Source organism: Notolepis coatsorum (assembly GCF_963971535.1).
Source record: "Notolepis coatsorum genome assembly, chromosome: 11".
Lineage (NCBI taxonomy): Eukaryota > Metazoa > Chordata > Actinopteri > Aulopiformes > Paralepididae > Notolepis > Notolepis coatsorum.
This window is the reverse complement of record NC_140175.1, coordinates 92555415-92627503: the sequence shown is the minus strand read 5'-3', so window position 1 is coordinate 92627503 and position 72089 is coordinate 92555415.

Here is a 72089-nt window from a genome sequence, read left to right as displayed (position 1 = left end):
AGTGTTAAAAGGTGGTTTAGACTTTAGAGAACTAGAATTAGGGCACACTAGCTAGAAGTTAGCTAGGCACTGGAGCTGTCCCACGTGCTCTCTCTCTCTCTCTCTCTCTCTCTCTCTCTCTCTCTCTCTCTCTCTCTCTCTCTCTCTCTCTTCTATCCCGCTCGCCGTTAAATGTAAATATAAATCTATTCCTTTGGGTTTCACCATGGCCACGGTTTAGCAAATTCCTAGTAAGGCTGAGATCGGCCATATACATATATATATATAAATGCACTTTCGATGCACATTTGATTAGAGGTTCAAACGAACTTGAGCTGGAACACAAATATGAGTGACACAGAGGTGTTGAGGTATTCCTGTGCACTATAGAATAGTGGATATGACTGATGATAAACGAATGATGATAAAGGTAACAGCTATTGATGTTATTAAAAGAAGACAGATACAATGTTCTCTTACAATATGCCTAGAGGTTAACAGGAGAATGCTCCCTTTTCACATGCTTATATTTAAGACACCAAATATGCATAAAGACATAATTAATTATAATGTACAGTATATAATGCTGGTTATACAACGGCATGCAAATTTCTCGATTCTGATTGGCTGAAACAGTCAATTTACACGTATTTATTTTTCATAATCCCACGCTCTTGGTCCCAGGACCCGCCCACAACCGAATTACTATCACTCCGCCGTCCGACTTTGTAGGAAAAAACAAGATGGCGGACAATAATCTTTACAAATGGATATGTTGATAGCGTCATAACGACTAAATAAAAAACGATTCTGTCACGGCGAATGTCTTAGTTCTTTAAATAATGTTGGATGATGTAATTGATGGGTCATGAGTCATTGTGGAACAAAATAAAAATCGCGCAAATTGATTGATTGATTGATTAATTGCAATATTTTTTTTTATTTTTCTTTTCTTTCTATAGAAGCAACTGGGATGTGCGCTGTTTTAAGTGAGGGTGGACTGAATGGATATGTTGATAGTGTCATAACGACTCAATTGAAAACGATTCTGTCACGGCGAATGTCTTAGTTGCTTAAACAATGTTGGATGATGTAATTGATGGGTCATGAGTCATTGTGGAACAAAATAAAAATTGCGCGAATTGATTGATTGATTAATTGCATTTTTTTTACCTACTTTTCAATCTGCTTCTATAGAAAGTAGGTTTAAAAAAAAATTTAAAAAATTGGGCGAAGAAAACTTTTTTTTCCTATAGGGGAAAGAAAACGTTTTTAATTTGTTTTACCTACTTTCTATAGAAGCATCTAAGAATGAAGTTCTATAAAAAGTAGGTTAAAAACTAAAGAAAAGTTGGATGTGTTAGTTTGTTGGATGTTTAGGTGAAAGACAGTTGGATGTGTTAGTTTGTTGGATGTCTTAGTTGAAAGACAGTTGGATGTGTTAGTTTGTTGGATGTCTTAGTTGAAAGACAGTTGGATGTGTTAGTTTGTTGGATGTCTTAGTTGAGAGACAGTTGGATGTGTAGTTTGTTGGATGTCTTAGTTGAGAGACAGTTGGATGTGTTAGTTTGTTGGATGTCCTACTGAGAACAGTTGGATGCACTTCCGAGCTGCTTCCACATGGAGGCAACTTCTCTTTTTTTCTTTTTTGGGAACTACTTTTTCTGGCGGATGGTTTTTTCAATAAATCTTCAATTAATGTGTGTTTATTGTATAGCAATAAGGTTGGATGAATGTGCCAGTTGTATAAAAGCATTACACCACTTGTAGTCGTGGATTGTGAAAATTAGACCATGCCTAGGGGGGTCTAACGACCCTCGGCTGCACCTTAGGCCTAACGACCACCCCTAGGCATGGTCTAATTTTCACAATCCACTCCTGCACGCGATGTAATGCTTAAATAACGACATTTGAAAGGAAAATGCTATTGACGTGAACCAGGGTATCCTAAAAGGGTAGAATGTGTACTGTAATGATGAATATGCTTTTGAATTGATGACAAGAACGGAACTATAATGGAATGTATTAAAAGTAATGTAAAATAATTGAACTAAGTGATGGTATAATGTTATAATGATTGATTGAAGATTCTCATGAATAAATGAGTGCTGTTTTAATAAACAACTGAGAGGATTCAGAAACAGTAATGAAGTGTATCTTCTTAATTCATGTATCTTTTATCTAAGTTCATTGATCGTATAGTGTTCTATTTCACCCTTCCCTCTGCATGGTTTTAGGTATTTTCAGATGTTTGGTTTCAAGTAAGAGGAGACTGACGATATGGTCAAAATCAACGGGCGGCGGTGTTTATTAATAAAACAGCTTTAGGAATTAAAACAGTACATCGTCTCTTTCATTTGGCTGTTGTCGTCTCTCTGTGCTGTTCGCTGTCCTGGTTGTCAAGACAACCTGGTCTCCTCGTCGATCAGGCCGGGAGTGCTTGATTTGGTATCGGCGGAGTCCGCTATGAACCTCGGCTCGGTCATCTGGTCTCAATGGCTCTCTGAGTCATCGGCTCTTCAGTAGCCTGAGTGGCGAGTCGAGTCGCGAGTCTCCCTCTGTCGGTGGAGGTTTTCAGCGCTCCAGTTGCGATTCGATCTCTGTCATCGTCTGTCCCCATGTCTCTGGGTCTTCAGGTCCTTTCTGGTGTGTCAGCGCTTCTCCTGATGCGAAGCGATTTCGTCTGTCATCGGGTCTCAGTCCCTCTGTCTCACGGCTTGGCTCTGCAGGGATCCTTCTCCGTCTCCTCTTACTGTCACCGGGTGTGTGTGGCGAGTCTCTCCAGGTTCCTTCTGGTGTGAGTCGTGTGTCTCATGAGTCGCCATTCGCCCTTTTTATTAGAGGAGAGAGAGAGAGGGGGAGACAGAGAGAGAGAGAGGGGGGGAGACCCTGCCTATTCCTGTCACATTCCAGCAGAACTTGTCCGAGGGTGTCCTGTGACCACATGTTACACAATTTCCTGGGTCTTCTGACAACGGTTTTCACAGTTTGAATCTGCTGACACTTTAATCATTACTTAATGAGAGGGTAGTTTTTACTGAGTAATACAACATCATGCTTATGACTAAAAGGTTTACATAGTCTAGATAAGAACCAGACTACTTTTCCAGACAGTGCCCAGATAACAAACCCTATATATCCGTTCTTTAATAGAACACCTTATTTTCCTGATGAACATTTGACCAATACAGTATAGTTTTACCTTCTAGCTTTAAGAGTTTCTTTTCTTTATTGTGACTAAGTTATTCTAATAGTTTCTAAGAGTTTATGCCTACATGTAACCTTATTAGTTTTTTCTATATCCTGGATGCATTTTGAACATTTGGCCTTACTTGAGTGCTGCTGACTCGTCTATCTGAGAGGCTCTTTTTACCACTCCTTTTACTCTGTCCCCTAACCATTCTGCCATGTCGTAACCTGAAATCCCTTACTTAGGGTAAATATGACCTTTTGATCTCACTGTTATTTTCAGTTTGTTTTAGTTCCTTCCTTCTGTCTGTTATTACCAAATAGGTTCGACCGGTGGGGGCAAATGGGTCATTCTTGAGTAAGCTTTTGTTCCTCTTTTAGCTAGAGTCCTTCCTGCCTTATCTTAATATAGCCTGGAGGGCCCAGTAATTATCTTAAGGTCAGCCATCTGTTGGGGTGATGGGAGAGTCGACTTGGCTCTACCCTCTTTCTACCAACATGGTGTTTTTCCGGCTCTTTCTTATAACTCAATATTTTGGTACATTTATAATTTGCTTTATTCATGTTTTCATTTAGAAATATACGACAATCCACCCTTAGGGGGTTTAATAACCTCCTATACAACATTAATATTCTAAATTAAACATGTTTAAAATCATTCTCATAATTTTTGCTAATATTTTCTAAAATTTTCAAAAAAATCCAAAATTTACCCAAATCGAACTACAAAACCCTTTCCATCTGTACAGTTACAAAATCATCATTTCACCTACCTTTTCCTCCTTTCACAGTTTATATACATTATCAGTTATTATTATGACATCCAGTCTAGGTCCGTCTCTCTATGCAAAGAGATGATCGTACCATTCTCAGCTTCTTTTCGTTTAAGACTATATTTATCCATGTACTTAGCTTAAATGTCTATTTTGTGTAATGGACTCTGCAAGAAAAGATTAATACATCACACCACTAAAAGATTAACTCTCTAAACATTTGAGGGAAATTCAAACAAGCAACATAAATTATTTCTTCTCCTTGAAAAGACCACTGAGGCCTCAATTATCCTTTGCTTTCATCCCTGTCAGTTATCCCTGTTTAAACCTCCTAAGGCCTTTACTGCTAACTCGTTTTTGACCGTTTTGTTTCTTCTTGTTGTATTTTGTGCTAATCACAGCCCCTTCTTCGTTGTATGCAGGTCTCTGGTACTGCTCCGATTTTCCACAGAAGGAATCGATTTTCCCTCTGTCCTTTTTGCATTTTGGATTATTATTTACAAAACACACAATAGATTGGAAACAGTTATTTTCGCAGATACATTCTCTACTGTTCTGCATTTTGACAATACATTTTTCTCCAATTCATTATCTATGTATTTCACAGCTTCTTACGTTAGCATTCAATCAAATCATCTTTGTCTCATTTCTTTTTGTGCTGTACTGTTTTACTAGATCAAATATCTTAAGATCAACACAACTACCTCCACCCTTGACAGTGGAATAACCATTATTTCACTATCAAATACCTCGTTTCCCGACAGCTCCTCGGTCCGGACAGTCAGCTCTAGACGAGGCCAATCACCAACAGACCTATGTGCATGGTCAACAAACCACAGTCCCTTTAAACACACATCACACACACTCCGCCAGCTTTCAACAAGCCGGTGCAGAGTCCTCCATAAGTCAATCATCAAATTCACATGTCTGCACCCTACACAAACACTAACTGGCCAAATTGCGACCAACAACCTACAGAGCTTTCTTATAGACAGAGAAATATGTTCCCCCAACACTTATCATAACCCAAAAAGTGACACAACCCTCCAGATTCTACATCTGGAGCCTTAATGAGCGGAAAACAAACCATGAACCAGCTCCCGTCCATCCTCAGTTTCCAGCTCATTATATCAGACCTCCTACCAGTCTCGCTGTGTCACCACCACCTGCTACCCCTGACCGGCGAGAGAACCCTCCCAGCCAGCCAGTTCCTAAAAAAATATATAGTCAACCAAAAACAAAGAAAATTAAAAATAAACAAAAAACTGTGAGTGCCTACATGCTACACACCCATCCAACAGAATTAAACTATCATCCAGAGGCATAAATACCCCCGCAAAACTAAGACAGCAAAATTAGAAATCCAAAAAGAAATAAAATAAGTAATGAAATAATAATATTTTTTTTTTTTTTTATTCAACCTTGACCACCCTTTGATCAAGTATTGTAATCACTACTATAAATAGTCCTTTGTTTCTAACTCTGTCTAATATTATGTGTTCCATTGTTCCTGTCTAAAACCAACTATTTAACTCTTCTCTGACACCTTCTGGTTCAGAGTTCACATGACCACAAGAGCCATTGCGGTGACCATCTTTCTCTCTCTCTCCAATCTGTGCAGCCGGGCCAGGCTGCACAGGTGGGAGATACCAAAAATCGTCCACCATACCATTCTCCCTTACGTTTTCCTCACTGCCACAGCAAGAGTTGATCAGACACACTGTAGCAAAAAGGAAAACCCATGATTTGTCTATTAATTAACTGTTAGTACGATTGGCCCATGCATCTGTCAGTCATTTCATCTCTCCTTGTTAGTTGCACATCCATCTTAGTCGCTTCCACTCATAATCTAATGTATCAACGCTCCTATATATTTTTTTATCTATTTTTATTCCAATCAGTCCTTCTTCCCATTTTAACTTATTAATAACTCTATTTTCCCGAGCACTATTAGCTCCGCTTGTGCATTCCTGCCTCGTTCTTAATTAACCTATGACCTATGCAGACACCCCCTCTGACAATGTCCCAACTCTCCACATTCCCAGCAACCCTGTTTGGCTCATTTCTTTTTTCTGGACGTTCGCTGAGGCCTCCACCCTTTGTCACATGACCGAGCGAAATGGCCAACCTCCCCACAACCCCAGCACACAGCCGACGCCGGCCATCCCAGGGGTTCCAGTTCACCACGACTCCCACAGTCTCTCGGCTGGCCCCCCACAGTCCTCGCCAGGTCCACCCCTCTCCTGTCCTCTGGTCGCATGTCCTGTTGCCTGGAGGAGAGAGGGGCATACCTGTCCTTTTCTGCTGCCTCTCCTCGGGCCTTCTCTTGTTGGGAGGGGCCTGGAAACTCACCCCTCCTGCGGTTCTGTTCACCCTGTTGCGGCCCAGTTCCCTGTCCGGGCAACAGAGCACAGGGCATTCTTTGATCACAGCGGCCTAGGTCAGACGCCCGAAGCATGATCTCAACAGCTGTCGCTTCTAGTAGCACAGTCTTTCTCGCCAGTTCTCGTCCCAGTCTCTGAGTCTCGTGTGCGGCTTGACCGATCTCCAGCTGTGTCTTCATCAGATCTCGATGAACTGCCTCGTGTTGTTCGAACGCTGTCACAAACGCTCTCTGTTGTCTATAGTATGCTGCCTCTTCCCCCATCTCAGCACGGGCGGCTTGACGTCCTACCGTTGGGCTCCGCCTCTCATCTTGGCTTTGGTGCTGAGGGCAGGATGGATGTGGGAAACGGGTGGGCCGTAGAAACTGTTTGTGTATTCCATACCTGCTGTCGGTCTCAGTTCCAGCCATCCGGCCAGAGTGGACTTCGTGGGACGGCTGTAACCTCAGTCTCTTTTTCTGCCCCTTGGTTAAACCGCAGTCGCCTGCAATGGACACTCCAGCTTGAATCGGTTCTGGTTGGAGTAACACCGTTGTCACTGGTTCACTCCCCTGTGTTGGAATCAAAGTCATCATTCCAAGTCCTTCTGTCGTACTGGTCACATGAGAGAAGTCCATATTCAAATCAATCAGATCATCACTGGTATAGTCTATCTGGGAAATGTCTGCAGAGGCCCTCGGCCTACTCCCCCCAATGGCCCGATCACTAAGGCCCTCTTCCATATTGTCGTTGTTGTTATTCTATTGTTATTGCATCTAACGCTTCAGTTGTTCCTATCAAATGTCCCACTAAAGTGAACTTCCTATGTTACTGTCATTCATTCCACTTTCAACACTCTCTTGTAATCACCGTTTGAAAAAACAAATTTCTCCGTCTTACACTATTTTCTACTTACTTGAGTTAAAACACTCACACTGTCAAAATTTTACTGTGCAGACAAGGATTGATAATTGGCTTATCATTCATACTTATACCAAGGCGCATGGCCGTTTTCCCTAGATGGTTATGGAAGTCGTTTAGAGCACCTGTCCGGCCGAGCACCTGTACAGAAAGAAAGCAGAAATCCAGACTTAATACAGTGGCATTTCCCTTATTATTTCCACTCTTCGTTACGCATTGGAAATGTCGGGCAACACTATACTAATATTTTAAAGAGACACAGTGTGATTTGCTTGAAAAAATAACGATACAGCTTATCTTGTTTTTTGTCCGTTCCTTCAACAGGAACACTGGAGTTTTCCAATCCCCTGTGTGCTCTCTTCACCTAGTTTCCTGGGAAATATAATCATTAATCCCCTTCCTATCCATTGTCTAATACTCCTTTGTAACCTTGGTCCTTCATCTGATTCTAATCTCTCTTTGCTTGATGAATCTGTTCATCCTAACCTTATTTCTTACTTTTAAATGCCCGATTAGCGTATCGACTAAATGTATTATTCGCTTTCGCTTCACTTCTCATACTACATCCATTTCATTCCGCTTACACACAACCATTACCCCCCACAACACTTAATAAAAATTAATCAGTGTTGCTACTGCTACCAACCACCTAATCAGGGAAAACAACAAACTTTTAGCAACTTAGATCACTAAAACCCTGACCGACACATAGTACAGCTGGCCACGTTAATAATTTCATGGACACCCGCACTATGCCACCGCAATATTCACCCAGTTCTCTGAATATACAAAGAACCGTCAACTCACAGCCCAAAGCGTCCTCCCTTCAGTTTCGAACCTGAACGGAAACACCCCAAGCTTTTACCACACCAAGAATATCACTACTTCACATACACAATAACAACGTAGTTCAAATAAACCTACAACCAAATGCCCACAACACACGCCGCAATCTAGGGATGGCGAAATACAAGGAGAGACAGGGAAGGGAAAAGAAAAAAGGAGGGAGGGATACAGGGATCCAGGGACTAAGGGGAGGAAAGGGGGGGGGGGGGGGGGGGGGGCACACAATGCAACATTAACTACTACCAAAACCGTCTAAATCAACCTTAACTTTAACCAGACCAAAAAATGACCATGAATATTCTATTTATCCCCATGTAATCCTATTTTAGCAAGTAACATTATTCATGAATATTCTATTCATCCTTATGTAATCCTATTTTAGCAAGTAACATTATTCTAATATAACCAATACTCCACGCCCATGATGAACTGAAAACGGGGGACCCTGATGTAAACAAGACGAAAGTCTTACCCCGGTCTGCATACCCTTAACAATTGTGTGTATTGAGCCGTACTGTGCTGTACCCATTCTACAATCTGTTAATAAAAATGTTCAATCAATCAATCAACCAGGCAATCTATCCTAAACAAAACTCCCTTTGTGCACCTGTCCCCTCACAAAGTTAAGCCGGGAGACAGGGATGGAGCGGAGGGGGGCGGGGGGGGAGGGGGGGGGAAGGGAGGGAGGGAGGGAGGGAGGGAGGGAGGGAAGGAGGGAGGGAGGGAGGGAGGGAGGGAGGGAAGGAGGGAGGGAGGGAGCGAGGGAGGGAGGGAGGGAACGAGGGAGGAAGAGACAGAGGAAAAAGGGGGGGGGGGGGGGGGTTTTCATGCAACCAAAGTCACAAACAAACTCACACATCTATCCCATACTATCCCACCAGCGCCATTACCCCTGGCCCATAACAAATACAGACCTATAATCAAACCAGTAAACACACCCATCATCAACAACAGAAAAAACCTAATATAAAGAATTTACAAATCCCCACAGATTGCCGCGCTTCAAAACCTATAATAATCACAACTGATCTCTATTGTTCACTGCACCCCGTCCCACCTGTAAAGGTGAAACTATAAAAGAGGCAACAGCGCCCTCCACTGGAACGTACGCTCATCATCACCAACGCACCACAGCACTCACCACTTCCTGTAGGAGGTGCCCACGCCTCCCCCGCAAGTGCGTCATTACGTAAACCACCCCAAGACGTCAACTCGACGTTCTACCTCAACCACAAAACTACAATTCCCAGAACCCTCTACACCGGAAGTACCTGTCCATCGCCTCTCTAAGATCCCGCACTAGCAAAGAGTAGCAACACGCGAGATTCCCCGAGAGTTCAATCATGCTATTTTGTTAGCACAGGTAGCTTAGCATCTTAGCTTCGTTAGCTCAGTGCCGCTAGCACCAGCTTAGCTTAGCATCCAACATCACTTCTCCTAAACGGCCCAGTCCTGTTGACTCGAGCGGCACAACACATCGCAACTTTTACACAACCCCAGCTATACCCCGTAACACAACTTTAATCCTATTAAGCCCCCGTCCACAGAACATATATTATTATCCTTATCCCAGTACGCTCGCCCGCTTGGCCCCGGCCGGCTCCGTATTTTAAATATAACGCTCCCGATCTAGCCCCGTTATTCCAAATCTAACGCACCCCAAGCTCCGACGCTCCCTATGACGTCACCAGCTCTAAAATCCCCGTTTTCTTTGATCTTTACTACATTACTTTTAAATTTCTACAGCCCCGATTTTGAAAAATTTCAACGCACATTCCACATCTCCTAGGTTCCATCTCACATGTCATTCATTCAATTCACTCGAAAACGCAACACCGCGTCCACACGCTAGTCCCGTCGCGCCAGCTAATGCTGGCAGGACAGGGGTGTGGTTTCTCCGTTGCAGCCTTGGCCACCAGCTGGTTCATAATAACACAAAAAATACCTTGACATTTACTCAGAGCTCCTAACATTCATCCATTCAAACACATATACTAAGCAAAACAACGTCCCATTCATAAACACCATTCATTATGCACACATTCCTTCCAAACGCATTTCCTTGCTTCATTTCACACAATATTCTCCCTATTGTTCTAATCCCCTGTGCAGTTACCCCACGCATTTCTCCCACAAGTGCATTATCTCCAAAGGTTACTTTCCCCCCCCCCCATCATTCCTCTTCTCAGCCTCTCAATCTTCATATTCAGCGCCGTTTGGGGAGCTTTTACCTGTCTCACCCCCAAATCGACCAAATACCTTCTCAAAAATCCGTACCAAAGGCGAATTTTTTAAGCAGATTCCGTCGGGTCACACTACAACAGATCTGTATGAAAACGTCTTTCTAAACTCGTCTGTTATACGTGCCGATTCTAAGAGTGAAGTCCGCGAATGATGGCGCGGAAAAAAAGCAACCAATTACCTCCCTGTTCTCTATTTCTCTTCGCGGAACCAGGCTATCCCTGAACTTCACCACGGTTATCCTATACTACTCTACACTCCGTTCTCTGTTCTCTTCGTGGAACCAGGTACCCTGTACTACACCACGGTTTCCTCATTAAACTCTTTAAGATCTGACTACTCCTCTTTACCCTTCTTATGAACCACTACGTCACGCACAGTCCCACTTCCCGCTATCTGTGACTAATCTCCGTTCTACTGCTCCTACGCCGGTACCCTCAAATAATTTACCTAATCCCAAGCCTATCCCCTAAACTGATATAACTAAATACAGACATCTATTTCCTCTCCCCACTTGGCCTTGTACCAATTACAGGCATCCTAACTGAACATCTCTAAGTGTAGCGCCGGTGTGTGGCTGAGACCAGAGCCAGGTTGTGAAACCTGGACCCCGGTACCCCTCCAACACCAACATTATCCTGGTCCATTTACAACTCATTTCTACCTAATGCAATAGCAACCCCAAAATGCGAGACTGCTTCGACCATTTACCAATTTTAAACACATTAGTACTACTTACCTATTCCCACTGGCCTCGGTCGCAACGGTGACGATCCTCAGTCCTCAGTCGTAGAGAGCATCGATGAGGGGGAGAGAACCTCTCCGTGTCCTTGAGAAGTGGCTGCTGTCGTTTTTCAACCGGTACTGGCCAAATGCAGGACGGGTCATGGCACCAATTGAAGTGTATCTTCTTAATTCATGTATCTTTTATCTAAGTTCATTGATCGTATAGTGTTCTATTTCACCCTTCCCTCTGCATGGTTTTAGGTATTTTCAGATGTTTGGTTTCAAGTAAGAGGAGACTGACGATATGGTCAAAATCAACGGGCGGCGGTGTTTATTAATAAAACAGCTTTAGGAATTAAAACAGTACATCGTCTCTTTCATTTGGCTGTTGTCGTCTCTCTGTGCTGTTCGCTGTCCTGGTTGTCAAGACAACCTGGTCTCCTCGTCGATCAGGCCGGGAGTGCTTGATTTGGTATCGGCGGAGTCCGCTATGAACCTCGGCTCGGTCATCTGGTCTCAATGGCTCTCTGAGTCATCGGCTCTTCAGTAGCCTGAGTGGCGAGTCGAGTCGCGAGTCTCCCTCTGTCGGTGGAGGTTTTCAGCGCTCCAGTTGCGATTCGATCTCTGTCATCGTCTGTCCCCATGTCTCTGGGTCTTCAGGTCCTTTCTGGTGTGTCAGCGCTTCTCCTGATGCGAAGCGATTTCGTCTGTCATCGGGTCTCAGTCCCTCTGTCTCACGGCTTGGCTCTGCAGGGATCCTTCTCCGTCTCCTCTTACTGTCACCGGGTGTGTGTGGCGAGTCTCTCCAGGTTCCTTCTGGTGTGAGTCGTGTGTCTCATGAGTCGCCATTCGCCCTTTTTATTAGAGGAGAGAGAGAGAGGGGGAGACAGAGAGAGAGAGAGGGGGGGAGACCCTGCCTATTCCTGTCACATTCCAGCAGAACTTGTCCGAGGGTGTCCTGTGACCACATGTTACACAATTTCCTGGGTCTTCTGACAACGGTTTTCACAGTTTGAATCTGCTGACACTTTAATCATTACTTAATGAGAGGGTAGTTTTTACTGAGTAATACAACATCATGCTTATGACTAAAAGGTTTACATAGTCTAGATAAGAACCAGACTACTTTTCCAGACAGTGCCCAGATAACAAACCCTATATATCCGTTCTTTAATAGAACACCTTATTTTCCTGATGAACATTTGACCAATACAGTATAGTTTTACCTTCTAGCTTTAAGAGTTTCTTTTCTTTATTGTGACTAAGTTATTCTAATAGTTTCTAAGAGTTTATGCCTACATGTAACCTTATTAGTTTTTTCTATATCCTGGATGCATTTTGAACATTTGGCCTTACTTGAGTGCTGCTGACTCGTCTATCTGAGAGGCTCTTTTTACCACTCCTTTTACTCTGTCCCCTAACCATTCTGCCATGTCGTAACCTGAAATCCCTTACTTAGGGTAAATATGACCTTTTGATCTCACTGTTATTTTCAGTTTGTTTTAGTTCCTTCCTTCTGTCTGTTATTACCAAATAGGTTCGACCGGTGGGGGCAAATGGGTCATTCTTGAGTAAGCTTTTGTTCCTCTTTTAGCTAGAGTCCTTCCTGCCTTATCTTAATATAGCCTGGAGGGCCCAGTAATTATCTTAAGGTCAGCCATCTGTTGGGGTGATGGGAGAGTCGACTTGGCTCTACCCTCTTTCTACCAACATGGTGTTTTTCCGGCTCTTTCTTATAACTCAATATTTTGGTACATTTATAATTTGCTTTATTCATGTTTTCATTTAGAAATATACGACAGTAACATCATGTCCGCGCCTCCTTTTGTCCATGACTAACTACAACCTGTTTCATAGGTTGAACATATTTCTGCTATCAGGTGCCATATCCAGGTACCTGTAACATATGGTTGTCATATTCTGTGTCTTTTGAATCCCACCAAAGTAGATGGTGGCATATCAGTGGCTGGAGAATTGGAACATCATTGGTTCTCATATCACCGTGTTCAATCTCTGTCTGTCACAGCAGAACAGTAGGCCAGTTCACCACAGATAAGACCACACATACACACTCACACACAGATAGGACCACACATACACACTCACACACAGATAAGACCACACATACACACTCACTCACACACAAGACCACACATACACACTCACACACAGATAAGACCACACATACACACTCACACACAGATAAGACCACACATACACACTCACACACAGATAAGACCACACATACACACTCACACACAGATAAGACCACACATACACTCACACACAAGACCACACATACACACTCACACACAGATAAGACCACACATACACACTCACACACAGATAAGACCACACACTCACACACAGATAAGACCACACATACACACTCATACACAGATAAGACCATGCATACACATAGACACTCACACACACATATAAGACCATGCATACACTCACACACATAAGACCATGCATACACACTCACACACACATATAAGACATCAATCAAATGTTTTTAGTGAAAACAAACGCCTATATCATAACTGTGGCGGCTCGTGGCACAGTGGTTAGCACTGCTGTCTCACAGCAAGAAGGTCCTGGTTTCGAACCCCAGCAGGGGGCCTTTCATGTTTGCATGTTCTCCCTGTGTTCGTGTGGGTTTCCTCCAGGTACTCCAGTTTCCTCCCACACCATAAAGACATGCATGGTAGGCAGGGACTACAGATGAAAACGAGCTAATTAGCTCAAATCTGGCACATTTACATTGATGTGGAAACTGAATATGTTCATTAATGTGCACTGTCCCTGTGTAAAAAATAAATAAACAAATTGAAATTTAAATGTAACTACATTCATGGCGACAGTATGTTTTAAGACATTGCAAGGGGATGCAACTTAGAGTAAAGATAGAGTTAGATACTTTCACCTTAGTGGCACTTAGACCATTGGAAATAATGTGGCAATCGCCGTTAGCACACTGGCCGTGTGTGTGTGTGTGTGTGTGTGTGTGTGTGTGTGTGTGTGTGTGTGTGTGTGTGTGTGTGTGTGTGTGTGTGTGTGTGTGTGTGCATGTGTGTCTATAGCTGGGGGTGTCAGGGACCATGTGGTGTTTGGGAGGTCCCAGTGCGGCCTGTTGTGCCGTTAGGCAAAGCCTGATGCCCAAGGAGGTGATCTGATTAGAGTCTGCTCCCACCACACCACTGTCTGCCTGCCTACATGTCTGTCTGTCTGTCTGCCGGCAAGTATGTCTGTCTGTCTGTCTGTCTGTCTGTCTGTCTGTCTGTCTGTCTGTCTGTCTGTCTGTCTGTCTGTCTGTCTGTCTGTCTGTCTGTCTGTCTGTCTGTCTGTCTGTCTGTCTGTCTGTCTGTCTGCTTGTCTTTCTGCATGTCTGTCTGTCTGTCTGTCTGTCTGTCTGCTTGTCTGTCTGTCTGTCTGCCGGCAAGTATGTCTGTCTGTCTGTCTGTCTGTCTGTCTGTCTGTCTGTCTGTCTGTCTGTCTGTCTGTCTGTCTGTCTGTCTGTCTGTCTGTCTGTCTGTCTGTCTGTCTGTCTGTCTGTCTGTCTGTCTGTCTGTCTGTCTGCTTGTCTTTCTGCATGTCTGTCTGTCTGTCTGTCTGTCTGTCTGCTTGTCTGTCTGTCTGTCTGTCTGTCTGTCTGCTTGTCTTTCTGCCTGTCTGTCTGTCTGCTTGTCTTTCTGCCTGTCTGTCTGTCTGCCTGTCTGCTTGTCTTTCTGCCTGTCTGTCTGCCTGCCTACATGTCTGTCTGTCTGTCTGTCTGTCTGTCTGTCTGTCTGTCTGTCTGTCTGTCTGTCTGTCTGTCTGTCTGTCTGTCTGTCTGTCTGTCTGTCTGTCTGTCTGCCTGCCTGCCTACATGTCTGTCTGTCTGTCTGCCGGCAAGTCTGTCTGTCTGCTTGTCTTTCTGCCTGCCTGTATGTCTGTCTGTCTGTATGTCTGTCTGTCTGTATGTCTACCTGCCTGTTTGTCTATGTGTCTGCCTGTCTGCCTGTTTGTCTATGTGTCTGTCTGTCTGTCTGCTTGTCTGTCTGTTTGTCTATGTGTCTGTCTGTCTGTCTGCTTGTCTTTCTGTCTGTCTGTCTGTCTGTCTGCTTGTCTTTCTGCCTGTCTGTCTGTCTGTCTGTCTGTATGTCTGCCTGCCTGTTTGTCTATGTGTCTGCCTGTCTGTCTGTCTGCTTACCTGTCTGCCTGCTTTTTAGCAACCGCTAAAACAATCACTTTAAACAAAATGTCACTTTAAAAATGGAAACGTCACTTTAAAGGACGGAGGTATTGTAGTTTAGATACATTAAGTATACAAATCCACTATCTGTATTGCATCTACCATCTCTCATTAACACATTCCCTGCCACGCAATTTGAGCATCTTATACCACTCTCTGCCAGCACTGTAAGCCTATGGAGATGTTCACCTTCTTTGCAGGGCTATAACTTTTTAAATTGTATTGCTAAATTGACATTACTATGGCCCATTCAACATCGATTATCTATCGTTCAGGATGTAGGAACGTTTTACTTTTTCATTCATAGATTCATATGAAAATACCGTCTAGAATATAAATATGTTTTTATCGTTTTCTGCAGTAATTCCTAGAACGTGAGATATAGGCATAAACGCATATATAGATTATCAAATGCCGTTTGTTGGCGATACACGCTATATTAAAAATTTCAACTGTACATGATCCTAAACGTTATGACTGATCATGCGCGGATGGACGGGGGGGGGTGGGTGGTCGTTTATAATTCCGTGATCGTCAGTAAATGCTTTATGTAGTATGGGTGATATATTGATCAGAGCAGTTTGCATGGATAATAATAAACAAACGTGCTGAAAATGACGTCAGCGTCCTCTTACCGTTCGACGATGAGACTGGAGGAAAAAGATCCCACTTATTTGATGGCGATCTCCTAAATCCTGTGGTAACATTGACTGTGAATTTCATAACTAATATGTGTGAATATTAGAAAGCCATAAATGCAAAAGGAGGTGTACCTTTTTAACAGCAAAATGGATTTTCAGTGCTAAAGAAAAGGAGCTGATACTAGCGTGACTGTTTGAGTCCACATGAAACCCCAGCTGGGGTTGAAACTGTATTTAGACAGCCATTCTCAACCCCCACTCGTGACTGAGTACTGTATATTAATGTGGTGATAGCACCCCACTGGGTGCAGAGGACAGCTGGTCTGAATAGAGGGCAGACCAGCCCAGACTTGCTAAAAGAAGAATGTATTTACAGGATGTTAGACTGGAACTAATAATAACTATATCATATTAATCTATCTGAGGTATTAGATCAAAGAATATTTGAATATCATTTAGAAATGTCAAACTGGATATTTAAGTAATAATGCTAGTTCACTCTGGTTGTAAAGCTTGCTAAAACCTAAACCTTAGAACTATAAATTTAGTCTGGGAAAAAGCAGGCTTGTGATACTTAATATAGGACATCTGGTATTAAAATATAGATAAACTCCACCTGGATTAAATGCTGAATACAAATGTAACTCATTACATTAATATAGAGAAATATAGAAAAGGTTCTAGTGTTAAAAAAGCTTAAACTCATCAAGCCCCCGCAGCCCAAAAGGAAGGGGGCCTCCTGAGGACCCCCGCTGTTGACATACTGGAAGAAGACACCGACAAGGAGATCGAGGAGGGGGGGGCAGCCAGCCCCCACACAGGAGATCGATTGGGGACCGCCCCACAGAAGACAGCTGATTGGAACAACTCCATATTTGAATATGACTCAGATTGGTTAAACCCAGGCTAAAAATGTGAGGTCATGAGTAGTATAAGAAGGATAACACAGTGTTAATTCAAGAGCCCAGACAACCAGGTCTGCGGCTCCCGCTCCCACCAGAGAATGCTGTTTGCTGCTTTTCATGTGAGTAAATCATGGACCCATGGTTGGTTAGACTCTAACCGTTAGAGTAACATGTAAAGATTCCTATCTTAAAAACCAGGTTTACTCATGTGTAAAATGCTCAGTAGATTCTCTATTTTCATTGATGTTAACATGACTGTTGTATGTACATGCTGGGTTTGATGTGCAAACCTTATTAATCCTTTGTACAAACATGTGTTAATGTACTCTAAATAATCCTTGTATGTGAAAAGCAACCTTCTAATTCACTCTGAGCCCCGAGGCAAATAAATAATGAGTTTGAACCATAGTTCCTCTTTGCCTGGCCTAAACAGTTATTTTCTCCACTCAGTGGAGAAAGACCATTTGAATCATTGATGACCTTCTTTCCTCCTTCCAGATAGCAATCGCATTGTACTGCAAATCACCTTAGATATTGATTAAGAATATACCACAATCCATTTCCGGTTTGTATAATCATAATAAACGGCCAAATCGTATCGATTATTGCGTTATGGCCGCAATCGCTACACACCGACGTGTGTATACAGTCCCGCAACAATATGCGAGTGCCGGACGCATTTCCCAGACGCACCGAGATCATCCACCAGGCGGCAGTATTGAAGCATTGCAGAGTTGTGCATGCTCCCACTGCATCAGACCAGGCTCCATGTGGGAATTATGAATAACATGGCGAAAAAATGAAATATGATCTCAATAACGTCGTACGCCATGGATTGGCAGAATTTGCATGAACTTGAAACACGTCGTAAGCTGTTTCCGGCGTGGGATGTGTTAAACACTGTCAAGCTAGCTTGGTGTATTCAATCTACCATCTCTCATTAAACACTGTGTCAAGTTAGCTTGGTGTATTGAATCTACCATCTCTCATTAAACACTGTGTACAGTTAGCTTGGTGTATTGAATCCACTATCTCTCATTAAACACTGTGTACAGTTAGCTTGGTGTATTGAATCCACTATCTCTCATTAAACACTGTGTACAGTTAGCTTGGCATATTGAATCCACTATCTCTCATTAAACACTCAACTGTGTACAGTTAGCTTGGTGTATTGAATCTACCATCTCTCATTAAACACTGTGTACAGTTAGCTTGGTGTCAGGGACGTTAGCGTCCAGGTATTGTTCTATAAACAATTCGGCTGGCTAACGTTAGCTAATGTTAGCGTCCAGGTATCGTTCTGGATACAATTCGGCTGGCTAACGTTAGCTAACAAATTCGGCTGGCTAACGTTAGCTAACATTAGTGTCCAGGTATTGTTCTGGATACATTTAGCGTCCAGGCTTTACAAACTAACTTTTTTCCTTCTCGTCTTTTTTTCTGATCCAGATGCATAACATTTACATTTACATTTTGTCATTTAGCTGACGCTTTTATCCAAAGCGACTTACAAGTTCTGTATGACAAGTCATCAGGAAGGGCACAACTCTATCAGCTGAGTAACAATGTTCATCAAAGTGTTGAGTGCTACAGTGTAGGTTAGTTTATTAGGACAAGTGCATGACAGTAAGGTTAGTTAGGGTTATAAAAAAAAAAAAAAAAAATTTATTTCAGATAATGGTTGAAGAAGTGCGTCTTTAATCGACGGCTAAGATTGGACGGGTTTCGGCTGTCCTAACTGGGGTGGGTAGTTCATTCCTCTTCATGTTGCTGGTTTATACTTCGGTCCTAATGTTGGCGCAAAGTTTCATTTTCACGTGAAGGTGAAGCTGGCTACTAACAACTAGCGTTAGCCTACAGAGTAACGTTACACTGACTGTACAGGGCTCTCGGCTAGGAACTGGAAGCAATGGATAGGAACTGGTGTCTCTGAATGGCTGGAAGACTGTCAATCAAGTTCAATTGAGAACGTGCATCATTTGAAAGCACGCGCCTGATTCAAACGAATACATGAAACAGTGTTTCACTGGGCGTGCATTAAAACTAGGGATGTCCGATATTATCGGCCTACTGATATTATCGGCCGATATAATTTTTTTTCTTTTCTTTTTTTACATTTCTATAACCTTTATTTACCCAGGCAAGCAAGTAAGAACAAATTCTGATTTAATTTATTGTCAAAAGTATGCATAATGTTGTGTTAATTCCACAACAAGAGATATGTAATGTTAATTACCTGAAATTATTCCATTTTGGGGGGGGGGGCCCTGCATATATCGGTATCGGTTGATATCGGTATCGGAAATTAAGAGTTGGACAATATCGGTATATCGGTATCGGTAAAAAAGCCAATATCGAGCATCCCTAATTAAAACAGTTACTGTCCGGGGGTGCCAGGGTGGCGCACCACGTAGCTGCGCTGCAGTGCAACACGGACGTCCCGGGTTCTACTCCCGGACCCAGAGACCCTTTCCGCATGTCTTCCCCCCACGTCTTCTCCCATCCTTCCTCTCTGACGGGCCTATCCGGATAAAGCAATAAATGCTAAAAAATGTATCTTTAAAAAAACAGTTACTGTCCAATCAACAACGTATATATAAGGTACTATTTGGCTTGCAATCACTTACATTGGGTTAGTGAAACAGAAGAGTATTCTGTTTCACTAACCCAATGTAAGTGATTGCAAGCAAAATATTGTCACCTGAAAGGGGCACTGTTTTGCACAATATCCAGTGGCATTTTTTGGTTTGATTCACAGAGGAAATAGTAATTCTAATGAAATGTTGGCATCTAAAAAATATGTTTTATGTAATATGTGTTATGTTTTTTGTTTGTCTGTTTTTTGGTGAAGCAGTGTTTCACCTGTTGTCTTATATAGAAGCTTCCTCTAGAGCTTGAAACTCCAGGGCCCTCATTCATCAACGTGTCTTACGCACAGATTTGTGCTTACCCTGTGCGTACGATCATTTCTAAGCAAAGAGTGGGATTCATCAATTTCAATTTGAACTTGACTTTGTGCTTATGTCTACGCACAGCTCTGAGCACACTTAGCTGACGCCCAGTGGTAGAATATCGTTACTACGCACAAGCGCTCCTCAGTACATGCATTCGTTCCAACGCGGAAATAAAGACACTGGCGCGTGTTCTGTATGACCCCCGTAATTCATTATAGTTCATTGTGAAATAGCAACAGTAGTGTAATTATGGTCAAAACCCTATAAATAGCATTTGGAATAATAGATCTTTCTCTCAGAATGAATGCAGCATGGTTTATATAGCGTTATCGGAATATACGGGGTGTAGGCTACTGACTGACTGCGCTCCGCGTAGCTTGATTGATTGATTGATTGAAAAGTTTATTAACAGATTGCAGAATGGGTACAGTACAGTACAGCTCAGTACATACAATTGTTAAGGGGATGCAGACCAGAGAAAGACTTTCGTCTTGTTTACATCAGGGTCCCCCATTTTCAATTCATCATAAATCATAAAGCTCAACTCGTTATTATTTTGCGCACAGACCGCAGAAACACGGGAACGTTTTGATTATATTTAAAAGGCTTTACGTTAAACGAAACAAGTGGAATTTCGAAGCTGTAAGCAGAATACAAGTCATAATGAACACCCACGATATAGTGTTCTTCCCCCTTTTTACTGTATAAGAAAGAATAGAAAACGCATTGCAATGACACCAGATAGTGGACAGACTATGTATATGATGGGATTCAAGTTCGCGTTTTTGTTGATCATAGGCATGCTGTCAGAGTATGATATCTTAATCAAACATTCTAGAACATTTGTCGTCACAGATCATGTCCTAATAGAACATAGGCTATGGCATGGTCCATCGTGATATTGTGTGGACTGTTATTACTGTACCGGTACCACCCATTGTGACAACAGCCTTGTGAGTCCCGCACACAAACATGATGGAATTCAAGTTCATGTATTGAAAGGCAGGCTACATCATACATGCAGTGAGATTCATTGTTCTTGTATATGCTCTCGTATTATTGTTTATATAGGCTACCCAATACTGACATCAAAATAGATTGTAGTATGCCTCTAGAAATCATATGCAGCAGGTAGAAAATTGACGGAAGATCCATCGCGATTCGGAATAAAATTGAGGAGAACTTTAATCCCTGGGTATTAATCAAACAACACGGGAAAAGGCAGTCATATTCCAGCGCGGTCTTTATTAGTGTTTGCGCTGCCCAGGCAGCAATGGTTAATAGATATCATATCCGACATCACCGTAAGTGTACACGTCTGTCAGCCTGTCTCATGACACGCTTCCCTCGGCTTAGTCCATTTTTCCACATTTCATGGGTGTATTCCATTACCGTATATGGTTAATCGGGGCGTTTCTGGTATGCAAATACTTAAAACAGTGCACGAGCTCAAACGTAGGATCAAAGTCATATTCATCATGACAGGTGTGCGTAGAACCTGCGTACGCACGTGTGGTGAATCCCGATTTTTCTGTACGTGCACTGATTCTACATTCTGTGCTTACGTGTGAAAATAGAACATATTCTACGTCCACGTTGATGAATGAGGGCCCAGGAGAGGTGTTTTTGGCCAACAGCAGGCTAGCTGGTCTATATCCACTTCGGGAGCATGTCTATGTTCCCCGGGTCCTATGTTCCCCACTCGCGATAAAAAGGGTCCTATGTTCCCCAGGTTCTATATTCCCCGCTCCTGCTACCCGCTCCCGAAAAAGCGACCGAGTTGTGTGAGGGCCGACCATGTCAGCTTGCTTCATTTCTCTGTCATTACGGTAGTGTTCTCAAACGTACACGTCACGACTAAAAAAAGGTCCTATGTTCCCCGCTACTCCCGAAAAAGCGACAGAGTTGTGTGAGGGTGTAAATAGATGGTGCAATATGTGTAATTGTGTAATTGTGTATGTGTGTGTGTGTCACACAGTGTGTTCTGGATGTAACAGTACTGTATATATACTCCAGTGCCGTCTGACAGATTCGGCCATCAGACGCTGCTTGCGTGTAACAGAGATGTATATCTGTTATTTAGTTAGGCCTACTGGATATTTTCGTTGACATAAGTAGATTTTTCGTTTTTGTTTATTTATTAAGTTAATATAAAGCGTGTTTCGAACGTTTTTGAGGTTGGTAAATACACGCTTTTGATTTCTTTAAGTGGTGAGTGACATCTTTTCACCACACATGTGAACAGTAACAATGCAATTAACTGAAGAAGTCCACCATTATCCCTGTACCCAAAAAATCCAAGCCTGCTTGCCTCAACGATTACCGCCCTGTAGCTCTCACCTTCATAGCCATGAAGTGCTTTGAGAAGCTAGTAAAGGGCTACATCTGTTCCTCCCTCCCCAACACCCTGGACCCCCTGCAATTTGCATACCGCCCCAACAGGTCCACGGAGGACGCCATAGCCCATGCTGCACACAGCAGCATCACACCTGGACAAGAGGCAGAGGAACTATGTGAGAATGCTATTAATCGACTACAGCTCAGCATTCAACACCATAGTCCCCTCCAAACTCATAGCCAAGCTCAGGGACCTGGGCTTGAACTATGACCTCTGCCAGTGGGTCTTGGGCTTCCTGACGGGCAGACCCCAGGTGGTGAGAGCAGGCAACTGCACCTCCTCATCCATCACTCTCAACATAGGGGCCCCCCAGGGCTGTGTTCTGAGTCCCCTCCTCTACTCCCTGTACACACACGACTGTGTGGCACAGCGGAACAACAACACAATCATCAAATTTGCTGACGCCACAGTAGTGGTGGGCCTGATCTCTGCAAACGACGAGAGGGCCTACCTGGAAGAGGTAAAGAGGTCGGGGGTCAGGGACTACAGCCCCATCAGCATCGACGGGGCACCGGTTGAGAGAGTGAACAGTTTTAAGTACCTCGGAGTCAACATATCCGAGGACTTGACATGGACCACACACATTGACAGTGTTGTGAAGAAGGCACGGCAACACCTCTACTTCCTTAGGCGCCTAAGGAAGTTCCAAGTCAGTTCCTTAAGAACTTCTACTCATGCACAATAGAGAGCATCCTGACTGGCAATATCACCTCCTGGTTTGGGAATAGCACCGCACAAGACCGTAGCAGACTACAGAGAGTGCCCGTTCAGCCGAACGCATAATTGGAGGGGGGCTTCCCACTCTCCAAGACATTTACAACAAGCGGTGCATGGGTAAGGCTAAGAGAATAATCAAAGACTCCAGCCACCCAAACAACTGCCTCTTTGAACTGCTGCGGTCAGGCAAGCGATACCGGAGTCTCATGGCAAGCACAGAGAGACTCAGAAGAAGCTTCTATCCTCAGGCCATCAGAATGCTAAATGACAATAACACTATGTAACAACCATCAAACACAGCACACACATCCACACGCACACACTCACTTTAAACAAGCACCCACTTTACCCACTTTAGACACCTAAACACACTTTATATTTATATTTATTGGTAAAGAATTTGCACTACAACCCATACCTCATTACACCTTACTGTAAATTGTACCTAAATTGTACCTCATCCCATTTCTGCATTGTACTGTATAGTATATAGTACATTGTATTGTAACTCAGTTACTTTTCTACTCTGCATTGTATATTGTATGTATATATTGAACACTTTTGTCTACGTACTTGACTTCTATTTTATACTTACTATACTTATTTTATACTTATCTATTTTTATCTAGCACAATATCTGGAGCATAACAGAAAGAAGCATTTTATATAAAAGTATTCTGTACTTCTGTATGACAACTAATAAAGAAACTTGAACTTGAAACTAATGTCTTGTTGTAATTAGTATATACCCAATGTCATGCGTCTTCTTGAAGCGGATTCAGCTTGTTTTGCTCCGATTTGACGTCAGTTTAAAACCCTTCTATGGCATATTTAATTCCGCCTGGATTTTTTTTTTTATTGTGCGCTGTAGCATTGTCAAAGAGTAATTGCTTTTGCCCTTTTCCCTTTGTAACTTCATCCTTTATCTTTCAATATCTTATTTGACGTTACTGTACGATATAAGTGTGTATTAAAAGACGGAGCTGTTAATGCGTATTGAAGGTTTGTGTCCCCGGGCAAATATTCACTTATTCACGTAACTTGCATATATCCTCAACTATCCACAACATCAGAGCGCATCAGGTGCATGATGAAATAGAAGATATAATTAAGAACAAGAACACGTCAATAACACTTTAAAATACTTGAGTGACTGACGGACATTTCCCGATGAACTCGAATATGTTGCACCGCCGGCAGCGGTCTGGACCGGGGAACATAGAGCCTTTATTTCAGCGGGGAACATAGGACGTTTTTTTTGTTTGGGAGCAGGCGGGACCGGGGAACATATAACCTTTATTTTGGGAGCGGGGAACATAGAACCCGGGGAACATAGGACCCGGGGAACATAGGCATGACCCCTCCACTTCCATTCATTTGTGATAAGCTAGGCTAGCTTGCAGCCGGATAGCTTACCACTGAATGCACAGAGTGGAGATTGGTATCTATCTTCATGTCTGACTCTGGGGAAGATGGTACTGTAAGCGCATTTCCCATAATATTGGCATGTTCCTTTAGTGGTTAGCACTGCTGCCTCACAGCAAGAAGGTCCTGGGTTCGAACCGCAGCAGGGGGCCTTTCTGTGTGGAGTTTGCATGTTCTCCCTGTGGGTTTGCATGTTCTCCCTCCGTGGGTTTCCTCCAGGTAGGCTACTCTGGTTTCCTCCCACACCATAAAGACATGCATGGTAGGCAGGGACTACAGATGAAAACTAGCTCATTAGCTAATTCTGGCACATTTACATTAATGTGGAAACTGAAGATGTTGATTAATGTGCACTGTCCCTGGGTAAATAGATTTTTATAAATAACTTAACTTAATAATAATAATCCCATTCAACAACAAACAAGCAGGAATTTGTCTCACGTCCACAACATCATACACACTGACACCATGCTTCAAGGACAACAGGAACTCACATAAAACTCAAACAGAGCAGGGCGTACAAAAGAAATGCATTCCCTTGTTATTTTCATTAAGTGTGCGTGAAAGAAATGTACCCACTTATCATAACCCCTTGTTATACCTGACTACACACACACACGCACGCACGCACACACACACACACACACACACACACACACACACACACACACACACACACACACACACACACACACACACACACACACACACACACACACACACACACACACACACACACACACACACACACACACACACACACACACACACACACACACACACACACACACACACACACACACATCCCTACCGTTACCTCTGAGACAGAGAGCGTTCCACAGGCTTGAGACGCCGAGCGCCAAGCAGGAACGTTTCACGAGAGGGTGGCTGAACAATGTTCTGCCCCCACACTCGACTATACGCCACTTCCCAGCGTAAGCCGCGGTAGTGGACAGAGCGTGCGCATTCCGGATAGCGTTAACCACAGAACAGTCAAGACGCATACCCACCAGATTCACACTTTCAGCAGCTAAGCCTAAAGTTCCGCGTGCCTGAGAGAGGGCCCGCGGTAACCACGGAACAGGCCACGGTGGGGCCACCAAGAGCTGAATCAGGGCCGGGGACCACACAGCTGAGCCCCAGCTCGGCGCGATCAGGATCAAGTCCCGCGCTCCCGACGTACCCGCCCCAACAGCTGAGCTATCAGGTGTATGGGGGGGAATGCGTACAGAATCCCGGGCGGCCACGGAATCGGTCCCAGACCTTTCCGACTATGTCTGGACGTAGTCCCCACTCGTCAGGGTCAGGACCGCCCCGCGACATCACATCTGCACCCACATTCTCCCTGCCGGGGATGTGGAAAACCCTCAGGCTGCGCAGATGGAGAAACGCCCATAGCCAGAGCCCAACCACCACCCGGTGCAGACGGGGGGAGCGCACTTCAATTCCAACACATTGAATGTAGCGCAGACCGGGCAGCATGGTCTTGCCAGCTGCCCCCTACTGTGTTGGCCCGACACGTCCCCCCCCATCCCATGAGGGAGGCGTCCGTGAAGACCGTGACGTGTGACAGCCTGCTGCCCACGGGGACCCCGCCGGTGAGGGCACCAGGCCCTCCCCAGAGGACAAGGTCCCCCAGTACTGACATGGGAACCTTCAGCCGCTTCCACTTGTCTCTCACCGGGTCCATTTCCATACTGGAAAAAACCACCTCTGTATCCTCCTCATGAAGAGGGACCCAAGAGGGACCACAGCAGCAGGCGCATCACGGACACCGCCGAAACCATCCTAGGACGGAACCTCCCGAGCGCGCCGAGAACCACCCACTAGCCGCCGCTCTGAGAGGGATGCCCATATAGACCTTGAGCTTAGAAATAAGCCCAAGTACTCCACCCGTTGACTGGGAAGAGGAGCACTCCACTTCCAGTCTACAGCAAAACCCAGGCTGGTGAGGAATTCCACCACCTGCTTGGTATGAGACCTGGCGACCTTCCCTGACTGGCCGAGGACCAGAACGTCGTCCAGGGTAGAATAAAATTCGTAACCCCCGACAACGCAGAGGCCCCAGCGCGTTCTCCACGCACTTGTTGAAGATGCGGGGAGCCAGAGAGTAGCCGAACGGCAGCCTCTGGTACCCATACGCTAAGCCCTGCAAAGGAAGCGTAGGTATGCCCTAGGATGGAAGATCGGGATGCGAACACGCATCCTACAGGTCTATGGAGGTGAACCAGTCCTCCACCTGACAGAGCCTAACAGGTGGGAGACAGTCAACATTCTGAACCTTCCATGGGACAGGTCCAGTATGAGTCTGACACCCCCCCCCCGATTTCTCGGGCACCAGAGAATACCGGGAGGAAACGCCGCTCACCGCGTCCTCTCATGGGACCACGACGACGGCCTGCTTCGCCAACAGAGATTGGATCTCGTCGGCCAGAGCTGTCACTGCTGCGGACCCTGACAAAAAAGGGTCTGTACCAAACCCAAAAATGGAGGGTAGGGTTGTGCAAAACTGCAACACAAGCCCCCGCCTCAACGTTCTCCCCATCCACCTCGACATATGGCACTGCTGTAGCCATACGTGATGATAATCCCAAAGCGCACCCGCCGCCAACTGGCGCTGGTCCGCCAGGAACTGTAGATAGGAGGCCCGGTCCCACCTACTGTGCGTTGCCAACCCTGGACTCGCCAACCACGCGAGCAGGGCGTCTCGTGGAGCCGGGATATCGCACCCTGACACTACCAACGAGGCAATCGCACCCAAGCGGGGACCCCGACAGAAAGGGCCGGTCTGATACGGGGAGAGCGGCCATCACACTTGGTGACATAAGCTCCCCCACTGAACATCTTCCCGGCATGGACTGCTGAGGATAGCCTGCTCTGCAGCTGGACATGCAAGGCGTGTGGTCCCCACACTGCCCAATAGGGTGGGTTCCTACACACCGTAGCCCTGCAGTGATATTACTACCACCCAAACCACGCGTGCCTGACTGACCACCGCCGGTCTTCCGGTCTGATACCCGGATACGTGATACCCGGCCTGGCGAGGGCAGGGCTGGGGGAACTCATGCTGTGACCTCCTGGGCCTCGAGTTCCCCCGCTGACAACCTTTTCCGTCGACAGACACAACACCAGGCTCACCAAACACAGACGCAGAACGTGTGGTGTGGGAGCCGCTTGACAGCACAGCATTCTCACAGGCAGACCCAGGCTTAGCTAGCAACTGGGTGTCAGCCCCTGTCCCCATGAGAAGCGAAATGTGGGGCCGCTTGCACTTCACTGAAGGCATGCGGCCCGCAGCCAAAGGGAACAAATCAGAGCCTGTATCCCGCTGGTGTTGGGGGGGGGAGTGACCGGAGAGCGTGCTAGACACAGCTAGACGGCCACGTTTTTTTAGGGCGTGCTCATCTAATGTAGGCGATCCCTCGGCCGCCAAGGCTGTCGGCCTTGTGATCACCTGTTGTCTTTGTGATCACCTGTTGTCTTTGTGCCCAGGGTACCTCAGGCGGGGGAAACATGGCCGCTGGCTGGGGGCCTCGCCGCAGCCGCTGGCGAGGCCGCGCCCTCACCTCTTGCTGCAGATAAATAAGCACTATATAAATAACTGTATAAATAATAACACTTGAATTTCTAAGTAATGCTAATGTAAGCCTGGAGGGCAGAAATACCACAGCGTTACATTCTGTTTGAGATAACATATACCTCCACTCAGGTTAACCACTGGGCTAAATAATAGCCTGCCATAGTCTGTACACTAACAAGCCATATAAGCTCCCTCCCTCCTTTAATAGAAAACCACTGTGCAAAACTGCTAACAAGCCCAAAAGGTGAGTGAACCCTTGTGAAACAAAATACACACAACAAACTTATCTGAAAGTCTCCCACCCACACCTACCCCCTTCCTCCCTCTCTATCTCTCTCTCTCTCTCTCCATCGCTCATCATCCTCTCTCTCATTCTCTCTCTCTCTCTCTCTCTCTCTCTCTCTCTCTCTCTCTCTCTCTCTCTCTCTCTCTCTCTCTCTCTCTCTCTCTCTGTCTCTCTCTCTGTCTTCTCTCTGTCTTTATTCCTCATCTTCCTGTCTCTCATTCTCTCTCGATCTATCTATCTATCTCTCGATCTATCTCTCTCACACACACACACACACACACACACACACACACACACACACACACACACACACACACACACACACACACACACACACACACACACACACACACACACACACACACACACACACACACACACACACACACACACACACACACACACACACACACGCACACGCACACACACAGACCCTGCAACACAACACAGTATGCATAATAGTTTGTTTTCCTTCTGTACAAGGGAAATTGAGGCCGATCGATGGTACCATGTACCAGCTTGTTTGAGGGCGATCGATGGTGTGCCAGAGCTGCGTGGAGGGAGCGGCGGTGTGGAGGGAGCGCTGCTATACGCCGGGGCCCTGAGCCAGTTGCTGATAGGCCACCAGGTCAGGCACCAGCCCACTCCTCATTTCCCACACGGCACCGCTGACACGGCAGCGAGCGGGAAGCAACAAGGCGGTGGGCGGGCTCTTCGGAGCTGGTGAGGCGCGCAGGGCGAGGACTTATCTTCATTATCTACAGCTTTATTGGTTTCCATTGTTCACGCTGCCGCACTGACACCAGCACCACCTGGGTTCACCTTTTTTTTCTCCACAATACAATTATTTAGAGAACATGAACGCAACTGAAACATCTGAAAGGACAGAGAGAGGACGACAAGGAAGAGAAACAAGAACAAGAAAGAAAGAAAAGGAAAAAGAAAAGGGGACCTGAACTGACAGCTGTTCTGTCATCAGTGGGCTTCCAGCTTCTCCTTCAAATAGTCCACGAATTGGACTCCATATTTTCTCAAACCACGAGTCTATAGGGTTGCCACGGTGATGTGTAATTTCCCATGACCAATAAACTCACGACAACACCGGTATTACCGGTGACACCGGACATTTTACAAAAGTGTGCGTGTGGATGTGTGTGCTGTGTGCATTTGATGGTTGCTGCATAGTGTTTATTGTTCGTTGAGCAGCCTGATGGCCTGGGGATAGAAGCTCCTTCTGAGTCTTTCTGTGCTCGCCTTAAGACTCCGGTATCGCTTGCCTGACCGCAGCAGTTCAAAGAGGCAGTTGTTCGGGTGGCTGGAGTCCTTGATGATTCTCTTAGCCTTCCCCCTGCACCGCTTGTTGTAAATGTTCTGGAGGGTGGGAAGCCCCCCTCCAATTGTGCGTTCGGCTGAACGTGTCACTCTTTGTAGTCTGCTACGGTGCTATTGCGGTGCTATTCCCAAACCAGGAGGTGATGTTGCCAGTCAGGATGCTCTCGATTGTACATGAGTAGAAGTTCCTAAGGATCTTCTGACTGACTTGGAACTTCCTTAGGCGCCTGAGGAAGTAGAGGCGTTGTCGTGCCTTCTTCACAACACTGTCAATGTGTGTGGTCCATGTCAAGTCCTCGGATATGTGGGCTCTGAGGTACTTGAAACTGTTCACTCTCTCAACCGGTCCCCCGTCGATGCTGAGGGGGCTGTAGTCCTTGACCCCCGACCTCCTGAAGTCCACAATCATCTCTTTTGTTTTGCTGACGTTCAGGGAGAGGCAGTTCTCCTGACACCACTGTGACAGATTCTCTACCTCTTCCAGGTAGGCCCTCTCGTCGTTGGCAGAGATCAGGCCCACCACTACTGTGTCATCAGCAAATTTGATGATTGTGTTGTTGTTCCGCTGTGCCACGCAGTCATGTGTGTACAGGGAGTAGAGGAGGGGGCTCAGAACACAGCCCTGGGGGGCCCCTATGTTGAGCGTGATGGATGAGGAGGTGCAGTTGCCTGCTCTTACCACCTGGGGTCTGCCCGTCAGGAAGTCCAAGACCCACTGGCAGAGGTCATAGTTCAAGCCCAGGTCCCTGAGCTTAGCTATGAGTTTGGAGGGGACTATGGTATTGAATGCTGAGCTGTAGTCAATGAACAGCATTCTCACATAGTTCCCCTGCCTCTTGTCTAGGTGTGATGCTGCTGTGTGCAGCACATGGGCTATGGCATCCTCCGTGGATCTGTTAGGGCGGTATGCAAATTGCAGGGGGTCCAGGTTGATGGGGAGGGAGGAACAGATGTAGCCCTTCACTAGCTTCTCAAAGCACTTCATGGCTATGGAGGTGAGGGCTACAGGGCGGTAGTCGTTGAGGCAAGCGGGCGTAGATATTTTGGGTACAGGGATGATGGTGGACTTCTTCAGACAGGTGGGGATGACAGCCTGTTCTAAGGACAGGTTAAAGATGTCAGTGAATACCGGGGCCAGTTGGTCGGCACAGACTTTTAGGACGCGGCCGGGGATGCCGTCCGGTCCTGCTGCCTTCCTGATATTCACTTTTTTAAAGGTCCGCCTGTTACCCTGAACACTGAGTCTCCATCAGCAGACCCCCCCCCCATTGCCGTGGCTTGTAGGCTGGTGTTGTTATTCACAGCCTCAAACCTCGCATAGAAGGTATTGAGATCATTTGCTAAGGAGATGTCACTGTTCAGTTTGAGGGAGGTGCCTTTGTAAAGCCTTCTTTCTCTTCTTCATGTGAAGTTAAAACTACTAAGTGAAAGTAAAACCTAAAAATAGCTGATGTCCGCACATTCAGTTTATAATGTTGTCTGATTTACACACCTGATAACATGTCTAGTATTTTATAAATTAGCACTGATGTGTGAAAATGAACTAAATAATAATAAATAGGGCTTCCTGAGCAGCACTCACTGCCATCAACATAAATTATACAATTAACAAACAGTCAATTGGTTTTCACTGCTATGCCAGTAAGTGGACCGGTTAGAACAGTTAGTGGGCAGGTTAGGACATTAAGTGGACAGGTTAGGACAGTAAGTGGACAGGTTAGGACAGTAAGTGGACAGGTTAGGACAGTTAGTGGACAGGTTAGGACAGTAAGTGGACAGGTTAGGACAGTAAGTGGACAGTAAGTGGACCGGTTAGAACAGTTAGTGGACAGGTTAGGACAGTAAGTGGACAGTAAGTGGACAGGTTAGGACAGTTAGTGGACAGGTTAGGACAGTAAGTGGACAGTAAGTGGACAGGTTAGGACAGTTAGTGGACAGGTTAGGACAGTAAGTGGACAGTAAGTGGACAGTAAGTGGACAGGTTAGGACAGTAAGTGGACAGTAAATGGACAGGTTAGGACAGTAAGTGGACAGGTTAGGACAGTAAGTGGACAGGTTAGGACAGTAAGTGGACAGTAAGTGGACAGGTTAGGACAGTTAGTGGACAGGTTAGGACAGTAAGTGGACAGTAAGTGGACAGTAAGTGGACAGGTTAGGACAGTAAGTGGACAGTAAATGGACAGGTTAGGACAGTAAGTGGACAGGTTAGGACAGTTAGTGGACAGTTAGTGGACAGGTTAGGACAGTAAGTGGACAGGTTAGGACAGTAAGTTGACAGGTTAGGACAATAGGACAGTGAGTGGACAGGTTAGGACAGTAAGTGGACAGGTTAGGACAGTAAGTTGACAGGTTAGGACAATAGGACAGTGAGTGGACAGGTTAGGACAGTAAGTGGACAGGTTAGGACAGTAAGTTGACAGGTTAGGACAATAGGACAGTGAGTGGACAGGTTAGGACAGTAAGTGGACAGTAAGTGGACAGGTTAGGACAGTGAGTGGACAGTAAGTGGACAGGTTAGGACAGTAAGTGGACAGGTTAGGACAGTAAGTGGACAGTAAGTGGACAGGTTAGGACAGTTAGTGGACAGGTTAGGACAGTAAGTGGACAGTAAGTGGACAGGTTAGGACAGTAAGTGGACAGGTTAGGACAGTAAGTGGACAGTAAGTGGACAGGTTAGGACAGTAAGTGGACAGTAAGTGGACAGTAAGTGGACAGTAAGTGGACAGGTTAGGACAGTAAGTTGACAGGTTAGGACAATAGGACAGTGAGTGGACAGGTTAGGACAGTAAGTGGACAGGTTAGGACAGTAAGTGGACAGGTTAGGACAGTAAGTGGACAGGTTAGGACAGTAAGTGGACAGGTTAGGACAGTAAGTGGACAGGTTAGGACAGTAAGTGGACAGGTTAGGACAGTAAGTGGACAGGTTAGGACAGTAAGTGGACAGGTTAGGACAGTAAGTGGACAGTAAGTGGACAGGTTAGGACAGTAAGTGGACAGGTTAGGACAGTAAGTGGACAGTAAGTGGACAGGTTAGGACAGTAAGTGGACAGTAAGTGGACAGGTTAGGACAGTAAGTGGACAGTAAGTGGACAGGTTAGGACAGTAAGTTGACAGGTTAGGACAATAGGACAGTGAGTGGACAGGTTAGGACAGTAAGTGGACAGGTTAGGACAGTGAGTGGACAGGTTAGGACAGTAAGTGGACAGGTTAGGACAGTAAGTGGACAGGTTAGGACAGTAAGTGGACAGTAAGTGGACAGGTTAGGACAGTAAGTGGACAGTAAGTGGACAGGTTAGGACAGTAAGTGGACAGGTTAGGACAGTAAGTGGACAGGTTAGGACAGTAAGTGGACAGGTTAGGACAGTAAGTGGACAGTAAGTGGACAGGTTAGGACAGTAAGTGGACAGTAAGTGGACAGGTTAGGACAGTAAGTGGACAGTGAGTGGACAGGTTAGGACAGTAAGTGGACAGGTTAGGACAGTAAGTGGACAGTAAGTTGACAGGTTAGGACAGTAAGTGGACAGTTAGTGGACAGGTTAGGACAGTAAGTGGACAGTAAGTGGACAGGTTAGGACAGTAAGTGGACAGTAAGTTGACAGGTTAGGACAGTAAGTGGACAGTTAGTGGACAGGTTAGGACAGTAAATGGACAGTAAGTGGACAGGTTAGGACAGTAAGTGGACAGTAAGTTGACAGGTTAGGACAGTAAGTGGACAGTTAGTGGACAGGTTAGGACAGTAAGTGGACAGTAAGTTGACAGGTTAGGACAGTAAGTGGACAGTAAGTGGACAGGTTAGGACAGTAAGTGGACAGTAAGTGGACAGTAAGTGGACAGTTAGTGGACAGGTTAGGACAGTAAGTGGACAGTAAGTGGACAGGTTAGGACAGTTAGTGGACAGTAAGTGGACAGTAAGTGGACAGTTAGTGGACAGGTTAGGACAGTAAGTGGACAGTAAGTGGACAGGTTAGGACAGTAAGTGGACAGTAAGTGGACAGGTTAGGACAGTAAGTTGACAGGTTAGGACAATAGGACAGTGAGTGGACAGGTTAGGACAGTAAGTGGACAGGTTAGGACAGTAAGTGGACAGGTTAGGACAGTAAGTGGACAGGTTAGGACAGTAAGTGGACAGGTTAGGACAGTAAGTGGACAGGTTAGGACAGTAAGTGGACAGGTTAGGACAGTAAGTGGACAGGTTAGGACAGTAAGTGGACAGGTTAGGACAGTAAGTGGACAGTAAGTGGACAGGTTAGGACAGTAAGTGGACAGGTTAGGACAGTAAGTGGACAGTAAGTGGACAGGTTAGGACAGTAAGTGGACAGTAAGTGGACAGGTTAGGACAGTAAGTGGACAGTAAGTGGACAGGTTAGGACAGTAAGTTGACAGGTTAGGACAATAGGACAGTGAGTGGACAGGTTAGGACAGTAAGTGGACAGGTTAGGACAGTGAGTGGACAGGTTAGGACAGTAAGTGGACAGGTTAGGACAGTAAGTGGACAGGTTAGGACAGTAAGTGGACAGTAAGTGGACAGGTTAGGACAGTAAGTGGACAGTAAGTGGACAGGTTAGGACAGTAAGTGGACAGGTTAGGACAGTAAGTGGACAGGTTAGGACAGTAAGTGGACAGTAAGTGGACAGGTTAGGACAGTAAGTGGACAGTAAGTGGACAGGTTAGGACAGTAAGTGGACAGTGAGTGGACAGGTTAGGACAGTAAGTGGACAGGTTAGGACAGTAAGTGGACAGTAAGTTGACAGGTTAGGACAGTAAGTGGACAGTTAGTGGACAGGTTAGGACAGTAAGTGGACAGTAAGTGGACAGGTTAGGACAGTAAGTGGACAGTAAGTTGACAGGTTAGGACAGTAAGTGGACAGTTAGTGGACAGGTTAGGACAGTAAGTGGACAGTAAGTGGACAGGTTAGGACAGTAAGTGGACAGGTTAGGACAGTAAGTGGACAGTAAGTGGACAGGTTAGGACAGTAAGTGGACAGTAAGTTGACAGGTTAGGACAGTAAGTGGACAGTTAGTGGACAGGTTAGGACAGTAAGTGGACAGTAAGTTGACAGGTTAGGACAGTAAGTGGACAGTAAGTGGACAGGTTAGGACAGTAAGTGGACAGTAAGTGGACAGTAAGTGGACAGTTAGTGGACAGGTTAGGACAGTAAGTGGACAGTAAGTGGACAGGTTAGGACAGTTAGTGGACAGTAAGTGGACAGTAAGTGGACAGTTAGTGGACAGGTTAGGACAGTAAGTGGACAGTAAGTGGACAGGTTAGGACAGTTAGTGGACAGGTTAGGACAGTAAGTGGACAGTAAGTGGACAGTAAGTGGACAGGTTAGGACAGTAAGTGGACAGTAAATGGACAGGTTAGGACAGTAAGTGGACAGGTTAGGACAGTAAGTGGACAGGTTAGGACAGTAAGTGGACAGTAAGTGGACAGGTTAGGACAGTTAGTGGACAGGTTAGGACAGTAAGTGGACAGTAAGTGGACAGTAAGTGGACAGGTTAGGACAGTAAGTGGACAGTAAATGGACAGGTTAGGACAGTAAGTGGACAGGTTAGGACAGTTAGTGGACAGTTAGTGGACAGGTTAGGACAGTAAGTGGACAGGTTAGGACAGTAAGTTGACAGGTTAGGACAATAGGACAGTGAGTGGACAGGTTAGGACAGTAAGTGGACAGGTTAGGACAGTAAGTTGACAGGTTAGGACAATAGGACAGTGAGTGGACAGGTTAGGACAGTAAGTGGACAGGTTAGGACAGTAAGTTGACAGGTTAGGACAATAGGACAGTGAGTGGACAGGTTAGGACAGTAAGTGGACAGTAAGTGGACAGGTTAGGACAGTGAGTGGACAGTAAGTGGACAGGTTAGGACAGTAAGTGGACAGGTTAGGACAGTAAGTGGACAGTAAGTGGACAGGTTAGGACAGTTAGTGGACAGGTTAGGACAGTAAGTGGACAGTAAGTGGACAGGTTAGGACAGTAAGTGGACAGGTTAGGACAGTAAGTGGACAGTAAGTGGACAGGTTAGGACAGTAAGTGGACAGTAAGTGGACAGTAAGTGGACAGTAAGTGGACAGGTTAGGACAGTAAGTTGACAGGTTAGGACAATAGGACAGTGAGTGGACAGGTTAGGACAGTAAGTGGACAGGTTAGGACAGTAAGTGGACAGGTTAGGACAGTAAGTGGACAGGTTAGGACAGTAAGTGGACAGGTTAGGACAGTAAGTGGACAGGTTAGGACAGTAAGTGGACAGGTTAGGACAGTAAGTGGACAGGTTAGGACAGTAAGTGGACAGTAAGTGGACAGGTTAGGACAGTAAGTGGACAGGTTAGGACAGTAAGTGGACAGTAAGTGGACAGGTTAGGACAGTAAGTGGACAGTAAGTGGACAGGTTAGGACAGTAAGTGGACAGTAAGTGGACAGGTTAGGACAGTAAGTTGACAGGTTAGGACAATAGGACAGTGAGTGGACAGGTTAGGACAGTAAGTGGACAGGTTAGGACAGTGAGTGGACAGGTTAGGACAGTAAGTGGACAGGTTAGGACAGTAAGTGGACAGGTTAGGACAGTAAGTGGACAGTAAGTGGACAGGTTAGGACAGTAAGTGGACAGTAAGTGGACAGGTTAGGACAGTAAGTGGACAGGTTAGGACAGTAAGTGGACAGGTTAGGACAGTAAGTGGACAGGTTAGGACAGTAAGTGGACAGTAAGTGGACAGGTTAGGACAGTAAGTGGACAGTAAGTGGACAGGTTAGGACAGTAAGTGGACAGTGAGTGGACAGGTTAGGACAGTAAGTGGACAGGTTAGGACAGTAAGTGGACAGTAAGTTGACAGGTTAGGACAGTAAGTGGACAGTTAGTGGACAGGTTAGGACAGTAAGTGGACAGTAAGTGGACAGGTTAGGACAGTAAGTGGACAGTAAGTTGACAGGTTAGGACAGTAAGTGGACAGTTAGTGGACAGGTTAGGACAGTAAGTGGACAGTAAGTGGACAGGTTAGGACAGTAAGTGGACAGTAAGTTGACAGGTTAGGACAGTAAGTGGACAGTTAGTGGACAGGTTAGGACAGTAAGTGGACAGTAAGTTGACAGGTTAGGACAGTAAGTGGACAGTAAGTGGACAGGTTAGGACAGTAAGTGGACAGTAAGTGGACAGTAAGTGGACAGTTAGTGGACAGGTTAGGACAGTAAGTGGACAGTAAGTGGACAGGTTAGGACAGTTAGTGGACAGTAAGTGGACAGTAAGTGGACAGTTAGTGGACAGGTTAGGACAGTAAGTGGACAGTAAGTGGACAGGTTAGGACAGTAAGTGGACAGTAAGTGGACAGGTTAGGACAGTAAGTTGACAGGTTAGGACAATAGGACAGTGAGTGGACAGGTTAGGACAGTAAGTGGACAGGTTAGGACAGTAAGTGGACAGGTTAGGACAGTAAGTGGACAGGTTAGGACAGTAAGTGGACAGGTTAGGACAGTAAGTGGACAGGTTAGGACAGTAAGTGGACAGGTTAGGACAGTAAGTGGACAGGTTAGGACAGTAAGTGGACAGGTTAGGACAGTAAGTGGACAGGTTAGGACAGTAAGTGGACAGTAAGTGGACAGGTTAGGACAGTAAGTGGACAGGTTAGGACAGTAAGTGGACAGTAAGTGGACAGGTTAGGACAGTAAGTGGACAGTAAGTGGACAGGTTAGGACAGTAAGTGGACAGTAAGTGGACAGGTTAGGACAGTAAGTTGACAGGTTAGGACAATAGGACAGTGAGTGGACAGGTTAGGACAGTAAGTGGACAGGTTAGGACAGTGAGTGGACAGGTTAGGACAGTAAGTGGACAGGTTAGGACAGTAAGTGGACAGGTTAGGACAGTAAGTGGACAGTAAGTGGACAGGTTAGGACAGTAAGTGGACAGTAAGTGGACAGGTTAGGACAGTAAGTGGACAGGTTAGGACAGTAAGTGGACAGGTTAGGACAGTAAGTGGACAGGTTAGGACAGTAAGTGGACAGTAAGTGGACAGGTTAGGACAGTAAGTGGACAGTAAGTGGACAGGTTAGGACAGTAAGTGGACAGTGAGTGGACAGGTTAGGACAGTAAGTGGACAGGTTAGGACAGTAAGTGGACAGTAAGTTGACAGGTTAGGACAGTAAGTGGACAGTTAGTGGACAGGTTAGGACAGTAAGTGGACAGTAAGTGGACAGGTTAGGACAGTAAGTGGACAGTAAGTTGACAGGTTAGGACAGTAAGTGGACAGTTAGTGGACAGGTTAGGACAGTAAGTGGACAGTAAGTGGACAGGTTAGGACAGTAAGTGGACAGGTTAGGACAGTAAGTGGACAGTAAGTGGACAGGTTAGGACAGTAAGTGGACAGTAAGTTGACAGGTTAGGACAGTAAGTGGACAGTTAGTGGACAGGTTAGGACAGTAAGTGGACAGTAAGTTGACAGGTTAGGACAGTAAGTGGACAGTAAGTGGACAGGTTAGGACAGTAAGTGGACAGTAAGTGGACAGTAAGTGGACAGTTAGTGGACAGGTTAGGACAGTAAGTGGACAGTAAGTGGACAGGTTAGGACAGTTAGTGGACAGTAAGTGGACAGTAAGTGGACAGTTAGTGGACAGGTTAGGACAGTAAGTGGACAGTAAGTGGACAGGTTAGGACAGTAAGTGGACAGTAAGTGGACAGGTTAGGACAGTAAGTGGACAGGTTAGGACAGTAAGTGGACAGGTTATGACAGTAAGTGGACAGTAAGTGGACAGGTTAGGACAGTAAGTGGACAGGTTAGGACAGTAAGTGGACAGGTTAGGACAGTAAGTGGACAGGTTAGGACAGTTAGTGGACAGGTTAGGACAGTAAGTGGACAGGTTAGGACAGTAAGTGGACAGTAAGTGGACAGGTTATGCCAGTAAGTGGACAGGTTAGGACAGTAAGTGGACAGGTTAGGACAGTAAGTGGACAGTAAGTGGACAGGTTAGGACAGTAAGTAGACAGGTTAGGACAGTAAGTGGACAGGTTAGGACAATAGGACAGTAAGTGGACAGGTTAGGACAGTTAGTGGACAGTTAGTGGACAGGTTAGGACAGTAAGTGGACAGGTTAGGACAGTAAGTGGACAGGTTATGACAGTTAGTGGACAGGTTAGGACAGTAAGTGGACAGGTTAGGACAGTAAGTTGACAGGTTAGGACAGTAAGTGGACAGTTAGTGGACAGGTTAGGACAGTGAGTGGACAGGTTAGGACATTAAGTTGACAGGTTAGGACAATAAGTGGACAGTTAGTGGACAGGTTAGGACAGTAAGTGGACAGGTTAGGACAGTAAGTGGACAGGTTAGGACAGTATGTGGACAGTTAGTGGACAGGTTAGGACATTCAGTTGACAGGTTAGGACAGTAAGTTGACAGGTTAGGACAATAGGACATTAAGTTGACAGGTTAGGACAGTAAGTGGACAGTTAGTGGACAGGTTAGGACATTAAGTTGACAGGTTAGGACAGTAAGTTGACAGGTTAGGACAATAGGACATTACGTTGACAGGTTAGGACAGTGAGTGGACAGGTTAGGACATTAAGTTGACAGGTTAGGACAGTAAGTTGACAGGTTAGGACAATAGGACAGTGAGTGGACAGGTTAGGACATTAAGTTGACAGGTTAGGACATTAAGTTGACAGGTTAGGACAGTGAGTGGACAGGTTAGGACAGTAAGTGGACAGGTTAGGACAGTTAGTGGACAGTTAGTGGACAGGTTAGGACAATAGGACAGTAAGTGGACAGTTAGTGGACAGGTTAGGACAATAGGACAGTAAGTGGACAGGTTAGGACAGTAAGTGGACAGTTAGTGGACAGGTTAGGACAGTAAGTTGACAGGTTAGGACAATAGGACAGTGAGTGGACAGGTTACGACAGTAAGTTGACAGGTTAGGACAGTAAGTGGACAGGTTAGGACAGTAAGTGGACAGGTTAGGACAATAGGACAGTGAGTGGACAGGTTATGACATTAAGTTGACAGGTTAGGACAGTGAGTGGACAGGTTAGGACAGTGAGTGGACAGGTTAGGACAGTAAGGTGGACAGGTTAGGACAGTATGTTGACAGGTTAGGACAGTAAGTGGACAGGTTAGGACAGTAAGGTGGACAGGTTAGGACAGTAAGGTGGACAGGTTAGGACAGTAAGGTGGACAGGTTAGGACAGTAAGGTGGACAGGTTAGGACAGTAAGGTGGACAGGTTAGGACAGTAAGGTGGACAGGTTAGGACAGAAAGGTGGACAGGTTAGGACACTGTCATAATGACGCCTGAGAAAGACTGCATCTGTCACATTCTACTGTATCTACTGTACATTTGGGAACATTTTAGAGAGTTTAGCTTTTGAAAAATGTAGGCGATGCAGAACTTTAAACTGAAATAAGGCTGTCGGGTGCAAATCAATGCCGTATGCACCTTCCCAGTGCTTTGAGAAGTCCTTGGAGGGCCACCCCTAAATCCCCCTCCCATGCCGATCGTATAATCTCTAGTGATGGGTTATGTAGATAGGTTAAGAGATATCATAGGAAAAGATATCACACCCCTCCTGGTCAACTGGTCAGACTACTACTTGACCTTACTCCTAGAACCCATCTCACCCCTGCCCACTTTGACTACCTAGGATGGCTTAGAGTAGACGACAGAGTACAGCAACTTGCAATGGGCCTGGTCTACAAGATACACTATACGACTAAGGTACCCATGTACATGTCAAAATACTTCCCAAAGGTCAGTGAATACCACGACCACAACACCAGAGGGAGCTCAACAAATCATGTTAAACCCAGATTCGGCTCAAACAAGGTTACAAGGGACTAAACACGTTTAGCAATTATGCCACATCAATGTGGAACGCCCTACCCAAAGCTGTAAAGGAATGTGAACCCACATTCAAAACCGCTCTTAAAGAGCACCTACGGGAGGCTGCAAAATTCGAAACTGGCCACCGTAAATGTCCAAACCCCCCCACCCCCTCCCCCTCCTAATAGACAGTCTCCTCCCCACCGTATGTATATATTCTCTCCCCACCGTATGTATATTTCTCTCCAACCCACCCACCCCCTCCTAATGTACAGTCTCCTCCCCACCGTATGTATATATTCTCTCCCCACCGTATGTATATTTCTCTCCCACCCCCTCCTAATGTACAGTCTCCTCCCCATCATATGTATATATTCTCTGTTAGGATCTATGGGTGACAGTACTGTATATTTGCATATCGTATATGCCACAAATGTAACAGTACTATATACCTGTATGTCATTTATGTCCCTATGCCATAAATGTCATGATGTCATGTATGTTGTGTATGTCATAAATGTCACTATGAATTGAAAATGGGGGACCCTGATGTAAACGTCTTTCTCTGGTCTGCAAGCATCCCCTTAACAATTGTGTGTATTGAGCCGTACTGTATTGTACCCATTCTGCAATCTGTTAAATAAAGTTTTCATTCATTCATTCCTTGAGGGCTCAAAGGAAAACAGCGATTCCATGAGCGACTCATCCTGCACGTTAGGAAAGGAGGGAGTATCAGCTTTAATATAACTATGAATTTATTTGAAGAAGTAGGATTTAGGTAAATTACATTTATTTTGCAGCTGTTCAAATGTGGGAAATATTCCATCTATATAAAGCGCCTTCATATTAACTATAGCATTTATTTTCCATAATATATCAAATGAATAGATATTTAATGATGATAATGATGACCGATGCAGTATGAGATAAACAGGGGCAAGCAGAGAGACCTTTTGCCATCCATCATGTTTCCTGACTTTAGACCATCAAAGACTATGTTACAATAGGATTATTCTTGACATAATGCCACACTAGGGGCATTGGAGAAAACAAGAGAGCATTCAGAGATGATGAGATGATGTCAGAGATGATGTCAGACATGTCAAATGACATGAGTTGTGTTCTGGTGTCCTTATCAAAATAGGCCCAAAAATTAAAGAGCTTGAAGGTTACACGCCAATAATATACTTGGATACTGTATAATTTGGTAGTAATCCCCCCCCCCCCCCATCTGCCTTCGACCTCTGTAATGACGCCTACACACTACATTACTTTAAAATTTGTCAGAGCGATGGGCTGTTCACACAACACAACTTTCTGTCTTGTAATCGGGGATCTTGAAGTCATTGTGGTTTACACGACATGGGCGTCATGGGGGTTACACTTGTCATTTACAAGATCACCAGGAGGAGTCCCCGATGAGTCTGTCTGGTCTCCAACCTACAACCACACAAGAAGTGACAGGTTTAGGTCATGGAGTTACAGTATTTGTTTTGGTCAGAGGAATACACTGGAGAGAGAAGAACACTGCAAGGTTTTAGCAGAGTCAATCACACTGGTAGTGGGCTGTACAGTAGGCTATTTCCCAGATTTCCGCCCATCCCCTTTTTAAAATGTCCCTAAAATCATGAATCACAACTAATAGAGACACTCTAATTACACAATGAGTAAACCTATAATGGCAAGTTCATCGCACATTGCAATATGCTGAACAGTTTAATAATGGCTACAGCTCTGGGAGCACTGGCACACTTGGCGAGGTGTGTGGGTACACAACTTGAAACACAATCTGTAGCTCATGAGCCATTGGGAGTAGAAGTCTAGTTGTTGCCACAGTCAGAGATGACATGACAGATCTACAAATACATCTACCAAGAAAGATGATGCATTTATCCCCTTTAAAAAAATCCTTTTAACCCATTCTCTGCCACGCTTATATCCATCAATGTTTGATCTCTGCCACCACTGTAAATCTATGGAGATGTTCACCTTCTTTGCAGGGCTATAACTTTTTAAATTGTATTGCTAAATTGACATTACTATGGCCCATTAACATCGATTATCTATCGTTCAGGATGTAGGAACGTTTTACTTTTTCATTCACACATTCATACGAAAATACCGTCTAGAGCAGTGTTTCTCAACTGGTGGGTCGCGACCCAAAAGTGGGTCGCGGGGCCATTTTGAGTGGGTCGCGGATGTGTGTGTAAAATTTTTTTTTTTTTTTTTTTTTCTTTTTTTTTTTTATCTTTTTTTTTGCACTACCTATCTTTGTGAAAGTTGTTTCTCAGCTCTGGTCCAGCTGAACACAAAGCAGAGGAACAGATTGGACATTGAGCATGACCTCAGAGTTGCTTTGTCTACCATCACCCCAGACTTTGAGACTCTTGTCAGGAGCAAACAACATCTGCAGTTATCCCATTAGTTCCCTGGGATGTTAAGCTAAGAAGTCTGCTAAGAAGAATATATTATTTATTATTATTATAATTTTATTTCATTGGGTTTTTAGCCCTAGTTGCACTTTTGTTGCAACCCCAGTTATCCCATTAGTTCCCCCAAACTTAGGTCTGTTATGTTAAGCTAAGAAGTCTGCTAAGAAGCATATTATTATTTATTATTATTATTATTATTATTATTATTATTATTATTATTATTATTATTATTATTATTATTATTATTATTATTATTATTATTATTATTATTATTATTATTATTATTATTATTATTATTATTATTATTATTATTATTATTATTATTATTATTATTATTATTATTATTATTATTATTATTATTATTATTATTATTATTATTATTATTATTATTATTATTATTATTATTATTATTATTATTATTATTATTATTATTATTATTATTATTATTATTATTATTATTATTATTATTATTATTATTATTATTATTATTATTATTATTATTATTTTATTTCATTGGGTTTTTAGCCCTAGTTGCACTTTTGTTGCAACCCCAGTTATCCCATTAGTTCCCCCAAATGTAGGTCTGTTATGTTAAGCTAAGAAATCTGCTAAGAAGCATATATTATTTATTATTATTTTATTTCATTGGGTTTTTAGCCATAGTTTTTGTGTTTATTTCATGTTTTTAACAGTGCATGAAAGATTGCGTATTACTGCAAAAAAGAAAATTTAAATAAATCATAGTGGTTAAAAAATTGTTACGACCCTGGCTCATGGGTACGCAACCTATGTGTAATCACCACCAAAACCCTGTGCTCTAACTCAAAAATGCTACTAAAACAAGGAACTACTAATATAACTATAAACTAATGTACTGGTAACCCAACGGACAAGGACTGTAAGAACCTGACAGCTCTTTCACTAGGCACAGACAGTGCATGTGTGTTTCTGGGTCTGCCTTTGAAGCTCCCCAGCAGGTAACCAATTAGCACTAATTGGCTAATTGGCAGCCCTCACCTGCCTGCCCTGGTGACACAGGAGTGACCAGGCCTCTAGTACATAACACCTCCCCCACCAAACTGGTTGCCCAAGAGGCAACCACTACACAACAACCCATAAACAAAACAAAAACCAACTGTGACCCCTTAGTTGTCAGGGCCACTACCACAACAGCGATAACGGGTACCACAAACACCGGCACTATGATCGTGAGAGGGCGTCTGCTAGCACGTTGTCCCTCCCACGAATGTGGCGAATATCCAAGTTATACGCCTGGAGGAACAAACTCCATCGCATCAAACGATGGTTCGAATTCACCATGCTGCGAAGAAAAACCAAAGGGTTATGGTCTGTATACACAACAAGGGGCAAACTGGAGGATCCAACGTAAACATAAAAATGGTTCAAGGCAAGAACCGGGTCGGCCCCTGTCGAACACGACCACCGATACCGATCTGTCAAAATTATACTGCAAACCAAAATCAACCTGAGAACTGCGCTTAACAGAACAGACCACAGCACAACAAAACCATAAATCACTGATACCACCACCGCACCCATATCCATCCCACCTGGCACTGGCAGTTCAGGATACTGCACACTGTGAACATCCAGAGTAGGCTGTACCGCCTCAGGTACAGCCCCAGTGTACCGGGAACCTGGCAGTACGACAGCCAGCATAACGTCTGGAACACCATCTAAAATGGCGTCACCCAAAATAACTTTGTCCTGATCAAAATCAAAATGGCTGCCACTCAACAGACCAGGTCGCGAAGGCGGCTCCTGCTCCACAGGACACAGGTAACTAGGGTGACCATCACACCTAGTGCATGGCAGAGAATCAGTGTGGACATGTGGATCAATGTCAGAATCATCAACTGACATACTGGGACCATCCCTGCCCACAAGTGAAACATTAGGGACAATAGAGCTATTGTGGGAAGGCTGGCAGCCTAAATCAAGCTTAGTAGCCCCTCCAACTAGAACGGTGTCACATGAAAAAACAGCACCTCTCATAGCATCCTTCCCACACTCCTCCTCCAATTCGTTCGTGGCCTCAGCCACCGTACAGGCTGGGAAGACCTTGAGACATTGCGCTGCCATATCATCTCCTGTCACATGCTTCTCCGGCACGCCTGTCAACTCTGGTTTCACCACCGGGCCTAACACAAAACCACAATCAAGAGAATAATTATGCAGAGGTACATCCACAGTGTGCTTTCCAAAATTCTCAACAGGTGCACCTTTTAATTCAACAAAGAATGTGTCACTAAGTGTAATGTCCCAAGTCAAAGTATCAACAACATCACTTTTGTCCTTTGACATTTCTCGTGCCACAGCACACACAGGAAACACTCCTGGATGTTTCTGTGCCAGCTCATTAGAGACCTCAGAAACCACAGGAATGGGAGTTACAACCGGAGTAGCCAACACTTTGTCACCAGCCAAATCATTCCCTAGAATGAAGGACACCCCCTTTATGGGAATGTGAGAACATACCCCCACAACAACATTGCCTGATACTAAGAGAGAATTGAGCGTGACCTCATGCAAAGGTGCATCCACAAATCCACCCCCAAAGCCCTGAACAACGACATCGGAATGCAAAGAAGAGTTTGATGAAAATGGCAAAACCCCCTCCAGAATGAGGGACTGAAAAGCACCGGTATCTCTCCAAATTGTTATAGCCTGTTTGGACTCTAGTGCATTAGTCAGGGAAACAAATCCATTCATCCTAAACCTTGAGGAACCCTCGAGCTCTTTGTCCACACGTTTGATACCTTCCCCATCCCCATCTAACGTTGGCATAGGCGTCCTGCATATGGTTTCTACCAGAGCCACGGTTCTGACATTTTTCTGCTCAAGCACCGGGCATCCAGCAACGATATGACCAGGTTCCTTACAGTAAAAACAGATAATCCCTTCTGGGAATGCACCAGCAGAACCACCCCGCCTAGGAGGTGAAGTTAATTGACCAGCAGACACAGGTTTTGGGAAACGGCCCCCCTGAACAGGACGCCTATCCCCGGACTCAACGCGGTAGTCCTCCAAAAACACGGACTTGTGTGTCAACACAAACTCATCGGCGAAGACAGCGGCGTCGCCTATCTTCGATACCCCACGCTCATTTAGATGTGTGGAAACGGTATCAGGAACACATCTTTTAAATTCCTCTAGTAGAATCAACTGCCTAAGCTGCTCTCTTGACTCTGCCTTCTGAGAAGTGCACCACCTGTCAAACAGGTTCTCCTTCTCCCTTCCAAACTCAACATAAGACTGCCCCTCGGACCTACGATAACCTCTAAAACGCTGACGATAGGCCTCAGGGACCAACTCATAAGCCCTCAAAATGGAAGCTTTAACCAGCTCATAATCAGCGCTTTGTTCAAGGGACAGAGCAGTGTAGGCTTCTTGTGCCCTACCAACCAAAACACATTGTAGCAGCAGTGTCCAGGCGGTATCAGGCCACTTCAATGTGGTTGCCACCCGTTCAAAAAGGGGAAAATATCTTTCCACGTCTTTCTCAAAAAATGGTGGCACCATCCTAATATTCCTGCCTACATCAAACCCGGAACGTGACTCTGGCTGCAGAGCACCCGCCTGTAAGGCAGCATGCTTAAACTCAAGCTCCTTCTGCGCACGCTCGTGCACCAGCAACATTTGTCTCTCCTCCAGCAACATTTGTCTCTCCTTAAGCTCCCGCTCCTCTTTCCTCTCTTTAAGCTCACGCTCCTCTCTCCTCTCTCTCTCCTTAAGCTCACGCTCCTCTCTCCTCTCCTCACGCTCTCGCTCTAGCTGCCTTTCCCTAAACTCCAACTCCCTAATCCTCCACTCACCCTCTACACCAGGTAATAGCGGAGACGCGCCAGACGATGGAGGCTCCTCCACCCTCTCCTCAAGCACCTGTTCCCTAATGAGCAAAACCCGCAAAGCACCTAAGGCAGATGGTTTCAAACGTTTCTCACTGGGAGTAAGCTCGACCTTGTAGTGCACAGCAAGCTCGAGCAGTTGTTCTTTGGAAAATTTTTCTAATAAGTCATGAGACGGGCGATCAACAAAGTCCCTGATGGAAGCCATTGTCACTGAACTAGACACCCCAAGCTACACACCCAACCTCACAGACACGAAGAACCACTAACGAACCACGAAGACCCCCCCAACGAACCACTGAAGAACAACGAAGAACCACTGAAGAACCATGAATAATGCTAATTGCCAACAATAACAACCAGAAGGGAACGCGGTGGAAATGTGAGCTCTACGGAGCGCACCTTTCCAGGTTGCACAAACAAACAAACAAAAATAATAAAAAAAACACACCCACCCTAAATAGACGTGTCATACACGCAGGGTGTTAGGTGCTACCAGGTATGCTCACCAAACACTTAAACAAACAAAATAAATCCAACAAAATATTCCAAACAGGTGCGCCTTCTAACCTGATGTGACCACATATGCTTCTACGTCTAAACTGCAGAAAACCCCGGCCTACCACATGTCTACCCTAAGAAACACTAAATCAAGCCCTACCACACTACCTGTTTCCTGGCCGCCCTAACCTACCTACCCTTAAACTAATGCCCTGTAGACCTAACTTTCTTCAACCACACCTGCTACCAGTCAAAGATCATATACAATCATTTCATTGACCGCCCCAGGAGTACGCGGTGCACCGGACGCTAACCAACAACCAGAAAATAATATCCCTATCTACATGTGGTGCCTACTAAACTATATATTTTAACAGCATAAGTAGTCACATCAAATTACAAACAAATACGGCATACTCACCTGTTTGATGAAAATGGCTCAGCCCCCACGTTACACCATGTGTAACGAACACCACCCAAACCATAATATGATGACACCCCGTGCAACACAAAAAAAAATCACCAAACAAAGTTCTAGGGGTAAAAGATCCCGGACGAGCCCCCAATTGTTACGACCCTGGCTCATGGGTACGCAACCTATGTGTAATCACCACCAAAACCCTGTGCTCTAACTCAAAAATGCTACTAAAACAAGGAACTACTAATATAAGTATAAACTAATGTACTGGTAACCCAACGGACAAGGACTGTAAGAACCTGACAGCTCTTTCACTAGGCACAGATAGTGCATGTGTGTTTCTGGGTCTGCCTTTGAAGCTCCCCAGCAGGTAACCAATCAGCACTAATTGGCTAATTGGCAGCCCTCACCTGCCTGCCCTGGTGACACAGGAGTGACCAGGCCTCTAGTACATAACACCGTCTTAAGCAGTTTCCGGCGGAGAAAGGGTTAAGAGGTACTAGATTATTTTTTTTTGATCTTTTGTGGATCAGCCTGTGTGTAACTTATATGAAATATGATTAGACCCTCAGAAAGGATAACTTGTTGCCTTGAACATGATACCAAGCGTGCGCATGTGGTCATCAGTGTTCTTGATTAAATAGCTATTGTATTTGGCGATGTGTAAATTACATAGGGTGCTGGGGAATGAGGGTCAGTCAACGCTAAAGGCAACCTGCCAACCTGAGAGGAGTAACTTACTTTGATATACAGTATCAGACAGCAGGGCCGGACTGGCCATCGGGAGCACCGGGAGTTCTCCCGGTGGCCTGACCTGGAAAAAAAAAAAAAAAAAAAAAAATTTTTTTTTTTTTTTTTTTTTTTTATTATTATTATTATTATTATAAAAATTATTGCCCACAGTCAGGCCACTGAACTTAGACGCCATTGTTTCTAGTTGCGGCGGTGCGATAGTTAGATAATAGGTGGGTGGGGTGGGGGGAACAACCAGGATTTCACTGTCTGCGACAGAGTTGGAGTAGTGTCTGACTCTCCCCCTCTCGCGGAGCATTCTCACACACACACAAATGGAGCCGTGCTGTGATTGGTGAATGTGATTGGTGGAGGCGGGACCAGGCCATACAACTGATTGACAGCGGAGACGGCGAATGGAATGGCAGAGATGGCACTCTCACGAGATAAAGCTGGGAACGAGGTTACACTGAGCCAGGTAGTGAAGTGGGGACTCGGGAGAGAGATAGAGCGAAAGTAACATTGATGTCAAGATGGACAGTGGAAGAAAGAGAAATCGTGGATCAGAGAGGGAGAAAGCAAACAAAAGAAAGGCCCTTGCATCAGGAGATGCTGCTAAATCCGGGAACATTTATCAAATGTTTTCTTGCACCAAGCCCAAAGTCAAGGGACCAGCAGGTTAGTCAGTGAGAAAAATAAACACGTGGATGTTAGCTTGATTGATTGATTGATTGATTGATTGATTGAAAAGTGTATTAACAGATTACAGAATGGGTACAGTACAGTACAGTACAGCTCAATACATACAATTGTTTATTTGTTTATTGTTATTCGCACTTACAAATATACATTCTGGAATAAAATAAGTAAAAAGAAGAACAGTTAAAATGTGCAGGAAAGGTAAAAAAAACCCAAGGGCTTATAAGCGACCTCCCCTCTTAAACCTATATAGGATAACTACACAAAAACAATCCCTCCCGTCCCCCTCGTCCCCACATTATGCACAAACACATGTGCATATCCCTCTCTCATACACACAGATACATACAATACAGCATTATATATTATATTATAATGTTGGGTAAAAGATTTTAAAATACTTTACACAAATACACATGGATACTATAGACTACAATTGTTAAGGGGATGCAGACCAGAGAAAGACTTTCGTCTTGTTTACATCAGGGTCCCCCATTTTCAATTCATCATAACATATAAGACATACATGACATACAGATAGACAGTACTGCTACATCTATACATTTATGACATATCAGATTTGCAAATACAGTACTGTTTGTGATACAAAAGTGTCCAGAAAAAGAGTGTATATACATTTGACGTAGAAACTGTACATTGGAGGAGGTTGGGTGGGTGGGGTGGGGTTGGTGGGTGGGGGCTGTACATTGGAGGTGGGGGGGGGGGGGTTGGGTAGGGGGGGGGGACACACATTGTACACTGTACATTGGAATACTGACAAAGCCATACTTGGTAATTTACTGTACAACTAGGTTAGGACATTTGTAGGGGCCAGTTTCGAATTGCAGTCTCCCGTAGGTGTTTTTTAAGAGTGTTTTTGAAAGTGGGTAGTGATTCACATTCCTTTACTCTTTTCTGAAAAGAGTTATTATTATTAAGAGTATATATTATTATTTGGTGGATTATATTAATATGTACTGTTGGTCTGTGGTAATTCCATGTACGAATAAATAAATAAATTATGATGATGATGAATATGGTATTGTGCTCTTGCTCTGTTTGAATAGGTGGAGAGAGTGGTTAACTGTATTATAATAGTAAATAGACAAATATGTTGTGCTCTTGCTTTTTTCTTTTTGAAGGTGGAGAGAGTAGCATTGCTAGTGCCACAACAGTTTTATTTGAGGTTCATAACAGTACATTGTACTAAGCAATTGTTGGCTCATTAGTTTGTGATTCACATGCACTAAAATTCACCAGAATGCAGGAAATTAAGTATTTGTAAAAAAAAAAAATCCTGGTGGGGGACCCCCAGACCCCCCGCTTAAAAAGTGGCCTGACTGGGGCTATATTTCGCGCTATATCTCCCGGTATGAATTATTTCCCCAGTCCGGCCCTGTCAGACAGTATATATAATGTATTCAGCATTTAGAATTGGTCAAATCAAATTACCCATGTAAAAATATGCTGGCATAAACGTCTACAGGTGTTTGCTTTTGTTGCTGATGTTTTTAATTAAAAGCCACAGGGAGCAGTTTGCTATTGTAATACAAGGCAAGGTTTGGCATGGGGCCTAGCATCCTGCGTGCGTTCTACAGGGGCACCACAGAGAGTGTCCTCACCGGCTGCATCACAGCCTGGTACGGGAACGGCACTGCCCACAGCCGCAGAGCAATACAGAGAGTTGTTAAGACAGCTCAGAAAATGTGCTGCTGTGAGCTCCGCTGTATAAATATATCTGAAATATAAAGGACATTTACAACAACCGGTGCATCAGCAAGGCCCGGAGGATTATAAAAGACCCCAGCCATCCCAACAACAGCTTGTTTGAACTGCTGCCTTCCGGGAGGCGTTACCGCAGCCTCAGAGCCAGGACCAGCAGGCTCAAGGACTCATTCTACCATCATTCTACCATAAATAGATCTTTAATTCGGTCATTTATATGTTGTGCGAAAAAATGCAGCCCGAGCCGCTAGACGCTCGCAAAGTGCCGCGACGCTCCGTTGCATGTTAAGAGGCTAGACTACATATTAATCTAATCTTAATCTTAATCAAGGATGAAGACTATTTCACCATACATGATGCATCATAGCTTTTTTCTTGCTGATGGGGTCCCATGTTGTGCAGTAGGTGCCCTTTTTTTCTTTTCGCCCCTGCCTTTCAAACAGAGTCCGTCACTGGCCACAGATATTCCATACAGAGTGGAATAAGTGGCCAACTTGTTCACAATCAATCAATCAATGTTTGTATTACTCATAACCTGTTCATCTATGTCAGCGGTTGTCAAACTACGGGTCGCGACCCAAAGTGGGGTCGTGGGTAGGTGACAGTGGCAAGTAAAAAAAAGAAGAAAAAAGATTTATTTAATGTTCTGGCAACATATTTTGGCTAAATATGCCTCGTTTTATAAATGTGTATTGATAAAATAGTGCTGTAATAAAATGTTCAAATAAACATGCATGACCAAGTTCAACAACGTGTGCTTTTATTTTGATATTCTTTAATTCCACTTTTAAATTACACAATACTTTAAGTGTGGGGTCGCCAAAAGAAATCCTAAATAAAATGGGGTTGCGGTATAAAAAAGTTTGAGAACCCCTGATCTATGTAAACGTTTTTGGATGACGAGCAAACAGTGTTTCACATCCCCCATCCTCAGTCAGACAGCACATCATCTTGGCTTGATTGGCCGTTTAAATTGAGTAAAGGCTCACTTTCTTCTAGACAAGTGCGTGGGAGAACATGTTCAAAAGCAAGACAAGAGAACTCCCACACACTGATTTACTGGAAATACACTTTATTTTCATTGAAAGTACAACGTTTTGGTCCTTAGACCTTCATGAGGTAAAAATACAAAGAACAGAGGCAATTTTCCATTTGTCTCATCAAGATTTGGTATAAAAAATAATGACGGTGACAGTGTGGAGGCGCGCACTTCAGAGACTGCAGAGACTCAAAGTCGTACGTACATTTATATTAAATGTGTGCTTCTGTGTTTTAGCCTGTATGAAATGATTATTAAGTATTCATAATTTGTTAAATATGTCAGCTTTTACTCAATGGGCGATTTTGAAATTGGTGATTTTTCCTGCACACGGTTCTTTAACTTGCAATAGACTTTATTTAAAGTACAATGTTTCGGTCCTTAGATCAGGTAAAAAAGATCTGGCCAACGACCTGAATGAGTTCTACTGCCGCTTTGAAAGACAATGGAGTAGTCCTGACAACCCCCCCGATCACGACACCTCTCAGCAGCTATGCCTGCTAGTTACACCTCCTCCATCTCAGCCCACACAGCCCCCCACCTCCATGCCCCCGCCCCCACCCACCACCTCTAACCATCCTTGAGAGAGATGTGAAACCCTGCAAAGCAGCAGAACCAGATTCTGTCTCTCCATCCACCCTGAAGGACTGTGCCGACCAGAGTACAGAGTACAGCAACTTGCAATGGGCCTGGTCTACAAGATACACTACACGACCAAGGTACCCATGTACATGTCAAAATACTTCCCAAAGGTCAGTGAATACCACGATCACAACACCAGAGGGAGCTCCACAATTCATGTTAAACCCAGATTCGGCTCAAACAAGGGACTAAACACGTTTCGCAATTATGCCACATCAATGTGGAACGCCCTACCCAAAGCTGTATGGTGAATGTGAATGTGAATCACTACCCACTTTCAAAACCACTCTCAAGGAACACCTACAGGAGACTGCAATTCGAAACTGGCCCCTGTAAATGTCCTAACCCAACCCCCTCCAATGTACAGTAATTTACCTAGTATGGTTTTGTCAATATTCCAATGTACAGTTTTGCCTGTTTGTACAGTGTCCCCCCCCCAACCCCCTCCAATGTAAATTACCTAGTATGATTGTCAATATACCAATGTAAAGTTTTGCTTGTACAGTTGTACAGTGTGTGAAATAAAATTAGTTTTTTTTACGATTAATTGCGAATATTTTCATGTTGAGCTATAGATTGTGGATGAATATGCACAGAAAGGTACACCATGCAAATGTTCATGCTTTTATTTGTTTTAAACAAGACAATTTAGAAATGGGCAATGGGGAAATACTGTACGTTGGAATTTTGCGAGGTGGACCGGCCGGAAACAGCAATGACGTAACCACTACACCTCCCTATACAGTCATCCTGGCCCTGCAGGCCAAGCTAGTATAGTATTTTTTATTTTCCGCGTTTGGTTAATAGAACTTGGCCGGGCCAAATAAAAATGGCCCGTGGGCCACCTATTGGGAACCCCTGATATAGAGATATTATACATAGAAACCGGCAATAAATATGTCTGTTTAAAAGTAGGAATGTTCGATATTGGCTTTTTTACCGATACCGATATACCGATATTGTCCAACTCTTAATTTCCGATACCGATATCAACCGATATCAACCGATACCGATATTGAAAACCGATACCGATATTTTCCGATATCACATTTTAATGCCGATATCGGCCAATAATATCGGTAGGCCGATAATATCGGACATCCCTAATATCTGTATATCTCTTACCTACTTTTAATAGTTATATTGCTGACCAGTAAGACTTACTACCATAGTGTAATGTCCACACTTAGACTATTAGTAATTATAATAAGCACGCAGGAGTCAGTAGGCTGTGTTGTTATTCCTCCGTCTTTATTCCATGCTCTCAGAACATCAACATCATGGTAGCTTCAGGCGCGTACAGTAACTCTGGACACACTTCCTAGTTCTTGCCTATAGCCTATTGTGCTGCCTAACGGTGGCGGTGGTACTGGTAATAACATCATATTAACAATAATACTAACCATGCAGAACACAACACAGGGTCTTTATACAGTACCTGTATCACTGTACATATTAATACTACAACTCTGTACATCTGATTAGTGTGATAGATCGTAAGTGACGATCGAATGTCCGAATTATTATAGGTCCTAAACTAATGGTACCAGATCGTTGGAGCTCTGAATGGAGGGGGGCGTGGTGAATAGCCAGGGGGAGAAAGACGAGGATGGAGACGATGTTCTCTGGAGTTCCTACTCCAGAGGCTGATGCAGACCCGTGTGAGGTAGTCCTGTCGTCGCTGGATAGGGGGTCTCGTACGGACCGGGTTCCTATAATCCACACGCCCGAACTTCAGGTTCAATAGCTAGCTAGCCCTTTATGCTAGGGCTAACCAGCACGCAGTCCACAGTACAGTAGCTAGTTGAATCCAGAACGCAGCTGAACTCAGCCCAAAGTCTCTTCACAGTCCTTTGCTATCTGCACGTCGGCAGATCTATATCGAAGTATATTACTTCACTTCTCCAAACTATATCACGCTGCCATTTCCAACTCGTAGCTCCCCAATGTTATTACATCTCACTAGCAGACCAGCTCTCTCATAATACACTGTAGCTGTTTTACTGCTGCGCCAACACTGGGCATTTTACGTACACTCTACAAGTGCATGGGCTCACGCTGTCTACGGCACGATGAAGGGACATATGAAAAGGGGCGAATGATCAAATTACTCTCTGGTAAATAAACAGCGTAAATATATATCTTATACAATAAACAACATATGGTATAGAAAATAATAAACGTGGACTTTAGGTGTTAATCTGGACCTTCAGAACACACACGTTTATCGTGACCCCACAGATATTACTCACGGACCTCAGTTACATTAGCACTATTACTAATTTATATATTTTATATCCAGTTTAATCACATGTACATTGTATATTACTATTGCACTTTACTGTTACATTTGCACTCTGGTTAGATGCCAAACTTATTTTCCACCTCCAAGTAACCACCTCCAACTCAACGTCAGCAAGACAAAGGAGCTGGTGGTGGACTATCGGAGAGGCAGGAAGGGTCCCCCTTCTCCCATAATCCTTGGAGGAGGTAGAGATGGTGGAGTCGTACAAGTTCCTTGGAGTTCACCTGAACAAAAAACTGGACTGGTCGGACAACACTGAGGCCCTCTACAGGAAGGGACAGAGCAGGCTGTTCTTCCTGAGGAGACTCAGGTCGTTCGACGTGTGCAACCGACTGCTGCTATCTTTCTACCAGTCGGTTGTAGCCAGCGTCCTCTTTTTTGCTGTGGTGAGCTGGTGCGGCAACATCAGCTCGAGGGACTCCAGCACGCTGAACAAGCTGGTGAAGAAGGCTAGCTCCATAGTGGGTGGTGAGCTGGATAATCTAGAGGTGGTGGCTGAGAGGAGGATGAGGAAAAAGCTAGAAGCCATCCTGGAGAACCCCTCCCACCCCCTCTATGAGGAGCTAGCCAGAATGGAGCGCATGTTCAGCTAAAGACTCATCCCCCCCGACACACCACAAACCGCCTGGGACGGTCCTTTATACCGGCAGCGATCAGGCTCTACAACCAAGGGCTCGGCCGGCCGGCTCTGCTGCCAGGAGAACTATTGCTGTCAGAACTCAGGACGTGAGAACTCGAGACTCATATCCACGTGCACTTACTGGACTATCTTGTATTTTGTACTTTTTATATTGTATTTGTATTTATATTTTATATTGTATCTATAGTGTATATAGATACTGGACTGTATAGGTGTGAGAAGTGGGTTTTGAACACAGCCCAATCGCTGAACACAGGAGAGGAGAATGGAGCGTTTCAAGGGGTTTTAATGGTATTTCCCAAGCAGACAAGTATTACAACAAGAATGTGCAACAGACAGGGGTTAGAATGTTCTTGGGGGGTGAGGACAGGTGCACTCCCAGTGCAGCTGTGGGCAGAAGACACAGCTCTGTGTCTGGAGAGAGAGCAAAAGCACTCCTTGTGCAGTACGAGATGTCCAGGCAGGAATGTGCACTGGAACGGGGGTCCTGGGCACAAGAGAAACAGATTAGAGCAAGGAATAATCACAAGAGCAGGTTAGCAGGGCTTCAGGCCGAGACGTCGTACCTAGGTAGTGATGTTTAACACCACGACGACTTCTGGTCAGCGTCGTCTGGTAGAAGTAGGGTCTTCATCAACGGGGGATGGGATACAGCTGTGAGGAGTGAGGTGCCTGACAGCGTGTGAATCAGGGGGATGAGGTGCAGCTGGGCTGAGTGACGGGAAGTGAAGGGATGCTGGCCATATAAGGGCGTGAGGATTCCGTGGAGGAAGGGAGGATGAGGAGGAGTGCGTGGTGGATGGAAAGGAGGATGAAGAGGAGTGTGTGGTGAATGTGAGGGGAAAAGGAGGGGGAGTGAAGTACGCTCGTGCTGTGACCATGACAATAGGACTGTGAAGCTCTGTATCCCCCCGCCTGTATCCCCCCCCTCCCATGCTGCTTTGACACCTGAATTTCCCCAAGGGGATTAATAAAGGATCATCTTATCTTATCTTAAGTTAAAAGTACACCAGAATGCGGGAAATTAAGTGTTTGACGTTGTTGAAACCAAACCTAACGTTACAGCCTTGGTTTTCCTTACATGTGATGAGCCACAAGGACGAGGCAACATGTAAACCATGTGAAAGGAAGAGCATGGTGATCACACTTTTAACAAGGAACTGTTTACCTGTGTGGATTACTGAAATGTGTGATCTTGGAGGTGTTGTTACATTGTGCACAGTTGCCAAAGTGGTAATTCCCATAGACAGACACAGGAGACAGATGCATAAATAAACCACATTTAACAAAATAGAATACAGGTGGTAAAACGAACCTATACTAACGGGGACCTACGTGGGGGAGTGTGTGGATGCCAGTGGTGAAAATGTGAATGAGGTGTGTGTAAGACAATTTACCGTACAGTATGTGTATGGGTGCGTGTGTCTATCCAGGGAGTAAGAGAGACGCGAGTGGGAGAGACACAGTGACTGCCGGGGGTGGGGGTATCCTTGGTGGAGAGAGGAGAAAAATAACGCCGGTTAGAAAAACAAAAGAACAAAACACTGGGGAAACAAAATAACGAAGCCAGGTTAGTTTTAAACATGAGGGAAATATGCTAAGACTTGAATACACTTTAGGTTTGACTAACCACAAGTGATCAGTACGATCAAGCACTGACGGCTTCTTATGCGGCAGGTGTCTCTGTCTCCGAGTGTGCCCAGCTGCTTCGGATTGCGTCTGATTAGGCATGACGAGTTGTGACGAGGTGGGAGTCGCAACAGGTCTATTGTTATATTTACATGTACCAAGTGGTCCCTCAAGTTGCGGTCGCGTTTAGAAACAAAAACGGGGGGATCGTGAAAGACAGTAGTCTTGGGCAAGTTACTCAGGAAGTGTAATTAGTTACTTATTACTGGTTAAAGTAATACAAATGACTGTATAAAAGTAATTTGTTACATTACTAGTTACATTACTGGTTATTTTCGCTTAATCTTCCTGCTTTTGGCTAGTAGCCGACAGGACCTCGCTCTGACCTGCCCGCACACACGTCATCTACCGACGGCCATGTATAAACGTAATCTATCTAAAAAACACATGCAGCATTACTTGGATTAGTAACTGTAATGTAATTACTATTTTGGAAATTGTGAAGCTCTACTCGTTACTAGTAGGAACGTATTAAAATTACTAAGTAATGCGTTACTGCCCAACACTGAACGACAGTGGATAGTTCTGGATCTGATTGTAGAATGTGCCAGTGCTTTTTAAAATCTGACTTACTGACATGTGAGTTGTGTCGGGGATTCCGACCGTGCTCAGATCCTCTTGTATAGTTTAATTATGCAAAAGTAATAAGAATAACAGAGCAGTTGGAAGAATTATGGACAGCGGAGTATACTCTCGAGTCAATGAGTTATTCTAAGCTTCGTGCAGTAAAGCAGTTCTCCTAAAAATGCTCTCGTTTGTCCAGTTCGTTTGTCATATATAGTGTAGGAGTTCCTGGCCCTCCCTCGATAGAGAGAGAACTCTCAGGGTCGGCCTGCACATGGAATGTCGGTTACCATGGAACCTCGTCAGTAGATAATAGTACATTGTAGACACTGTTTTATAGTCATTTTACAATAGATAGAATTACATTTACATTTACATTTTGTCATTTAGCTGACGCTTTTATCCAAAGCGACTTACAAGTTTTAGATAGATAGATAGATAGATAGATAGATAGATAGATAGATAGATAGATAGATAGATAGATAGATAGATAGATAGATAGATAGATAGATAGATAGATAGATAGATAGATAGATAGATAGATAGATAGATAGATAGATAGATAGATAGGGTTAGACTTTTATTTATTTTGATCTTAGATTTTCTTTTTTAGGGCGGCTGAGTGGCGCAGTGGGCAAGGCGCTTGCCACTAACGCAAGATATGCTGGTATCGAGCCCAGCTCTCTGCGTTGCTACCGGCTTGGCCGGCAGTCATACTAACACAATTGGCAGTGTTAGAGGGTGGGAAAGCCGGTGGGTGGGGATTGGACGTTGTGGACAGCGACTCCTACAGGTCGGTTGGGTGACGCCGGTGCGGCGGAAACAGGAAGTATCGGGGGCAGCGTGAGCCTCCCACGCGTTACTCCTCGCCACTGAGAGTTCGAGCTGCTGCGGTGAAAAGATGCGACAGGCTGCCTCCTCGTGTACCGGAAGGGACACGTGATGCAAGGCTTCTATTCTCACTACAGCCGACCAGTGGGAGGCATAGTCTAGCAACGTTCAAGACAGGGGAGGGAAGAATTGGAAATACGAAATTGGGATCGGAGAAAAATAGAAAATGTGGAGAAAAAGTGGATAAAAAATGAAATGTGTCCAAACTGTGGTGGGAAGTTCGTTCCACCATTGTGGGGCAAGGACAGAGAATAGGCGGCTTCTCTTTGATGACCCTCCCGGAGCTCGGATAGGAGTAGATCTGAGGCGGCCAGAAGATGCTACAGGAACCTCCGCTCCATGTCAACCAGACTCAGGAACAGCTTCTTTCCCTCAGCTGTCATCTCCCTGAACTCTGCCACTCACATTGACAGAGTCCCCCCCCCCCTGCTACCATAAACTCTGACCTCTGACTCCATTGCCTACACCCAAGGCTCAGGTCACCCATACTGTACGACTCTGAACTGTTGCCTACTTTGTTCATACCTATACCTACTGCTTTCACTGTTGATTGATTGATTGATTGAAAACTTTATTAACAGATTGCAGAATGGGTACAATACAGTACAGCTCAATACACACAATTGTTAAGGGGATGCAGACCAGAGAAAGACTTTCGTCTTGTTTACATCAGGGTCCCCCATTTTCAATTCATCATAACATATGACATACACGACATACAGATAGACAGTACTGCTACATCTATACATTTATGACATACCAGATTTACAAATACAGTACTTGTAAATGTCGGGCGGCTTTGGCTCAGGGGTAGAGCGGGTCGTCCAATGATCGAAGGGTTGGTGGTTCGAATCCCGCTCAAGCCCATGTCCATCCCATTGCCGTTGTGTCCTTGGGCAAGACACTTAACCTACTTGCCTCGTATGAATGTGTATGCATGTGAATGAATGTTGGTGGTGGTCGGAGGGGCCGTAGGCGTTGATTATTCGCCACGCTTCCGTGAGTCTGCCTCAGGGCAGCTCTGGCTGCAATTGTAGCTTACCACCACCGGTATGACTGTGTATGAACGAATAATGGACTCTTTAAGCGCTCTGGGGACACTGGGGTGACATGAAGAGCGCTATATAAATCCAATCCATTATTATTATTATTAAGTACTGTTTGTGATACAAAAAGAGTCTAAAAAGAGTATATACATTTGACGTAGAAACTGTACATTGGAGGAGGTTGGGTAGGTGGGGTGGGGGGGGGACTGTACATTGGAGGTGGTTGGGTAGGTGGGGTGGGGGGGGGGGCTGTACATTGGAGGTGGTTGGGTGAGTGGGGTGGGGGGGGGTGGTTGGGTAGGCAGGGTGGGGGAAACTGTACAACTGTACAAGCAAAACTGTACATTGGAATATCGACAAAACCTTACTTGGTCCCAAGAAGAGGGTCTTGTGTATTATTGGGTTAGGACATTTACTGTACATTTACAGGGGCCAGTTTCGAATTGCAGTCTCCTGTAGGTGCTCTTTGAGAGTGGTTTTGAAAGTGGGTAGTGATTCACATTCCTTTACAGCTTTGGGTAGGGCGTTCCACATTGATGTGGCATAATTGCGAAACGTGTTTAGTCCCTTGTTTGAGCCGAATCTGGGTTTAACATGATTTGTGGAGCTCCCTCTGGTGTTGTGGTTGTGGTATTCACTGACCTTTGGGAAGTATTTTGACATGTACATGGGTACCTTAGTCGTGTAGTGTATCTTGTAGACCAAGCCATCCTAGGTAGTCAAAATGGGCAGGGGTGAGGTGGGTTCTAGGAGTAAGGTCAAGTAGTAGTCTGACCAGTTTGTTTTGTGATGTTTGTAATCTTGTTTTTAGCGCCTTTGAGGTGCTTTGGTACCATGAGGTGCAAGGATAGTCGTAGTACCCTTGAATGAGTGCTCCTGCCAGAGTCTTCAGGGTATTCCTGTTTACCAGAGAGGAGATCCGGTACAAGAATCGAGTTCGTTGGTTGACTTTTTTTTATTACATTGGATTCCATTTTGTGACAGGAAAGATTTTCCTCTAGGATGGAACCTAGGTATGTAATTTCATCTTTCCTTGTGACAATATTGTCACCCACTGTAACTGAGAAGCCGTCGGTCTTGCTCAGTTTGTTATTTGATCCGAAGAGAATGGACTCTGTTTTACCCAGGTGTAATGATAGTTTGTTATCAGCGAGCCAGGTGCAGATTCTGCCGAGTTCTGAGCTGAGGGTTTTTTCAACCTGTAACTTGTTCTTGTCAGAGACCAGCAGGGCTGAGTCGTCCGAGAACAAGTTGCAGTCACAAGCTGACGACATGTAATTTGCATAAATTATGAACAGTAGCGGTCCTAGTATGCTTCCTATAGGCGCACCTCGCAAACTTGCAAAAACATTTATGAGACATGTAACTGAGGGGTACAATTCCCTGACTGTATTACTAGATATGATACTTACTACCACTACCTTTGTACTTAATATTCGGCCACCCAGTACACGGCATAAATATATTATCATAAACACTCTCACGTAGATGAAACGGATCCAACACAAATGTACGAAGTCGAAGTATGCGTTTATTACTACACAGCAATGGTGTGTAGAGCAAGCACTTAATCACTTAATTACATTTATGAATTGAAATAGTATGCACTTTTATGGCAAAGAGTATTCGTCGGTATATCAATAGAGAATGTCCAATCTCTGATGGCGCAGGTGGTAAATATACGACCTGGAATAGTTAAGGAATAACAGCAATGATACTTTAATGATTATATACTAGATACACTAAGGGGGGGTTAATCCGGTCGCTTGTAAGCCGACAGGAGTAGGAGAGGGGGGGGGGGTAGAATCCGGCTGCCTCGTCCGGCCAAGGGTATCCCAGGTGAACCCACTGTAGTGCCGTTCAATGCGCCGGCGATCCTTGGACCACAGATGAAAGCAGGTGGACTCTTTGTGGGCCGGCTCTCTCCGGTCCACGGGGGAGAGACGTGAAGCGACCTCGTCTTGCAGAGCGTCTCCTCACCTTGCGTCCTCTCCAGGGGGGGGGGTTCCAACACACGGCAGTGTCGGGGGTCTTTATCCATGGAATAATCAAAGTATACAAAGCATAATCCGTGCCTGGGAAGGCGGGCTGTCGTCGGTAGAATAATCCGGTATACAGGTCCACTCGCTCGTCGGCTCTGGGGCTCCTCGGGTGCAGCTTCACATGGGGTCAACCACCCTGGGTAAGCAGCCAGTTCTCTGCCCGAAACGATGGGGTACTGACTACGGTAGTATTCTCACCGCACGAAGCACTATATATTAACAGACTATTATTAGCTTAATAGACTACGTCCAACTCGACGATATAGTGCCAAATATGACTATTCAAATATTAATATACACGATGTCTCAATACCGATGGTAGGCGAACTTGGCCTTACTCCCACACGTGGCGTCGCGGGGAGGCTTTACGTCTGTGACTCTATTGGAGGGTAAGAAACTGGACTGAAAAGAAAGTCCTACTTTAGTAGCGCAGTATATATACGCACTATGAACAAATAGTCCCATTAGTGGTGCGGTAGCCAGATTCCTACGCGGAACTAGGACTTGTTCGTACATGTGGAGCGGTACGTTTGAACTGGGTCTGAGGGGTATGGCAGCCTGGCACCAAGGTCTCGACCAATAGTAGAATGGAGACTATTATGGGATGTTCAGTAGGCTAGAATGGATATTCAATGCATATTGTACAAGGAATATACAAGGGATATCAGGGAATATTAGAGAATATACAAATACAATTAAATATATATATATAAATAAATATATATATTCGGTTTAATCTGGCCCTTCACAACAGCCACCCCCTGAATAGGTCCCAGACCTAATCAGTTAAACAGAGACAGATTAATCGCGTTGTCCATTTACACATAAGGGTTTGCTGTAGGGGTCAGTCAACTTCACAAAGTCATAGGGTTGTAGGGTCATGGTCATCATCGATTGTGTCTGGGAGTCGAGGCAGTTCTATGAGCCTCGCCACGGGACGGGTGTAAGTGCGACCCTGGACGAGCACTTCAGCTGCTCGGACCTTGCCGTCGGCACCGGTGATCACTTTGCTTACGCGGCCGGCCGGCCACATAGCTCTGGGCAGTGATTGATCAATAATCATGACGACTGTTCCTTCTGTCAAATTGTCTCTCTCCTTTACCCACTTCTGGCGGGTCTGTAGAGACGGTAGGTAGTGCAGTAGGAAACTGCTCCAAAACCTGTCGGCTAATACTTGACTGTACCTCCACATTCGTCGGCCGTTCGCTTCTTCAGGCCGGTACATTGTCTGGGGTAATGCAGGATCTAGCCGCCCCATCAGGAGTGTGTTGGGGGTAACTGGGTCGATATCCGCCACATCACTGGAGACATATCCGAGGGGCTTCGAGTTAAGTACTCCCTCAATCTCCGTGAGGACTGTCATTAGGACTTCTTCCGCCACAGTCTGGGCCCCAAGTACTGCGTACAGGGCTGTCTTTATGGAGCGCACTTCTCGTTCCCAAGTGCCACCGAAGTGGGGTGCGTTTGGGGGGTTGAATTGGAAATCAACCTGTGCTGGAGCGAGGTGGGTCTTAAGTTCTGGGCCCATAGCTTGGAAGCTTTCTCTCAGCTCTCTTTCGCCGCCTTTGAAGTTTGTCCCATGATCGGACAATAGGGTAGACGGTCTTCCTTTCCGTGATGTGAATCTTCGGAAGGCCATAAGGAATGAGTCTGTGCTCATGGTCGGGAGAAGCTCGATGTGTATCGCTCTGGTGGTCATGCATTTGAATACAATACCCCACCGCTTCTTGGTTCCTCTTCCTTTCCTTATGTGCAGCGGGCCAAAGCAGTCCATACCCGTTGAGTGGAATGGCTTGTCACCGATTCGGAGGCGACATGGAGGAAGGTCAGCCATCCTTGGTATGCTGGGCTGCGCGCGCCACTTGCGGCAGTCTAGACATGTTTGCTGGAAGCGTCGTACCGCCTCTCTTCCTTGTAGGATCCAGTAACGACGTCTGATTTCCGCGAAGACTCTTTCTGCTCCTGCGTGATGTACATCCTCATCGTATTTCTTTATAATCAGCTCTGTGACCTTGTGTCGGCTGTTCAATACGATCGGGTATTTAATGTCATCCGGTAGATTGGGGGCTCTGCGTAGGCGACCACCCACTCTGATGAGGGTATGAGCGTCGCTCTCGGGGGCCAGATGAATTAATCTGCTGTCGGATGGGACGGGCTTTCCTCCCTGTAGACAGGCCAATTCATCGGGGAACGAGTCTCTCTGGGCTCGCTGCAGTAGAAGCAATTCTGCTTCCTCGTAGTCAGCCGCTGACATATCAGCGGGGAACTTGCACTCCGGGTGGTACCGCAGGAATGTTCTTTGTTGTGCACTCTCTATGGACGTGCAATCGTCTATGTTAGGGTCGGTGGAGGCTACGGTGCTCAATCCACAGAACACAGACTTCTTATTTTCCACCTCCTCTGGACCTGCTTCCCTCGGGATAGGCATGGGCCACTGTCCTTCCGGGAGTCTTAGGAATGCGGGGCCGTCACTGTAGACATTGCGACGGGTGAGGTCATCCAGGGGCATCCCCCGGGTGATGACGTCAGCTGGGTTCTGTTTTGTATCAACGTAGCGCCACTCTGTTTCTCCGGTTAACTCTTCGGTTAAGTCTTGAATCTCGGTGACTCTGACTCCCACGAAGACTTTGTACTTGCATGAGTCCGATTTGATCCAGGCGAGTACCGTCGTGGAATCTGACCACAGGATTGTTCTAGACACCGGTATGGTGAGCTCACGTTGGATGAGCGTGGCTAGGTGCGCTCCGGCTAGGGCTGCGCAGAGCTCTAGACGTGGGATAGATTGTTGCTTGCGTGGGGCTATTCTCGAGCGGGCGAGGACAAATGCTGTGTAGATCTCTCCCCCCCTTTCTTGGGCCCGCAAGTAGGCTACTGATCCGTATGCGACCTCTGAGGCGTCACTGAAGACGTGTAAGTCCATTTTACATGTCTCTGGCCTCACCGTGGGTGGGAAGTAGCTTCGGCGCATATTAACGCCTGGGAGTGAGTGGAGCTCCATCTCCCACTCTCTCCAGGTGGATGCAAGGTGTGCGGGAATGGGGTCGTCCCAGCCCTGGTCCTTGTCCCACAATGCTCGTACAATCATTTTTGCCCTGGTGGTGTACGGTAGAATACATCCTAGCGGGTCATATTGTCGGGCGAGTGTTGTGTACACACTCCGTCTGGTGGTCGGCGCCGCCGCCGGCCTTCCCTGCTCCGTAGTCAGGGGCTTGTGTCTGTAGTGAAGCGAATCTGTTTTGAATCGCCACACCAATCCCAGGGTCATCTCCTGGGCTTCTCCCGGGATTGTAGCCATCCAGGTCTCGCTGCTGGCTGCCTTGTCCTCGGAGGAGAGGCTGCGCAGTACTTGCGGATCGCTGCTGGCCCACTGCCTGAGATCAAAGCCGCCTTTGATCAATGAGGCGCGGAGTTTAATCAGGAGAGTCTCGGCTTCTTCTTGGGTTGAAAGGCTTTGTAGACAGTTGTCTACGTAGAAGCTGTTCTTTACGCTGTGTCGGACCTGTTCGTCCGCTGCTGGGTCCTCTGCTACATGTTTCTGTAGTGCAAATGTAGCACAGCAGGGGCTGCACGTCGTTCCGAAGGGGAGGACTTCCCATTGGTAGATGGCTGGGTGCTCATCTCCTGGCTTCTCTCTCCATAGGAACCGTAACAGGGGCTTGTCCGCCTCTACTAATCTCACCTGCAGGAACATTCCTTTAATGTCCCCGCTGATGGCCACCTTTTCCTGGCGGAAGCGGAGTAGAACGCCGAGTAGGGAGGGGCCGAGTGTGGGACCGGGCAGTAACTCTTTATTCAGATTTTGGGATCCGATCTGGTAGCTGCAGTTAAATACTATGCGGTCTTTACCGTTGTGATGGACCTTGTGGTGAGGCACGTACCACGATTCAGTGGTCTGGTCAGCCTCTTTAATGTCCATCTTTGTGACGTGTCCCGCTGTGATGAGCTTCTCAATCTCAGCGCGGTATACACTCTCTTGGGCGGGGTTCTTGGCTAAGCGCCGCTCCGTGTTCAGCAGGTACCGTTCTGTGGCGTCTGTCTTGGCGTGGAAAGTAGGCATTCCTTCTCGCCGCAGGAGTGGCGTGGCGTATCTCAACACGCCGTTGACCGGGACTCTCTTGGTCCCTGTCTCGAGGAGGTGAATGGCGTAAATGTCATCTTTAGAGCGAATGTCTTTCTTTCCGTTCTTAAAGGGCATTTGTTCCAAGGTCCATAGCCGCTCTACGTGTTGCAGGAGTGCGGTTTCTCCCTCTGTGACTCGGGAGTGGAGACATCTAGTGGCTGTACTTCGGTTGAGAGATTTGGCGAGCGGGCCTTGGAGAGTCCATCCCAAACGGGTCTCGACTGCTGCAGGACAGCCTCGGGGTCCGGTATGAACCCGGTCTATCGGGACAATGAGGTCTGCATGGTCGGAGCCTATCAACAGGGTCGGCATAGCATTGTCTATGAGCGGGATCGGTAACTTGCGCAGATGTGCATATTTCTCCATCAGCTTGGCGACGGGGTATGTGTACCGCGACAGTCCTATTTCTTGGCTGGTGAAAGCGTCTGCAATCTGGTACCGTCGCTCAGGCTGGCCGCTTGCTGCGATAGAGAATGAGACATTCTTGCCCTTTATCGTCTTCAAATCTCGTCTTATTGTCCGAATTGTCATTTGGGTTTCGCTTCCCCGCAGCCCTAGCTGGGCCGCAGCGGAGGCGAGCAGCAGGGTCTTCTCTGACCCGTCATCGAGGACGGCGTAAGTGTCCAGGACTTTATTCTGGTAGCTTAGTGTCACACGCACTACTTTTAGGAGTACTCGGGCTCCACTGCTGCTGGCGGGATCGATGTACATGACGCTCGCTTTGCGGCTGGATGGTGCGGGTGAAGGACGCCGTCTGTTACTGTCGTGAAGTATGTCCAGATGGGCTCCATCGCACTTGGTGCACCTTTTCTTTAAGCGGCATTCGGCTGCCATGTGTGAGCGCGCACAGCGAAAACAGCGCTTGTTGGACTTTATCCATTGACCTGCTTCCTCCGCGTTCAGCTTGGGGAAGGAGTCACATTGCGCTAGCCAGTGTTCTTTCTCACAGTAGGGGCACACTATCTTCCACTTCTCCGTTCTGGAGGGGGTACTGTGGCTCCTGCTGCTCGGTACTGACTCCGATTGGTGCATCACAGTCACCGATCTTCTTCCATCATTTAGTCGTCTGGTTCCTTCTCTGGAGCCAGGGGTGCTCCGTCCGAATGTATCTAGCCGTAGGCTGCTGACTTCTCTCGCCAGGAAGTCTGCTAGATCGAGGAGGTTCGGTTCGGGGCCATTCGGGTCTCTGTGGTCCCTCTGCCGCCTAAAGCGCTCCTGACGAGCGGGCGGCAGCTTCTCCAGAATCCTTTCCACATTTGAGTTGGCGTAAAGTTCATGCCTCCCCTTCTCTCTTTGCGCTCCCAACATCCCTACCAGGGACTGCACTCTGATGGACAGGTCGTCCAGTGCTCGATTGTCTATTGCTGGGGGTAAGCGGTCGATGTGTCGGATCTCCTGGATCACGTAATCCCATATGCGCCCATACCTCTGGTCCAATGCTACCAGCGCTGCTGTGTATGGGGTGGTGGAAGTCGCGTAGGCGAGCGCTATATTATGTGCGCGGGGTACCTTTAAGTGCTTCAGTAGGATGGCGTATTTGTGGCGTTCATCCAATACATCCACCAACATGGTCTCCAGACACATGCAGAGTTCTGTATACTGGGCCTGGTTCTCTTGGGTGAAGTCGGGTACCATAGGCGTGCCAATGTATGACGCTGACTGTGGATACATCGGCGAGCGTTGGGGGAGAGGCCTCCTAGGCGAGTCTCCTCCCGCTCCTTGGTATGGGCTGGTACCGGCAGTGTACCATGGCCCGCTTGTCCAGGTGCTGTTCCTCGGTGCGGGTCGTGCGTCGTGCTCACCCGTGTATAGAGTCGGGGGTCTGTAGCGCAGCTCCGCGGGGGTATAGCCTGGGCTGTACCGGACCTCCTGGTCCGGTAGAGTACTGTGCTGTCTTCGGGCGTGGTTCTCCTCCTCTTCCTCTTCGTCTTCAGTTAGGTCATCCAGTGCTTGTAGTCTCTGGTTTAGCCTCTCCACAGGATATGCTGCTCCTTCCCGGTTGCTAGGTCTCGCTTGGACCGGTGGGGGGAGGTGGTCTGTGGGGGGTATAGACCTCGTCTGTTGGTCAAGTTCAGGGTTGTTTACTCGGCTAGGGGATGCCGCCCTGGAGGTGTGTCTAGACGAGTTCCTGGAGCCTCTGGCGGAGGGAGAGGGTGTTGTCCGTCTGATCAGCTGTTCTATTAGTTGCGACTGCTGTCTGTCGCGCGCTGCGTCCCGTTGAGCACCGGCTCGTTCTCGGGCCACATTCTCTTCCATCTGAATGCGTCTTATTTCTAGACGTATCTGCTCGTGTTCGCTTCGCTGCTGGGTCTGCAGTCGGTCGCGTTCAGCAGCGGCGTTCAGGCTGATGAGGAAGGCCTGCTGTAGGGTCCTCTCTGCCTCGCTGGGAGAAGGCGGTTGTATAGGGGAGCCTTCCCTCGGGGTACTCCTTGCGGAGCCTTGGAGCTCTATCTCCACGGTGCTCTCCCCGTCTTCTTCCGTGCCGAGTTCTCTCTCGGTAGCGTTGTATTCCTCCCGGGACTCATCGGGGACTACTTCTTCAGTACTGGCGGGGTGTGAAGTCATGTCTGGTTCCCACTGGTCCCCACCGTGAACTTGGTCAGTTACATTAGAGCCCGTAGGGGCCTCTATGGTCGGGGTAGTCTGGGCGTTGGGGTTAGACATACTTTTACTTTCTAGTTTTACCGCGTTTACTGTTAGTAGAAGACTAGGTTGTTGACTGACAGCATAAGCCTCTAAGTACTGAGGGAGCCGTCGTTCGCGCTGCGGGCGTTGGTTAGGAGGATCGTTTCGTGGAGTGTTCATCATAGGCCATTTCAATATTAATAACACTATATTAATATTACACTAATTACCCTCCGGCTCGAAGGACCAATTGTAACTGAGGGGTACAATTCCCTGACTGTATTACTAGATATGATACTTACTACCACTACCTTTGTACTTAATATTCGGCCACCCAGTACACGGCATAAATATATTATCATAAACACTCTCACGTAGATGAAACGGATCCAACACAAATGTACGAAGTCGAAGTATGCGTTTATTACTACACAGCAATGGTGTGTAGAGCAAGCACTTAATCACTTAATTACATTTATGAATTGAAATAGTATGCACTTTTATGGCAAAGAGTATTCGTCGGTATATCAATAGAGAATGTCCAATCTCTGATGGCGCAGGTGGTAAATATACGACCTGGAATAGTTAAGGAATAACAGCAATGATACTTTAATGATTATATACTAGATACACTAAGGGGGGGTTAATCCGGTCGCTTGTAAGCCGACAGGAGTAGGAGAGGGGGGGGGGGGTAGAATCCGGCTGCCTCGTCCGGCCAAGGGTATCCCAGGTGAACCCACTGTAGTGCCGTTCAATGCGCCGGCGATCCTTGGACCACAGATGAAAGCAGGTGGACTCTTTGTGGGCCGGCTCTCTCCGGTCCACGGGGGAGAGACGTGAAGCGACCTCGTCTTGCAGAGCGTCTCCTCACCTTGCGTCCTCTCCAGGGGGGGGGGTTCCAACACACGGCAGTGTCGGGGGTCTTTATCCATGGAATAATCAAAGTATACAAAGCATAATCCGTGCCTGGGAAGGCGGGCTGTCGTCGGTAGAATAATCCGGTATACAGGTCCACTCGCTCGTCGGCTCTGGGGCTCCTCGGGTGCAGCTTCACATGGGGTCAACCACCCTGGGTAAGCAGCCAGTTCTCTGCCCGAAACGATGGGGTACTGACTACGGTAGTATTCTCACCGCACGAAGCACTATATATTAACAGACTATTATTAGCTTAATAGACTACGTCCAACTCGACGATATAGTGCCAAATATGACTATTCAAATATTAATATACACGATGTCTCAATACCGATGGTAGGCGAACTTGGCCTTACTCCCACACGTGGCGTCGCGGGGAGGCTTTACGTCTGTGACTCTATTGGAGGGTAAGAAACTGGACTGAAAAGAAAGTCCTACTTTAGTAGCGCAGTATATATACGCACTATGAACAAATAGTCCCATTAGTGGTGCGGTAGCCAGATTCCTACGCGGAACTAGGACTTGTTCGTACATGTTCGTATTAAATATATATATATAAATAAATATATATATTCGGTTTAATCTGGCCCTTCACAACAAGACAAATGCCTTGTGTGTCTTGTCCTTCGTTGGGAATGAAAGTGAAGAGAATGAAGACAACACAGATACATTTTATCCACAACCCACACGTTTTCATTTAACTACCAGCGGGACAAGGCCAACTGTATAGTCTGTATGCAATATCGTTGTGTATGGAACATGGTCATAGTCATAGCTAGAGATATATACTCAGCTTCACAGGCTGATAGTATCCCTGTAGGCCAGTGGTCACCAACCTTTTTAAGCACAAGATCACTTTTATTTTTTTTGGTGAAGGCAGGATCTACCTATTGAAGCGTTGAGAGAAAAAGACAGCCAAGATTGTACTTTAAACTAAATGACTTTTATTTGCCTGTATTCTAATTACATGCAATGTTTGGTCCAACATTAAAACGTCAAAGTAGAACTGTAATATGTACTTTCTCAGTCAGTGCTAAGTGCAGTCATCTTATGCAGCATCTCTTTTCACATCAAAACAAAAGTAGAACTGTAATGTGGACTTTCTTATATTATTAACATTGACAAACATATTTACAATTAGCATTTTATAAAGTAGAACTGTAATGTGTACTTTCTCAGTCAGTGCTAAGTGCAGTCATCTTATGCAGCATCACTTTTCACATCAAAACAAAAGTAGAACTGTAATGTGGACTTTCTCATATTATTAACATTAGAAAATGCTAATTGTAAATATGTTTGTCAAAGTAGAACTGTAATATGTACTTTCTCAGTCAGTGCTAAGTGCAGTAATCTTATGCAGCATCACTTTTCACATCAAAACAAAAGTAGAACTGTAATGTGGACTCTCAGGGAAAGATAAAAAAAGAAAAAAAAAAGGAAAAAAAAAATTTCAGGGAAAGATCTACAGGGAAGGTCTCAAAGATCGACCAGTCGATCAAGATCGACGGGTTGGTGACCACTGCTGTAGGCTCTAAGCCCTTAAGCCTTTGCTGTCTTTTCTGAAAACACCACTGTCCGTCTGCAGCACCTCTGTGATAACGAAAAACATATTTTTGACGTAGTTTAATTTTCAACTACGTGCAATTTCAATAAACCCTTGTAATTACAATGACCCATAATCTCGTGCCATGACTGAATATCGTGACTGGCCATCTCGCTACACACATCATTATTATCATCACACTGGTCGTTGTCATTACACTCCGTTTTCAGATAATATATTCTCTGGTACATCTCTATGTCAAACCGGGTACCGTCAGGTCCTACAAGAATTTTTTTTACCTTTATCGAAGAATACCTTGGCGCCGCTTGCAGTAGCAGCTATTACAGAGAATAGTCCTTGTAAGAACGATGGTCCGTATAGAGCGTTCTTTAGTCACTGCACGCCGGCGCCCACCACTGTCCGTGGGCACACCTGTGCGTCTCCCCTCTCCTGCGCCAATCCGTAGGTGCGTGTCGTGTATTTCTAAATGAAACATGAACATAGCAACTGAAATGTACAAAGTAATAATATTAGATGAAATTGTTGATTTGATAGAAGGGCTATTTGAAAACCCCATGTGAGTTATTTCTGTGGCCCCAGGCTAAAGAGGTTGAGACAGTGACTCCCCCGACCAGATGGCAAAGGTCAATAAGGTCATAAACGGACCCCTCCAGGCTATATTAAGATAGGGCAGGAAGGAGGTATTTACTTTAGCTACAGAGAAAACAAAAGCTTACTCAAAAAAGACCCATTTTCCCCCACCGGACGAACCTATTTGGTAATAACAGATGGAGGAAGGAGATAATTATCTTTGAAGAACAGGAAACCAAACTGAAAATAACAGTTGACTGCTGACTAAGGTACAGAGGTCAGAAAGGTGAGAATCTCCCATTTCACATCACAGTAGAAATGCCACCAGTTAAGACAGTGCAATCAATAATGTACTAAAAAGTTATCTGTCATACAAAATTACATTAGATAATAGGTTTAGCAAGCCAGAAAAGTTGACAATAAGTGAACCGAATACAAAGACATCGTTTGTTAATTAATGTTAATACTGAACAAAATACTTAAGTGATAAAAATAGAGCTACAACCTAGATTACAGATTACTTTAGAATAGGAAAATACCCCCCATAGGATGAAACAATCAAATAAAGTTCAAATACATGAGTTACAATGTGGGCATAACTTAAAACTATTAGGATAACGGAAGTCACAATAAAGAATAAAAACTCTTAATGCTAGAAGATAAAGCTATACAGTATTGGTCGGGGGTTAATCAAGAAACAAAGTATTCTATTGAAGGCTCTAATCTAGACTGTGTAAACATTTTGTCACAAG